This window comes from Salvelinus namaycush, chromosome 8 (genome assembly GCF_016432855.1).
Source record: "Salvelinus namaycush isolate Seneca chromosome 8, SaNama_1.0, whole genome shotgun sequence".
NCBI classification, from domain to species: Eukaryota; Metazoa; Chordata; class Actinopteri; order Salmoniformes; family Salmonidae; genus Salvelinus; species Salvelinus namaycush.
This window is the reverse complement of record NC_052314.1, coordinates 47,009,144-47,081,232: the sequence shown is the minus strand read 5'-3', so window position 1 is coordinate 47,081,232 and position 72,089 is coordinate 47,009,144. Positions and strand designations below refer to the sequence as shown.

The 72,089-nt window shown below is 43.1% G+C and overlaps 1 protein-coding gene across 1 annotated transcript; it reads right to left on the bottom strand.

Moving 5' to 3' along the window:
- Positions 1-30,975: 30,975 nt before the first annotated feature.
- On the bottom strand, positions 30,976-60,476 carry cntrob (centrobin, centrosomal BRCA2 interacting protein). Its single transcript, XM_038999844.1, has 21 exons — positions 60,233-60,476; positions 59,337-59,595; positions 58,988-59,177; positions 58,814-58,901; positions 52,614-52,680; positions 52,357-52,486; positions 51,943-52,059; positions 50,121-50,237; positions 49,816-49,914; positions 49,475-49,678; positions 49,005-49,172; positions 48,796-48,902; positions 46,230-46,334; positions 46,000-46,141; positions 45,569-45,743; positions 44,852-45,052; positions 40,118-40,317; positions 33,149-33,203; positions 32,925-33,035; positions 32,726-32,825; positions 30,976-31,209 (listed from the first exon to the last, which is right to left on the bottom strand). Exons 2-21 carry the CDS (start codon positions 59,591-59,593, stop codon positions 31,056-31,058), a joined length of 2,787 nt encoding a protein of 928 aa, XP_038855772.1. The 5' UTR covers positions 59,594-59,595; positions 60,233-60,476; the 3' UTR covers positions 30,976-31,055.
- Positions 60,477-72,089: the final 11,613 nt, after the last annotated feature.

The following is a 72,089-nucleotide window of genomic DNA, read 5'->3' as shown; positions in this document are numbered from 1 at the left end:
GCGATCTAAGGCACTTAATCTCAGGGCAAGAGGCGTCACTATAGTACCTGGTTCAAATCCAGGCTGTATCACATCCGGCCGTGATTGGGAGTCCCATAGGGCGGCACACAATTGGCCGGAGTAGGCCAAATCATTGTAATTAAGAATTTGTTCTTAACTGACTTGCCTAGTTAAATAAAGGTTAAATCAATTTTAGAATAAGTCTGTAACCTAACAAAATGTGGAAAAAGTCAAGGGGTCTGAAAACTTCCCGAAGGCACTGTATCACGGTCTGATACCCCTAGAGTTAATGCGGAAATCTAATTAGCATGAAAAAGAATCCCCATCAAAAAGCACCTGTTTAAGTTAGAGATATTTGCATGGTCTGTGTCTCAATTACAGGAGGTTGGTGGCACCTTCATTGGGGAGAACGGATAGAGCACTTTTGAGGTGGACAAGTTCATCCAGACTACATTTTACGGATCCTTTATTATTGAGTCCATCTTTCATTTATTTTTAAATGTATTTCATGAAATTGGACAATACCGGTCAAAAGTTTTCGAACACATACTCATTCAAGTTTTTTTGTATTTTTTTGTATTTTCTACAATGTGGAATAGTAGTGAAGACATCAAAACTATGAAATGACACGTATGGATACATGTAGAAACCAAAAGTGTTAACCAAATCAAGGTCATCTGATGCAGTACTCCACCACTCTCCTTCTTTGTAAAATAGCCCTTACACAGCCTGGAGGTGTGTTTTGGGTCATTGTCCTGTTGAAAAACAAATGATAGTCCCACTAAGCCCAAACCAGATGGGATGGCGTATCGCTGCATAATGCTATGGTAGCCATGCTGGTTAAGGGTTCCTTGAATTCTAAATAAATCACAGACACAGTGTCACCAGCAAAGTAACCCCACACCATAACACCACCACCTCCATGCGTTACGGTGGGAAATACACAAGCAGAGATCATCCGTCTCACAAAGACACGGCGGGTGGAACCAAAAATCGGCAATTTGGACTCCAGACCAAAGGACAAATTTCCACCGGTCTAACGTCCATTTCTCTTGTTTCTTGGCCCAAGCAAGTCTCTTCTTATTGGTGTCCTTTAGTGGTGGTTTCTTTGCAGAAATTTGACCATGAAGGCCTGATTCACGCAGTCTCCTCTGAACAGTTGATGTTGAGATGTGTCTGTTACTTGAACTCTATGAAGCATTTATTTGGGCTGCAATTTCTGAGGCTGGTAACTCTAATGAACTTAACCCCTGCAGCTGAGGTAACTATGGGTCTTCCTTTCCTGTGGCGGTCCTCATGAGAGCCAGTTTCATCATAGTGCTTGATGGTTTTTGCGACTGCACTTGAAGAAATGTTCAAAGTTCTTGACATTTTACAGATTGACTGACCTTCATGTCTTAAAGTAATGATGGACTGTCGTTTCTCTTTGCTTATTTGAGCTGTTCTTGCCATATTATGGACTTGGTCTTTTACCAAATAGGGGTATCTTCTGTTTACCAACCTTACCTTGTGTTGGTAAAGTAGGGGAATAGCTTTAAAACACTGAAGTGCATTTTGGGTAACATAGTAAGGTAACTTTCGGTTTTGATGCAATTGTGTATGAAGGGGATGTAGCTGAACTGTGAGCTACGCTCGTTTTGCTCCGTTAGCCCACTATTTTATTTTGTCATTCGGAACACCTCAAATGATGTACAATTTGTAATAAAAGTTAGCTACTTCAGTGAAATTCCAGACTAACTCGTCATTAGCAGCGGATAAGATCCCCAAATGTGGGAATTAGAACATCCGTAAGTTGCTCAGGTCATGGAGCTAGCAAGTGAAGGCTCCCCTGGGCCGCCCCGACTACGGTCTGGAGGACAGCCAGGAAAGGTAACATTGGGGACGCATCTGGGATTTATCCTGCCTGCATCGGTGAGTTATTCACATTCTTCCGGAATATCAAAGAGAAATCAGCATGAATTTTTTTCTTTTTTTTTTCTTGAATTTGACTTTCACGAGACAACGGCTAACGAAGTTAATCATCATTGTCTGAGTAGTGGCTGATGTTCTAGCTAAAGCTGTGAAATGATGGCTTCACACAGGAAATCTGTTATTACGAGAGATAAATCGCCTGAGGATTCAATGTGCTACTCAAACCCATTCATGTCGCTAAATACAGTGACTGAAGAAAGGCAATCACAAATCTTATTTGCCAACTGGATGAACGAATTTGATGTTGTAAATGCTAACAGTAACTGCAATCCATGTATGCCAAGTTCAGATGTAGGTAATATGCAGCCCACCGCAGCTAATATGGCTGACTCATGCCTTGAGTCAAAGACGTCTCCTCAACGGCCAAGGAGAGAAACGAATCCATTCAAGTCTCATGTGAAAAACGGAATTGGGGGTGACAGTGGAATCGAATCACAGCTAAGTCACAACCAAAACTATGCCAGCAGGCATGATAGATGCTCACCTAAAAATGTTATCTCTGGAAATGTGTTTCAGCCAACTACTGAAATGCTGTATACTCCATGCACTAACCCTTTCAACTCTGCCAACCATATACTCTATGCAGCGAGTACTCCGTAGATGCTGTTTACTTCCATTACCCACACAGGATGCCAGCAGCTCTGCCCTCCTCTCCAGTCATGTTTCCTGTGGAAAACCACCGCTCAAAGTCGCAGGACAGCCATGGATGTATCCGTAGTGATGCTCTGCCCACTGAAGGTAATGCTGAAAACAGTCTTGCCCCAAGTGAGCAAGATCCAGTTCACGTGGTAGGCAGCCCAGACGTGTACATTATGATATCTCATCTGACAGTGAGGACGAATAAGCTACTCAGAAGGAGCAGTCACATGCATTCCTTGATTTCGGGAGCCAGAGGACGGTGCTGTTTGGTGAACAGGTGCCCTACTTCAACCCAAAGAACAGACCAAAGGTGCATGTCATAAGAATAGCACCCACAGCCGTTCTCGAATCAGGGTGTGAGTACATTGTGCCGGGGAACGCACACTTCCGTGAACCTGTCAGAGGCGACGTGGTGCTAAACCCAACTGAAGGATTAATTGAAAAGCATCGTCTACTGGTGGCACGAGTTGTGGTTGACGAACAGACCAATAATCAAATCCCCAATCAGGCTCTACAACCCAGGAACCGAGTCAGTGAAAGTGAGTGCAGTATCAAATTTTATTGGTCACATACACATGGTTAGCAGATGTTAATGCGAGTGTAGCGAAATGCTTGTGCTTCTAGTTCCGACCGTGCAGTAATATCTAACAAGTAATCTAACAATTTCACAACAACTACCTTATACACACACAAGCATAAAGGAATGAATAAGAATATGTACATATAAATATATGGATGAGCGATAGCCGTGGGGCATAGGCAAGATGCAGTAGATGGTATAGAGTACAGTATATACATGTGAGATGAGTAATGTGGGGTACGTATACATTATTTAAAGTGGCATTGTTTAGTGACTAGTGATACATTTATTACATCCAATTTTTTATTATTAAAGTGGCTAGAGATTTGAGTCAGTATGTTGGTAGCAGCCACTCAATGTTAGTGATGGCTGTTTAACAGTCTGTTGGCCAAGAGATAGAAGCTGTTTTTCAGTCTCTCGGTCCCAGCTTTGATGCACCTGTACTGATCTCGCCTTCTGGATGATAGTGGGGTGAACAGGAAGTGGCTCGGGTGGTTGTTGTCCTTGATTATCTTTTTGACCTTTCTGTGACATCAGGTGGTGTAGGTGTCCTGGAGGGCAGGTAGTTTGCCCCCGGTGATGCGTTGTGCAGACCTCACTACCCTCTGGAGAGCTTTACGGTTGTGGGCGGAGCAGTTGCCGTACCAGGCGGTGATACAGCCCGACAGGATGCTCTCGATTGTGCATCTGTTAAAGTTTGTGAGTGTTTTCGGTGACAAGCCAAATTTCTTCAGCCTCCTGAGGTTGAAGACGCGCTGTTGCGCATTCTTCACCACGCTGTCTGTGGGGGTGGACCACTTCAGTTTGTCTGTGATTTGTACGCCGAGGAACTTAAAACTTTACACCTTCTCCACTACTGTCCCGTCGATGTGGATAGGGTGGTTCCCCCTCCCTCTGCTGTTTCCTTAAGTCCACGATCGTCTCCTTTGTTTTGTTGACAATGAGTGTGAGGTTATTTTCTTGACACCACACTCCGAGGGCCCTCACCTCCTCCATGTAGTCCGTCTCGTCGTTGTTGGTAATCAAGCCTACCACTGTTGTGTCGCCTGCAAACTTGATGATTGAGTTGGAGGCGTGCATGGCCACGCAGTCATGGGTGAACAGGGAGTACAGGAGAGGGCTGAGAACGCACCCTTGTGGGGCCCCAGTGTTGAGGATCAGCGGGGTGGAGATGTTGTTTCCTACCCTTACCACCTGGGGGCGGCACGTCAGAAAGTCCAGGACCCAGTTGCACAGGGCGGGGTCGAAACCCAGGGCTTAATTACGAGTTTGGAGGGTACTATGGTGTTAAATGCTGAGCTCTAATCGATGAACAGCATTCTTACATAGGTATTCCTCTTGTCCAGATGGGTTAGGGCAGTGTGCAGTGTGATTGCGATTGCGTCGTCTGTGGACCTATTGGGGCAGTAAGCAAATTGGAGTGGGTCGAGGGTGTCAGGTAGGGTGGAGGTGATATGATCCTTGACTGGTCTCTCAAAGCACTTCATGATGACGGAAGTGAGTGCTATGGGGCGATAGTCATTTAGCTCAGTTACCTAAGCCTTCTTGGGAACAGGAACAATGGTGGCCCTCTTGAAGCATGTGGGAACAGCAGACTGGGATAGGGATTGACAGAATATGTCCATAAACACACCAGCCAGCTGGTCTGCGCATGCTCTGAGGACGCGGCTATGGGCCGGCGGCCTTGCGAGGATTAACACGTTTAAATGTTTTACTCACGTTGGCTGCAGTGAAGGAGATCCTGCAGGTTTTGGTAGCGGGACATGTCAGTGGCACTGTATTGTCCTCAAAGTGAGCAAAGAAGTTGTTTAGTTTGTCTGGGAGCACGACGTCGGTGTCTGCGACGGGGCTGGTTTTCTTTTTGCAATTTGTGATTGATTGTAGACCCTGCAACATACGTCCCGTGTCTGAGCCGCTGAAATGCGACTCTACTTTGTCTCTATACTGACGCTTAGCTTGTTTGATTGCCTTGCGGCGGGAATAGCTACACTATTGATTACACCATGATTAAAAGCAGTGGTTTGCGCTTTCAGTTTTGCGCGAATGCTGCCATCAATCCACTGTTTATGGTTGGGGAAGGTTTTAATAGTCACCGTGGGTACAACATCACCGATGCACTTCCTAATAAACTCGCTCACCAAATCAGCGTATACATCAATGTCTGAGGCTATCTGGAACATATCCCAGTCCACGTGATCGAAACAATCTTGAAGCTTGGAATCAGATTGGTCGGACCAGCGTTGAACAGACCTGAGCACGGGCGTTACCTGTTTTAGTTTCTGTCTATAGGCTGGGAGCAACAAAATTGAGTCGTGGTCAGATTTGCCGAAAGGAGGGCGAGGGAGGGCTTTGTATGCGTTGTGGAAGTTAGAGTAACAATGATCCAGAAATGCTGCCAGCCCGGGTCGCGCATTCGATATGCTGATCAAATTTAGGGAGCCTTGTTTTCAGATTAACTTTGTTAACTTCTTCTGGCTGCAAGCCCGAGGCCGGCCACAATATGACAACAGCCACTTCAAGTGCAGGGCGTGAAATTCAAAATATATTTTTTTGAAATATTTAACTTTCACACATTAACAAGTCCAATACAGCAAATGAAAGGTACACATCTTGTGAATCCAGCCAACATGTCCGATTTTTAAAATGTTTTACAGCGAAAACAGCACGTATATTTATGTTAGCTCACCACCAAATACAAAAAAGGACAGACATTTTTCACAGCACAGGTAGCATGCACAAAGCCAACCTAACTAACCAAGAACCAACCAAACTAACCAACAAACAACTTCATCAGATGACAGTCTTATAACATGTTATTCAATAAATCTATGTTTTGTTCGAAAAATGTGCATATTTCAGGTATAAATCATAGTTTACATTGCAGCTACAATCAGAAATTGCACCGAAAGCAGCCAGAATAATTACAGACACCAACGTCAAATACCTAAATACTCATCATAAAACATTTCTGAAAAATACATAGTGTACAGCAAATGAAAGACAGGCATCTTGTGATTCCAGCCAATATTTCCGATTTCTTAAGTGTTTTAACAGCGAAAACACAATATAGCGTTATATTAGCTTACCACAATAGCCAGAAACACAAGCCATTTCCCAGTAGCAAAAGTTAGCGATCGTAACAAACCAGCAAAAGATATATAATTTTTGACTAACCTTGATAAGCTTCATCAGATGACAGTCCTATAACATCAGGTTATACATACACTTATGTTTTGTTCGAAAATGTGCATATTTAGAGCTGAAATCAGTGGTTATACATTGTGCTAAGGTAGCATCTTTATCCCACAATGTCCGGATATTTTTCTGACACTTTTTCTGACACACATATTCTGACCAAATAGCTATTCATAAACATAACTAAAAAATACATGTTGTATAGGAAATGATAGATACACTAGTTCTTAATGCAATCGCCGTGTTAGAATTCTAAAAATAACTTCATTACGACATACAGCTTAGTTATAGCGAGAGAGTACCCAAAAGCTGGGCGCAAACGACTAGTTCACATGTTCGACAGATATATGAAATAGCATCATAAAATGGGTCCTACTTTTGCTGATCTTTCATCAGAATGTTGTACAAGGGGTCCTTTGTCGGGAACAATCGTTGTTTGGATTTAGAACGGCCTTTTTCCCTCTCGATTTAGCAAGCACACTTGCCAAGTGGCGCGAATCTCTCCATGTCAACAAACGGAAGAGAACGGAACACGGCAAAACTCCCGAAAAAATTTCAATAATCTGATTAAACTATATTGAAAAAACATACTTTACGATGATATTGTCACATGTATCAAATAAAATCAAAGCCGGAGATATTAGTCGTCCATAACGGCAGCTTATCAGAAGGCAAATCCAGGTCCCTGCTCGCGCTCTCCAGAAAACAGGAAACTGGTGACACGTCATGCCAAGAGCTATGATTCGAGTCCAGATCAAGTTACACACTCCATTTCTTCTCTCACTCCTTGTCGACATCTAGTGGAAGACGTATGAAGTGCATCTAAACTTTTAAATATCAAGGACTTTAATAGGCAGCCCCTAGAAGAGAGCATCGATTTCAGATTTTCCACTTCCTGTCAGGAAGTTTGCTGCAAAAGGAGTTCTGTTTTACTCACAGATATAATTCAAACGGTTTTAGAAACTAGAGAGTGTTTTCTATCCAATAGTAATAATAATATGCATATTGTACGAGCAAGAATTGAGTACGAGGCCGTTTGAAATGGGCACCTTTTATCCGGCTACTCAATACTGCCCCTGTAGCCCAAACAGGTTAAAATCCCCAGCTACAATAAATGCAGCCTTAGGATATTTTGTTTCCAGTTTACATAGAGTCCAATGAAGTTCTTTCAGGGCCGCCGGGGTGTCTTCTTGGGGGGGATATACACGGCTGTGATTATGATCGACGAGAATGATCTTTTTAGATAATACGGACGGCATTTGATTGTAAGGAATTCTAGGTCGGGTGAACAAAAGGACTTGAGTTCCTGTATGTTGTTATGATCACACCACGACTCGTTAATCATAAGGCATACACCTCCGCACTTCCTCTTACCAGAGAGATGTTTGTTTCTGTCGGCGCGATGCGTGAAGTAACCGGGTGGCTGTACCGATTCTGATAACGTATCCCGAGTGAGCCATGTTTCCATGAAACAGAGAATGTTACAATCTCTGATGTCTCTCTGGAAGGCAACCCTTTCTCGAATTTCATCTACCTTGTTGTCAAGAGACTGGACATTGGCGAGTAGTATACTCGGGAGCGGTGAGCAATGTGCCTGTCTACGGAGCCTGACCAGAAGACCGCCCCGTCTACCCCTTCTGCGGCACCTTTGTTTTGGGTCGCCTACTGAGATCCGATCCATTGTCCTGGGTGGTGGTCCAAACAGAGGATTTCCTTCGGGAAAGTCGTATTCCTGGTCGTAATGTTGGTAAGTTGACATTGCTCTTATATCCAATAGTTCTTCCCGGCTGTATGTAATAAGACTTAAGATTTCCTGGGGTAACAGTGTAAGAAATAATACTAATACTGCATCGTTTCCTAAGAACGCGAAGCGAGGCGAACATCTCTGTCGGCGTCATTCTGCCGGATTCCTCCAGGCAGCAGATGTTGTTCAGCCCACTGATACTTCTTCCATGTCACCACAAACTAGTCTCGTCTCCCCAGCGGTTCCTGATCACTTAGTTGGTGTATACAGAAAGCTCTACTGCGCTAAGTGCAGACGAAGTTGTGTGCTGGCTCAACTCCTTAGTACCTACGGGGAGGTCTTCTCTACTGGACCCACTGATATTGGTCGCACTAGTCTTGTACAGCATGACATTTAGACATTTCCTGGGCCCCCTGTGATGCAGTAACAGCGGCGCATGGCATTAGAAAAGCAGTTCAATGCAGACCAGTAGATCCAGCAAAGTCTTGAAACTGGAGTAGCCTCTCCAAGCCACAAAAGGACCGGACATACCGTCTATGTGTGGACTACAGGGCTCTAAATGAGCGTACTGTTAAGGATGCATATCCTTTTCCTCGTATCCTCGATACCCTGTCAACGGCCAAATGGTTTAGCACATTGGACCTAGCGTCAGGCTACTGGCAGGTAGAGCTTACCCCCAGGACCCGTAAGGCGGCCGCTTTCTGCAGCAGGAACGGCCTCTTTGAGTGGAATGTGATGCCTTTTTGGCTCTGCAACGCACCAGCGCGTTTCAACGTCTAATTGAGGGCGTCCTGGCTAAAATGCAATGGGAGACCTGCCTTATATATCTAGATGACATCATCATCCTGGGAAGGGATGTCACGGAGATGCTCCAATGCCTGGCACAAGTGGTTGATCGGCGACGCCAAGCCAACCTGAAATTGAAACCCTCCAAGTTGGTTCCGACAGGTAACCTACCTTGGACACATCAGTTCTGAACATGGCATCGCCACAGATCACCAGAAAATTCTGAAAGTACAAGAATGCCCCCAGCCTACCTGTGTTTCAGTAGTCCGTCAGTTCGTAGCCTGGCCTCGTACTGCCGACGATTTGTCAAAAACTTTGCTGCTGTAGACAGGCCCCTTCATGAGTTTACAAAGAGACATGCTCGTTTCAGGTGGATGCGAGAGTGCCAGGAGGCGTTCAAAGAATTAAAGAAGCTACTCACCACCGCGCCCGTCTTGGGCTATCCACTCAACAGCGGTGACCTCATACTCAATACAGACGCAAGCAACTTCGGCATTGGAGCTGTCGCAAATGCAGGACAGTGAGGAACGCGTACTAGCGTACTAGCGCTCAGACAACCGGCGGTTGTCCTCCACTGAGCAAAACTATTGTACAACACGGAGGGAGCTACTGGCAGTAGTGGAGTTCACTACACACTTCTGTCAATAGCTGCTCGGGAGACCCTTCATCGTGCGTACCGACCACAGCAGCTTTCGGTGGCTCATAAAGATGAAGGAAACAGAAGGTCAACTGGCAAGGTGGCTCGAGAAGCTTGGTCTTGCTTCAAGGTCATGCGTCGTCCAGGACGCCACCACGAAAATGCTGACGTCCTGTCCAGGAGGCCCTGCAGCCAGACTTGCCCCTGCACTATACAGGACCCTACCCAGAACAATGACTGTTTCAGGCACCAGGAAGTGCACTGTGACTTCGGCTCCAGCATAGCAGATAACGCTGTGGAAGCTACTTCTACGGAGCTCTGTTCCGTGGGGGTAGGGGAAGACCCCAGCCTGCAGCCTGCACTCCCTGGAGCTCCTGGAGCTGCCGTCGACATGGAGTCAGGTGTTCGGGAGAGTGAAGATGACACATCGGACATGGAAAAGATTTGCCTCACCGACGCAAGTGACACTGTTCTGTTCCATGGATGGACTACTGAGGAATTACGTCAAGCTCAGATGGCTGACTCTGAGAGCCATCAAGAGATGGCTCGAGGAAGGACAGGACCGCCCATCGTGGGGAGATGTGTCGCCTTTCGTGCCAGCGACTAAGGCCTATTGGAGCCAGTGGAATAGACTGTATGTCAAGGACGGCATTCTCTTACGACGCTTCTACTGTACCGAAGGTGCAGTGTTTTACCCACAGATACTCAAACCTCATGTGTTCCGGTCGGACATCATGAAAGCAGATGCATGACGGCCCAGTAGCCGGTCACTTTGGCGTGGAACGCACACTTGCCCGGCTGCAGACAAGATACTACTGGTACCGAATGAGAGAGGATGTCACACTATGGTGTCATACATGTACCAGCTGTGCCGCTAAAGCCAGACCTCCGAGGAAGCCCCAAGCACCCATGGGCACTGTCCGCATGGGAGTACTCCTGGAGAGGATCGCCATTGATCTCATGGGCCCCATGAACGAGACAGAACGCTACAATCGCTACATATTGGTGGTTCAAGACTATTTCACAAAGTGGGTGGAAGCCTACCCTCTGCAAAACGATCAAGCTGTGACAGTGGCTGAAGTTCTGACAGCTGAATGGATGTGTCGCTATGGAGCCCCACAGACACTCCACAGCGATCAAGGCTCCAACTTCGAGTCTGAAGTCCTCCAAAGAATGTGTGGAATACGAATCAGACCACAATCAGAAAGGCAAGTCGAAAGATTTAATGCCACTCTAAAGAATATCTTAGCCACCACCACAGAACGTTGTCATTGGGACTGGGACCTCATGATTCCTTTCGCCGTGATGGCCTATAGAGCAACAAAACACAGCTCAACAGGGTTCACTCCGACCATGATGCTCCTTGCTCACCAGAATGCATGGGAAGAGCTGGGTTAATCTGTGGAGCGTGCCAAAAAGCAGTATGACAAGAATGTTGCAAGGACACTACAACGTTGGTGACACAGTATGGTACTTAATTAACCTGTCTAGCCCCGGGGTTCCGCTCCACATTCCACTGAAAAGGCAGCGCGCGAAATTCAAAAATATTTTTTTAAAATATTTAACTTTCACACATTAACAAGTCCAATACAGCAAATGAAAGATAAACATCTTGTGAATCCAGCCAACATGTCCGATTTTTTAAAATGTTTTACAGCGAAAACACCACGTATATTTATATTAGCCCACCACCAAATCCAAAAAAGCACCAACATTTCTTTCACAGCACAGGTAGCTTATACAAAACCCACAAATAGAGATAGAATGAATCACTAACCTTTGAAAATCTTCATCAGATGAGTCATATAACATCATGTTACACAATACATTTATGTTTTGTTCGATAATGTGCATATATATATATAAAAAAAATCTCAGTTTACATTGGCGCGTTACGTGCAGTAATGTTTTGATTCCAAAACATCCGGTGATTTTGCAGAAATACTCATAATAAACATTGATAAATGTTCTTGATTAGATTACAATGGTGCCAGGACCTTCTCAGTGTCCTAATATATAAATATGTATTATGCCTATAGTCCATCTGTTGGTCATTTGGCTGGCCCCCTCTTTTGTATGTCCCTCTGACCTCGGTGTGTCCAGCTATTCTATGCACTTATGGCCTTGCTTTAGTTTCCTGTCCTAGACAATAGCCAATGTACTCTAAGTTTACACTAAGCCTTTATAATGGCTTTGGCCATTATGTCTTAGTTTCCTGTTTTTACCAGCCTGTATCCATTCACTCCCACATTCCCTCCTCTGGGGCTGATCAGCCCCATAAATTATACAAACATGACATCAGGATGGTGAATGGTAATACCTACGATGGACAACAAAAATTACCAAATGTGAATATAGCATATAAGTCAACTGGACCAAACATCTCCCAATCATAAACACAGACAGGAGTAAAAGATCCAATTTGAAACATAATACACTTACAAAACCCAACTAGACCAAACATTTCCAATTAATAACATAAAATAGGAATGAAAGATCTAGTTAAAATAAAAAACACTTATAATCAACCATTATATTTTGATGAAGCATGAGCATGTAGGATGTAGCCTTGCCTGAGGTTATCTCAATTATGTGGAATAAAAATAATACAATGAATATGATATAACAAGAAGCCTGCATGCAGTTAAAAAAAAAAAAAATCATTTCATTTCAACATGATCCTCCCTTGCAGACACTTCTCTAACAAAGCAATATCAATGATACCAACCTTTGTTAGAAGATTTAAAGACATGTCCGTAGACACTTGTAACCGGAATACCCTCTGTTACCTAACATGTTTTTAAAATGATCCTATTTTTAGAAAGCAAAATTAACTTTAATTAAACAAACAAACATACAAAGAACACAAAGCATTAGGCAAAATAGATATGCTAAAACCCCATTACATAAGAGCACATTCCTCATCCTTACATATAAGACAATCTCCTCTTTGACACTTGGCACAGAAAAAAGGTTCTGGGTGATGGTTATGACCATCCTCATGAATTTTTGTACACCACTTGCAATTGTGACGCAAATGACACTTTTTGTGGACATGTATGATTAAACATTCATCTGAACTGGGTAATTGAACATATACAGGGAAACCATCCTTACGAAAATCATGACACGCATAACCACCTCCCCGAATCACTCCATAGAGACAGTTTGGATTACCAAAGGGGCAGTCAAGAGGTCCTCCGACCGCATTGCAAGGCTTTTCATACTTGTTGGTATAATTACCACAGGAGGGTCAGCTCTCCTTACAGACATCTGTTTAACTGTTATCTGAACCACAAGGAATTTTTCCAAGGGTAAAACACAACAAAATACAATACCAAGAGCCAATAACCCTCCTCCCAGCATGATGGCCATCCTAGCAAACATAGCTCCCCACTTTCCTAATGCTAGGTCCAACCAATCCCAAACATGAGAGTCAAACCCGGCATTAGCCTTTATTTCTGCTCGTAATCCTTTAAGTTTGGCCATAGCAATAGCAAAGGATCCATTAGGTGCAGTGTTATTGGGAATAAAGGTGCAACAGTCATCCCCGAACATGACACAAACTCCACCCTTCTCCGCTAAGAGCCAATTGAGAGCCTGTCTTTTTTGCCATGTCATTTTACTGGTAGCCTGTACCTGTTCCCCCAACGCCGTTAGAGCCGAGTCAGTATAGTTAATGAATCTCTGTTGGTTATAGTATATATAATTAATCCACTCTAAGTTCTTATTTGGTGTTATCCACAAGAATATAGATTCAAATCCTGATTTAACCTCATCTCTGGCCTTGAAATCCCGAGGTACACCTCTAAGCTGTCCAATTGCATCAAGGTATACCTCAGGATCCTTCTCATAAGCCCTTTTAACTCTAGGTTTAACATAGTCATCATGGGGTGATTTAATAATAGTAACCTGTTTAATTGCTCTAACTAAGGCACAAAGACCAATCCATCCATCAGGCAATACATTCAACAGTTTGTTCTTTCCACACATCCAGAAACTATCAGCAATACCTCTGTCTTGATTTGTCAACATAGTAAGAGATGGCGCAACCTGAGTTATGTGACCACACAACCCTTTTCTATTCATAATCAACCCTTTATCATTACTTTTACGAACTCCCACATTCTCTAACACCCAAATAGTATCACATTCTACAATGGTGTTTCCTACATCAATTCCTTCGGTGTGGTGTCTGTAAAAACATTCATATTTTCCTTTAACCACGGTACTTCTGTTTAATTGAGGTCCATTTAATTCAGTTCTAATGTTATAGGCAGCACAATCATTGTCTCCCAGCATGGTCTCATTCAACATAGTTTTACCCCTAGTGCTTACCCAGAGCAATCCTACATTCTATGTCACACAAGGGAATAGAATACTTTCTATTGGTACAATGGTCATTTTTCCAACTTACACAGTTTTTAAATTATTCCGGTTCAGAGACAATTAAAAGATCAGACAAAGGTGATTTTCTACACAAAATACAATTGTCCGTTCTGTGTTTGTTTGCCATATACTTAGCCCATTCGTACCACTCGTTCTTCACTACTTCTTCTCGTGTGCTGTCCTTGAGTGGTTCTGATTCTGATACATCTAGTTCTGTCGCTTTTACAATGTTTTTGTCTTGAGGTAGATCATTAGAGTTTGTCAAAAAGTTCCAAATGTCATTAAAAAACTCTCCTGGCTCTGATGTCTCAGGTTGCGATGTCATCTTAGTGGTAGCTACTGTGGTCGTCACAGCAGCCGCCACCCTTGTTGTTGTCGTTGTCACAGGTTCTTCCTGTTCAGGTGCAGGGGTAGGATCAATCTTAATGACCGTGGTGCTACTCCCTTCGGTCACTGTTGTTCTTGTTATTTCAATGTCATTATTCTTTTGTTGTTCTAAATTCAATTGTCTGTAAAGGAGACCATTCAAGAGCTGAAAAGTCAATTGTGGGGAAATCCCCATTTTCTTCAGCTTGTGGGACTTTTCCTCCTCTTTCTTCACCTGAGGCTCCCTCCTCAGGCCGGACTGGGCTTCCATCTGGAAGGGTGTCAATTTTAGGGAAGAGATGTTCTCATTCTGTTCCTTGTGAGGCCTCTCCTCCTCTTCTGGGTGCATTAGTCAGTGCACTTGTCGCATTTTGGCTTTCACTTGATTTGCTGTTTTCTTGGCTCCTCCCTGGCGTCTCAATCTTTCCTGCTGCTCCTGCTCCCTCCGGGCTCCCTCCTGGTGAATCAGCATCCTCTGTGTCCTCATCTCTGTGGTTGTGTCCTTCTCTCTGTTGGGACTCAGACTTAGAGACTTATGGCCTCTGTTCTATGATTACACCATACATCCTCTTACTTCCATCACTCATCACACAACAAACTGACATTCCAGCTGAAGCTGGTAACCCCTCTCCTTCTGGTTTCCTAAACATAAAACTTGGAAAGCAAAAGACAAAACATAACAGTATTGACAATGTTATGTGTTATGCATAAATATATTCATGAAAACTGAAATCTGAGACCATGACAATTCCCACTCTCTCTTTACCTGACTATGCCTCCAGGATACTTTTCTGCTGGACTCCACAAAAATAAAAGCCCTAAAAAGCTTCCTCATGCTTCCACCCAGTCTTCCCCTTTCGGCCCCAGGTTCTGAGAGGTGTTCCCAAATCATGTCATTTTTTACTTAGTTTCCCATCTGCTCCATTTCAACTGATAATCATGTGCATAACCTTAATCAACATGATCTCTTCTTGAAGTAATTCAACACTGTATATGCTTTCACATCAATGCCTTTAATGTTTTTATTTTAGAGTACAATACCCTAACATCTATTATTTTTCACATGATGCATTAAAAATAAAACAAGTAGCCCCCAAACTCAACCCAGTATGTCTATAGTGGAATCTAGTCTCTCTCTCTCTCTCTCTCTCTCTCTCTCTCTCTCTCTCTCTCTCTCTGGTTCCACGTCCTCTGTCATGGTGTTTTCAAGCTCACCCATTATTCAGCTGGACCTCACTTCTCGTGAGACTTATGCACCCATCAAAGAGAGACATGAAGATCTTTACCACTGCAGTGCTGTAAGAAGTATACCCCCAGTCTGGTGTATCTTGATGTGCACTCAGTCTCCAGAATTCAGCCCAAGCCCTTCCATTTCTGGCAGTTTTTTCCTGAGGACATACACACTAACACATGGGTTATTTCCTGACAACAGACTTTCTTCTTATAGCAAGATCACTAAATCTTAATTTTTTAATAACAGCCCTATGTAAACATTCTGTCTCAAATACCTGGCCTCCTGCCACAGAAATATTCATAATGATAGTCAAATGATGGTCCCTACAGCAACTGCTGTAAAATAACATGTAATCAGTCAAGTGTCTTCCAGTTGGAAGAATATCCAATCCTAACAAAACTAAGTCATAAGTTTCTTAAACTTTTGCTCTAGTGTTCAAAATGCCACCACTTATTACTTTTACCATAATCTAGGTATGTGAATTGTTCTATTTACTTTAGACTTGTCCCTATATTTTACACAGCCAGCTGTCTTCTGTGAGTTATCTCCTCTATTGTTATACATAGTTTCTAGAAATAACACCCCTTCACTACTATAACCTTCATTTATGAGTCCCCTCATATCCCCAATGTAGTCACAGTTTTTCTAACCCATAACACATGAGTCACTACTCCTAATTTCCTTCCATAGTTTGATACATACTTAAACATTCTCAAATCCATGTTAATCAATTTATATCATTCCCTCCTCAGGAACAATATACACTTAAGTTCCTTAAAACAAAAATAAATTGACCAAACAAGAAAAAGAGAAAAAGAAATTATAAAAACTATTTGTAATGTAATTAAACCTGGGGAAAACGTTCATCTGTTTCATTCTATGCCAATGTTATTGTTGGTCTCTTTCTTCTTCATCCTTGGGTATCATCGCACAACAGACTACCTTTTTATTCAATTACTTATATTATTACAATTTATCATTACAATTACAATGACATTATAACACAAAAGAAACAAAAAAACCTTTAATCTAATATTCTGTAAGTTTTGTCAACCACCCTGTCTCAGGATTAGTTTCCAGAGCTTCCCTAGGCCTAGTAAATTTAAACAGTTCTATATTCAAATCATAACTAAACCGTTCTTTTTAAAATACATTTTCCAGCCCAATATTCAGGATAACAGTCCTTAGTGTTTACTTTAACTCAAATTTGACCTTATCTATTCAATACACATCATCCCTTTAGTAATTAACATTTATACTAAAAACTTTTATTACCAGTAATATCTATTTTCCAAATAGCCCTTTTGTCTCAGTTTTTCTCTCATGAGTGGCCTGGTAATAAAAGGTCAGTACCCCAATTCCTTTTAGTTTTTCTTCTCCCAGCAAATATAATTTCAGCATGTCTATTTTTAGATACAGTTCACAGGTCATCAGACACAGTTGTCCCTCACTATTCAGTCGGTTAGGGTGGGTTTGAGCTCCACACACACTTGTTGTGGTGATATTCTCTTCCATGCCTTAAAGCATTCTGAAGTCACCTTCCATGATAACTCCCTTATTCTACTGGTGATCTCTCAGACGAATTACAGATTATGTAGTTATCAACATAACCCTCGCAGAGACCCACACTCCAATAAATCCTTTGGAGTAACTTTCATCACTTTTTAACATATTTTCCTTTTTATATGCAGAATGAACAAAGCACATTTGTGTATTTACCCAAAGACCATAACCCCAGGGAACTGATAATTTTACTTATGAACCCATGTTATATCAAAAAAATAAACCTATTTGAATAACTTAGTCAATTTAAGCATACAACTCTTCATAATTTCCCCAGGGAAATAATAGCTTTTCAAAGTAATTATACACTTTGAATAGAGACTGGTGTTTCTTAATCATTTTATAATTAAATCCCACCTGTTCCAACAATTTCTAGTGAAGGTGATCAGTCTTTCACGGGAAATTCTTAGGATTCAGGGCATTTTGACACCATTAAAATGTTTTCACTCCCCTTTCTTTAGAAACAACTTAAATACATTTTTCAAAAACATTTCCATCCTTCTGCATACCCAATTTGAAACTGAATTGAAAAAACCCTTCCAATTAATCTACTAACGCATATTCATTCCCGGTACATGGTGTACTTACTAGTGAACCATAGGCCAAGAACACAAAGGGACTGGACTCACTTATCCGGAACTCCATTTTTTAACCTTATCCAGATATTGTCACGACTCCCGCCGAAGTTGACTCCCCTGCCTGTTCGGGCGGTGCTCGGCGGTCGTCGTCACCGTCCTACTAGCCGCCACCGATCCCTTTTTCGTTTGTCTGTTTGTTTTGTCTTATTTAGTTGCACCTGTTTTCTGTTTCGTAATTAGCTTCCCTATAATTAGGAGTTTAACCCGCCCTTGTTTTGTGCGGGATTGTTTTTTGTTACGTGTGTGTATTTTGGGTGTTTGGCAAGTGTTCTCTCTGCGCCCTGGATGTTCGGGCTTATTCAGTTTTTGTGAAGTAAAAATATAAGGAATATTTTTCCCAAGCGGCTCTCTCTCTCTGCGTCTGGTTCTTTCGCCAACCTAGTCCCGCGTGACAGAATCCCGCACCGGACAAAATGGAACCAGCAGGAGCAGCCGCGTCTCCTCTCCCATCGATGGAGGAAAGGGTCCTCCATCACACCAGTGTTCTCCACAGAATTGGGTCGGCTATGGACCAAATGATGGAGAGGATGGATCGATGGGAGAGGAGTGGCCTTCCCACCTCATCTCCAGCACCCCCTCCTCCAACACCTCCTGTTCCTGTTACAGCATCCGGCTCCGGGGCTCTTCGGCTGGCGCTCCCACGGGAGTATGATGGAACGGCGGCCGGGTGTCAGGGGTTTCTTCTCCAGCTGGAGCTTTACCTGGCGACCGTTCGTCCTACTCCCTCCGGAGAGGAGAGCGTGAGCGCCCTCGTCTCCTGTTTGACTGGACGAGCTCTTGAATGGGCCAACGCAGTGTGGAATGGCCCAGACTCGGCGAGGGATCATTACCCTGAGTTCACCCGCCGATTCCGAGCTGTGTTTGACCACCCACCAGAGGGTCGTGCGGCGGGTGAACGGCTGTTCCACCTGCGTCAGGAGATGAGGAGCGTACAGGACTTTGCCCTGGAGTTCAGGACCTTGGCTGCAGGAGCAGGGTGGAACGACAGGGCCTTAATAGACCATTTCCGATGTAGCCTTAGGGAGGACGTCCGCAGGGAGCTAGCGTGTCGGGACACCACACTCACGCTGGACGAACTTATTGACATGGCCATCCGTCTCGACAACCTGCTGGCTGCCCGCGGACGTTCGGAACAGGTCCTGTCGTTTCCACCTCCCAGCCCTCCTGCTCCTATCCCTATGGAGTTAGGGGGGGCAGCGTCAAGGGGGACCGGAGGAGGAGTGTCCTCCTGCACCAGTTGTGGTCGGCGAGGGCACACGGCCGACCGGTGCTGGAGGAACTCTTCTGGGAGTCGGGAGGGCAGGCGGAACACTACTCGATCACCCCAGGTGAGTCAGCACCAGACTTACCCAGAGCTTCCTGTTAGTCATATGTATGTGTTAACCTATTTCCCCGGGTTTTCTCCCTCTCTACAGCATAAGGCGCTAGTCGATTCAGGCGCAGCTGGGAATTTCATTGATCGGGGGCTCGCATTAAGGCTAGGGATTCCCCTTGTGTCGTTAGACATACCTTTCCCCGTGCACTCCTTAGATAGCCGACCATTAGGGTCAGGAATGGTTAGGGAGGCCACGGTACCACTGGACATGGTAACGCAGGGTAGTCATAAGGAGCAGATTAGTCTGTTCCTTATCGACTCACCTGCGTTTCCAGTGGTATTGGGAATTCCCTGGCTAGCTCAGCACAACCCGGTGATTTCCTGGCAACAGGGGGCTCTTAAGGGGTGGTCAGAGGAGTGTTCAGGCAGGTGTCTAGGAGTTGCCGTTGGTGCGACTACGGTGGAGAGTCCAGACCAGGTTTCCACCGTGCGCATTCCCTCTGAATATGCCGATTTGGCTATCGCCTTCAGTAAAAAGAAGGCGACCCAATTACCACCCCATCGACGAGGGGACTGCGCGATAAACCTCCTGGAGAACGCTGCACTTCCTAGGAGTCACGTGTATCCTTTGTCCCAGGAGGAGACAGCGGCTATGGAGACATATGTTACTGAATCACTGGGACAGGGATACATTATGCCCTCCGCATCACCTGTCTCCTCGAGCTTCTTTTTTGTGAAGAAGAAGGATGGCGGTTTACGCCCGTGCATTGATTATCGAGGTCTAAATTCCATCACAGTGGGGTTTAGTTACCCACTACCTCTCATCGCTACGGCGGTGGAATCATTTCACGGGGCACGCTTCTTCACAAAATTGGACCTGAGGAGTGCGTATAATCTGGTGCGTATCCGGGGAGGAGATGAGTGGAAAACCGCATTTAGTACTACATCTGGCCATTATGAGTACCGCGTCATGCCATATGGGTTGAAAAATGCTCCAGCTGTCTTTCAATCCTTCGTAGATGAGATTCTCCGAGACCTGCTCGGGCAGGGAGTGGTAGTGTACATTGATGACATCTTGATCTACTCTGCCACCCGCGCGGCGCATGTGTCTCTGGTGCGTAAGGTACTTGGGCGACTGCTGGAGCATGACCTGTATTGCAAGGCGGAGAAATGTGAGTTCTTCAAACAGGCCGTTTCCTTCCTGGGTTATCGTATTTCCACCTACGGGGTGATGATGGAGGATGACCGCGTTACAGCCGTGCGTAATTGGCCGACTCCGACCACGGTGAAAGAGGTGCAGCGGTTTTTAGGGTTTGCCAATTACTACCGGAGGTTTATCCGGGGTTTTGGTCAGGTGGCTGCTCCCATTACCTCACTGCTGAAGGGAGGACCGGTGCGCTTGCGTTGGTCAGCAGAGGCGGACAGAGCTTTCAGTCGTCTGAAGGAGCTGTTTACCAATGCGCCCGTGTTGGCGCATCCGGACCCCTCTTTAGCGTTCATAGTGGAGGTGGACGCGTCCGAGGCGGGGGTCGGGGCCGTGCTGTCCCAGCGCTCGGGTGAACCACCCAAGCTCCGCCCTTGTGCCTTCTTTTCGAGGAAGCTCGGTCCGGCGGAGCGAAACTATGATGTGGGGGACCGGGAGTTGTTAGCTGTAGTCAAGGCTCTGAAGGTGTGGAGACATTGGCTTGAGGGGGCGAAACACCCTTTTCTCATCTGGACTGACCATCGTAATCTCGAGTACATCCGGGAAGCGAGGAGACTAAATCCGCGTCAGGCTAGATGGGCCATGTTTTTCACCCGGTTTCAGTTCACCATCTCGTACCGACCAGGCTCCCAAAACACCAAGGCCGACGCGCTGTCCCGTCTCTATGATACCGAGGAGCGGTCCGTTGAGCCAACTCCCATCATTCCACCTTCATGTCTCGTGGCACCGGTGGTATGGGAGGTGGACGCGGAGATAGAGAGAGCCTCACGGTTAGAGCAGACCCCTCCTAACTGTCCAGCGGGGGTTCAGTACGTGCCAGGAGGGGTCCGGGATAAGCTAATCCGTTGGGCTCATACTCTCCCCTCCTCGGGTCATCCTGGCATCGAGAGGACAGTGCGGAGTCTTAGAGGGAGATACTGGTGGCCCACGTTGGCTAAGGACGTGAGATTTTATGTCTCCTCCTGCTCGGTGTGCGCTCAGAGCAAGGCTCCTCGGCACTTGCCTAGAGGGAAGTTACAGCCCCTCCCCGTTCCACAACGGCCGTGGACACACTTATCGGTGGACTTTCTTACCGATCTTCCCCCGTCCCAGGGAAGCACTACTATTTTGGTCGTTGTGGATCGGTTTTCTAAGTCCTGCCGTCTCATCCCGTTGCCCGGTCTCCCTACGGCCCTGCAGACTGCGGAAGCCTTGTTTACCCATGTCTTCCGGCACTATGGGGTGCCTGAGGACATCGTTTCTGATCGGGGCCCCCAATTCACGTCCAGAGTTTGGAGGGCGTTTATGGAAAGACTGGGGGTCTCGGTCAGCTTGACCTCGGGTTTTCACCCCGAGAGTAATGGGCAGGTGGAGCGCGTAAACCAGGATGTGGGCAGGTTTCTGCGGTCATATTGCCGGGACCGGCCTGGTGAGTGGGCGAGGTATGTTCCTTGGGCTGAGCTCGCTCAGAACTCCCTCCGCCACTCCTCAACGAACATGTCCCCGTTTGAGTGTGTGTTAGGTTACCAGCCGGTCCTGGCCCCATGGCACCAGAGTCAGACCGAGGCTCCTGCGGTAGAGGAATGGGTACAGCGCTCCAAGGACACCTGGAAAGCCGTCCAGGAATCGCTAAAGTTAGCAGGACAACGGCAGAAGAGGAGCGCTGACCAGCACCGCAGTGAGGCCCCCGTGTTCACACCGGGGGACAGGGTCTGGCTCTCGACCCAAAACCTGCCTCTCCGCCTGCCCTGTCGGAAGCTGGGGCCGCAGTGTGTGGGGCCGTTTAAAGTCCTGAGGAGAATAAACGAGGTGTGTTATAGGTTACAACTCCCTAGGTATTACCGTATTAACCCCTCGTTTCATGTGTCTCTCCTCAGGCCGGTGGTGGCTGGTCCCCTGCAAGAAGGTGAGGTGCCTGAGGTCCCTCCACCCCCTCTGGAGATCGAGGGGTCCCCGGCGTACACAGTACGTGCCATTCTGGACTCGAGACGCCGGGTGAGGGGCCTACAGTACCTCGTGGACTGGGAGGGGTACGGTCCGGAGGAGAGATGCTGGGTTCCGGTGGGGGACATTTTAGATCCTACTCTACTGAGAGACTTCCACCGCCTCCACCCGGATCGCCCGGCACCTCGCCCTCCGGGTCGTCCTCGAGGCCGGTGGCGGCGCGCTGCGGGAGCCGCGCGTCAGGAGGGGGGTACTGTCACGACTCCCGCCGAAGTTGACTCCCCTGCCTGTTCGGGCAGTGCTCGGCGGTCGTCGTCACCGTCCTACTAGCCGCCACCGATCCCTTTTTCGTTTGTCTGTTTGTTTTGTCTTATTTAGTTGCACCTGTTTTCTGTTTCGTAATTAGCTTCCCTATAATTAGGAGTTTAACCCGCCCTTGTTTTGTGCGGGATTGTTTTTTGTTACGTGTGTGTATTTTGGGTGTTTGGCAAGTGTTCTCTCTGCGCCCTGGATGTTCGGGCTTATTCAGTTTTTGTGAAGTAAAAATATAAGGAATATTTTTCCCAAGCGGCTCTCTCTCTCTGCGTCTGGTTCTTTCGCCAACCTAGTCCCGCGTGACAGATATTTTTCTTTTTAAAGCGGCTGACTTTAACTAACTGCTTTCCACAGTAATGCAGTCTCCAATGACCTTTTGACCAGAGAAGATTAAACCCTTTTTTTCTGGAAAAGAAAGTGTACATATCGTTAATATTCACAATGTTACCTTTTAATCAACAAACCAATAGTATTACTTATACATAGATTTTATTCTATAAGCGTCTTAACAGTTTCAGAGAATGACGGTATAGAATGTCTAACAATTAAAATCCCATCTGTACTCTACTAGATGTCAAGTCAAACGTGATCTAATACTTCTTCTTGACCACATATAAACTGTAATCTCTATGAACCACTCATTGTTCGATCAGAGACTATACACCGCCAAGTGAAAATTCCATTCTTACTAACCTCAAACCGATTAGTTGTTTGTTATTTTGACAAGGATACAAACTCTTGTATAGCGGCATTTCCTGCTACCGCACTAAGTTCCAGTGTCACCGTACACTCATTTTCCCCATACGCGATATCACCATATGCAAAACAGGGAGCTATTTTCTTATTGGTTCTTAGATATTGTCAATAGTTCTGCTAATCACCGACACGTCTGCGAGGACGAGCGGAACCATATTTGTACTTCATCGTAATGTATTTTCTGATGATAGAATGTTGACATCAGAACGCCTGCAAATCGAGCTTCACACCATGGTCCCATGCGACTGTCCCAATTCCCAATTGCCTCCCTGAATTGTTTATTTTATTTATCCTGTTTACTGGGTAATGGCGTCCTCCATTATCCAGTTTTTTCATATTCAATCCGAGTTCGGTAGAACTAATGTGCGCTTCTTTCAGTGACTCCATGGCTTTTTTAAATCCCTCATCTCTCTATGCTATGGAGAAACAGTCCTTTTGTTTTCATGCCACTATTTATTTATTTATTTTTCCTAAATACTCCCATCGTATTATACACCTTTTATTTACTATTTTTCCAAGGTAGAGCTAATCCCCTTTCCCAGATAATAATTCATTTGTCACATCACTTAATTTCTCCTATCAAAGCCTACTCTATATAGTACAGACATTATTTCTGAATACTACAGATGACTTAATGTCTTATTCTAGTACAGTACTTCAAATATCACTGTGTTTTTCCGTTTACAGATATCATTATTTATTAATTTTATTAGTTTGCTTATTTTATAACTTTAACTTTATTCCGTGTATTAAATCCAATTTAATACATTTTTCCTTATAATTTAGCTAGTTATAATGTCTACACTTTCTTATCTCTTTATTTATCCGCTTGCTACATTGTCTTTTAGCCTATTTTACTGTTTAATTCCTGATTCATGGTTTTAGTGAAACAAGCCTCTCCTATTCTGGTCTCAGTATCTTTTACACCCCTCTCTGTCCTTCAGGCTATTTTTAGACTGCAGTCTCTGTTGGTACAGAGCGGCTGATCACTTGCTGTTTCCTACAATTTACACGTAATATCTTCAATATGTGTTCTAGACTTCTGTTATGGTGTTTCTAGTGTATTTTTGTCATTCTAGACAGCCTAGATTTATTTTAACCTCATAGTATAATATTTATTTTAACCTCATAGTATAGTTTCAGTTTATTTTTAACTTTCTTTCCGAACTTTCTGATTCGTGCCTCGTTTAATACCTCTTTAACAACCTATTGTATTTTTACAATGGTCTTTTAACACATTATCACGTCAATTTTTATCCTTATTTATAACTTATTTTGCCCAATATTTTTCGATTTTGTTCCTCTTCCCAGTGAGAGTTAAATGCACTCTCCTTCTCAAATTACACTCAGTTAACTGTCAGAGAGGCTTGCGCATTCCTCTTCCTACCAGTTGGTCAGACACACACACTATTTTCCTAATCTGCTCATTCATCACAAAGAATTGTCATTCATTTATTCACACATACTCTTCGTTTTACCTAAAACGACCCCTAGTTGGTTCCTACTAACTTATTTCATTTTCTCAACATAAGCCGGAATTATACTATAGGATTTTTCACGATATGACGAGACTACTACCTAATCGGGCCAGCCTGTCTTCATATCCTATTCAACCCCCAATACTGATCTCTATTCTATATTAGAGCAATATCGTGGCGTGACCTACCGATTTTCAAACCCCCGTTTAGCTAGACAGAGCGTTTTTATCCGCAGGATTTATTTTGCAGTTGAACCCCGCACAATCAGGCCAGTGTTCTCCCACGTTCTATAAATATTCACCCACAGACCCTCCTGCCGTGAATATCCCACCCAAGCAGACCCCTTTCTAATTTTCTTTTTTAAAGGGCGGTATCGTGGCTTCCTAACTACTTATTTATGCAGCTCTCTATTCTTTTTAGAGCCGTATTCATAAGTAACCTGTCCAAGCTTTCCTTCTACTAATTTTATCGAAGAGGTATTACAGGATTTTCTACCTACATTATCTGTTTTGACCGTATGGGTAGACAGTCACATACTCACTTAGTCCCGACACCTGTACATATATATATATTTAATACAATTCCCAAAATCACACATACATGCAAATTCATTGAATTCAAAAGTTCTTTAGTATTTACTGGTTTCTTTTTAGGAAATTTGAAAGAGAGACTTACGTGGGCCATCCATACAAACATTTCAACTACGTAAGAACAAGCTTACCTTTTTATAGTTGTGGCCACATTGTTTGCAAGATTGTCCAAAGAAACTATCACCAACCCGGAACGCCATTCCGCAGTCCCTGTCCCTCCTGGCAAAGCTCGCCAAATATGTCGTGGATAATCGTCTCAGAAATATAACACTCTTACAAGAACTTGTGAGATCAACATAGGCTTTTAATACAATGTATCACAAGCCGTGTCAGTCCGCGGAAAGACCACCTTTCCTAAGCCCTGGCTCTGTTTTTATACACACACATAAAAATTATTTTTTTACATACGCACATTAAGTTACTTCTCATACGTCATATGTTACCATTGTCTTTCATTTTCAGGCTTCCTGCTTGTTCATGCCCAATAACGCCTGTATCCGCTCTTGATTAGATTACAATGGCGCCAGGACCTTCTCAGTGTCCTAATATAAATATGTATTATGCCTATAGTCCATCTGTTGGTCATTTGGCTGGCCCCCTCTTTTGTATGTCCCTCTGACCTCGGTGTGTCCAGCTATTCTATGCACTTATGGCCTTGCTTTAGTTTCCTGTCCTAGACAATAGACAATGTACTCTAAGTTTACACTAAGCCTTTATAATGGCTTTGGCCATTATGTCTTAGTTTCCTGTTTTTACCAGCCTGTATCCATTCACTCCCACAACCTCTACATGCTTTGTAAGTAGGAAAACCTGCAAAATCGGCAGTGTACTTGTTCTTCCCACTGTATGTGTAAAATTTTTAAAAAAAAACAAAACACACTGAAGTAGTTGGGACTGTAAATTGTGACAGTTTTATTTCTATGCATTGAGACGTGGGCCATTTATGTTTTGGGAACTGTGTTACTTTGTGTTATTTTGTATGGGAAGAAAGCCAGGTATTTCTGTAAACGGAAAGGAACATTCTTGAAATAGAACAGTGTTAACCTTCTTACTTTTTCAGAAGAGATACTGGAACTACATAATGTACTGCTAGGCACTGGAACCACTGACTTGCCTTCCTTTTCTCTAGGTATCCTCCTCTTAAACCAACAGCCCTTGTATGGTGCTACCCACCGCTCCATGTGCTTTCGGGAAATTAGGGAATATGGACTGTATAGACTACTTGATCCTTCAAGTGGAGTTATTACTGAACAGGACAAGTTCAGAGGACTTTGTGGACTGAAAAGAAGAAGAGAAAAATGTAACTTTCAAGAACCCAAAGGGGTAACATATCTAATGTCCATGTAACTGAAATGAAAACCATTGGGTGTTGTGCCTTTGTATGAGTGTTGGAGTGGTGCTAGATCTAATCACCATCCAGAGTGGGGGTAGTGTTGCTAAAGTAGGATTATAGCTTTAAAACACCAAAGTGCATTATGGGTAACGTAGTAAGGTAACCTTCGGTTTTGATTGTGCAACTGTGTGTGACGGGATGTAGCTGAACTGTGAGCCACGCTCTTTTTGCCCACTATTTTTATTTTTTTATTTTGTCATTCAGACTACCTCAAATGATGTGTGTTTAATAAAAGTTAACTACTTCAGTGGAATTCCAGAGTAACTCGTCATTAGCAGCTGATAAGATCCCCAAATGTGGGAATTACACCATAACATCTGGCCCTGGAGCAGGCAAGTGAAGGCTCTCCTGAGCCGTCCTGACTAGGGTCTGGAAGCGAGGCACACAACTGATTGGCTCAAACCCATTAAGAAGGAAAGAAATTCCACAAATTAACTTAACAAGGCACACCTGTTATTGAAACGCATTCCAGGTGACTACCTCATGAAGCTGGTTGAGAGAATGCCAATTGAGTGCAAAGCTGTCATCAAGCACTTTGCACTCAATACATCAATACCAATGTACTGCCTGAAGATACATGTGTTAATTGGATTGGATGTGAACTAGCAAATCCAACATACAAGTGTGTTGAAGGCATTTTTTGCACTTTGTTGTCATGTAGGCTTATTCAAACCCTATTTGACACCTTATTTTGGAGCCACAATAAACACTTATTTGAAGAATCTCAAATATAAAATGTATTTTGATTTGTTTAACACTTTTTTGGTTACTACATGATGTTTTAGTTCATAGTTTGATGCCTTGACTATTATTCTACAATTTAGAAAATAGTAAAAATAAAGAAGGTAGGTGTCCAAACTTTTGACTGGTACTGTACATTTTACATATAATTTTGACATACATGGTACTTTTATATACAGTAATCACATTACAATAATATATTACCTAACATAAGCGCTTTAGTCCCACCTATCACCATAGACCACCCTTGGTTGGTTTCCATGTGCCATATACTTTTAAATTGTGCTGTAAATGTTTTACATACATTTTGAACCATTCTAATTGCACGGAATGTGAGCTAAAAGTGAAAACCTTTCCTACGAGTATTATTATTGACTGACTATGGCTTTCCAAATTGCCCACCACTGCTATTCGTAAGGTTCATTTTAAGGGAATGTTGTGATTTTCTAACTATTCCTGAACTTGTGATCAGAAACAAGCTACATAGGGGAAATACCAGAATAAACGATTAAGTAATTCCTTCTCTATATATATATAGCATTCTGTTATTGGCAAGAACTTTGTATAATAATTTAAATTGAAAAACTCCTGTTTTTTTTATATCAATTAACAAACCATGTGCCATGGAATCAATACATTGAAAATCTCCTCCCATTTATTTTGCAAACTGTATGGCGCAGCTGTCAACCTTTTTGTCCTCAAATGTAACTGGTATATTTTTCTATTTATGCCAATTATTTTCAGCCAATTTGTATCTTTGTGTTTTCTATGATCTGAACTAAATCATCTTAATGTTTTCTATGATCTGAACTAAACTGCAGCTAGGGTAGTCAACATGCATTCTAAGATTACAGGGGTCAGTCTAAGCAGCCTTCCGTACCTGTTAAACAAATGTGTTACGCAAGGTTTTGTATTTTTGTATTTATTACAGATATCCATTAGCTGTAGATATGTGGTAGTGGTGAAGTAGGGACCTGATGGCACACAGTGTGCTGTGAAATCTGAATGGATTGTAATGTTTTCAAATTGTATAAGCGGTCTTAATTTTGCTGGACACCAGGAAGAGTAGCTGCTGCTTTGGCTAATGGGGATCCATAATAAATACAAATACACCAGAACACAGCCCCATCTCTATGATCATCAGATAGAATGAGGGACAGAAAAGGGGGCTTCTCTACCTTATTTTTTCTATGTTGTGGGATCAGAGGATAAGTGTGTGCGAGAAAGCTGACAGGGATTGAGTGGTGAGTAGAGATTGTCAGACATTTAAGTGATCTAAACTAGACCGTACTCGGTTCCAAGTGGCCTCACACACTCCCTAATGTTTTTATTTATTTATTTATTTCACCTTTATTTGACCAGGTAGGCAAGTTGAGAACAAGTTCTCATTTACCATTGCGACCTGGCCAAGATAAAGCAAAGCAGTTCGACACATACAACAACACAGAGTTACACATGGAGTAAAACAAACATACAGTCAATAATACAGTAGAAAAATAAGTCTATATACAATGTGAGCAAGTGAGGTGAAGGCAAAAAAAAGGCCATGGTGGCAAAGTAAATACAATATAGCAAGTAAAACACTGGAATGGTTGATTTGCAGTGGAAGAATGTGCAAAGTAGAGAGAAATAATGGGGTGCAAAGGAGCAAAATAAATAAATAAATAAAGTAGGGAAAGAGGTAGTTGTTTGGGCTAAATTATAGATGGGCTATGTACAGGTGCAGTCATCTGTGAGCTGCTCTGACAGCTGGTGCTTAAAGCTAGTGAGGGAGATAAGTGTTTCCAGTTTCAGAGATTTTTGTAGTTCGTTCCAGTCATTGGCAGCAGAGAACTGGAAGGAGAGGCGGCCAAAGGAAGAATTGGTTTTGGGGGTGACCAGAGAGATATACCTGCTGGAACGCGTGCTACAGGTAGGTGCTGCTATGGTGACCAGCGAGCTGAGATAAGGGGGGACTTTACCTAGCAGGGTCTTGTAGATGACCTGGAGCCAGTGGGCTTGGCGACGGGTATGAAGAAGAGGGCCAGCCAACGAGAGCGTACAGGTCACAGTGGTGGGTAGTATATGGGGCTTTGGTGACAAAACGGATGGCACTGTGATAGACTGCATCCAATTTATTGAGTAGGGTATTGGAGGCTATTTTGTAAATGACATCACCGAAGTGGAGGATTGGTAGGATGGTCAGTTTTACAAGGGTATGTTTGGCAGCATGAGTGAAGGATGCTTTGTTGCGGAATAGGAAGCCGAACTTTGTATTGGAGATGTTTGATGTGAGTCTGGAAGGAGAATTTACAGTGTAACCAGACACCTAGGTATTTGTAGTTGTCCACATATTCTAAGTCAGAGCCGTCCAGAGTAGTGATGTTGGACAGGCGGGCAGGTGCAGGCAGCGATCGGTTGAAAAGCATGCATTTAGTTTTACTCGTATTTAAGAGAGTAAGCGTGAGTAAGAGGTACGAGGGAGATCATATTTATTTTCTCACTTGGGCTTCAGAGTTGCGCAGTGGTCTAAGGCATGGCATCTCAGTGCTAGAGGCATCACTACAGACCCTGGTTCGATCCCATGATCGGGAGTCCCATAAGCCGGCACACAATTGTCGTCCTGGTTAGGGGAGGATTTGGCCAGGGTAGGCCATCATTGTAAAATAATAATTTGTCCTTAACTGACTTGCCTAGTTATATAAAGGTTAACTCTTAAGGATTTTGTCAATTTTAGCCTAAAATGACATACCCAAATCTAACTGCCTGTAGCTCAGGACCTGAAGCAAGGATATAAATATTCTTGATACCATTTCAAAGGAAACACTTTAAAGTTTGTGGAAATGTGAAATTAATGTATGAGAGAATATAACACATTAGATCTGGTAAAAGACAATACAAAGAAAAAACACGTTTAAAAAAAGATAATTGTACCATTATCTTTGAAATGCAAGAGAAAGGCCATAATGAATTATTCTAGCCCAGACGCAATATAGACTTTGGCAACTAGATGCCAGGAGTGTATGGCAAAGTTTTAGACTGATCCAATGAACTATTGCATATCTATTCAAAATGTTGTATCAAGACTGCCCAAATGTGCCTAATTTGGTTTATTCATACATTTTCAAGTTCATAATTGTGCACTCTCCTCAAACAATAGCATGGTATTCTTTCACTGTAATAGCTACTGTAAATTGGACAGTGCAGTTAGCTTAAATTCCTGTAAATTGGACCGTGCTTCTACACCTGCATTAATTGCTGTTTGGGGTTTTAGGCTGGGTTTCTGTACAGCACTTCGAGATATTAGCTGATGTACGAAAGGCTATATAAAATAAACTTGATTTGATTTGTTAATATATCTGCCCTTATCAGATATGTCTATGTCCTGGGATTTTGTTTTGTTTCCTACAACCTCATGCTACTCACATTAGCATACGTTAGCGCAACCATCCCGAGGACAGGACACAGATCCTCTAGAGGTTCAATTTAAAAAAATATATATATTAAAAAGTTGTTTAGAATACACACAGAACCTCATGAATAGAAAAAGTCGATTTTAATAACAGTCACAAACATATGTGATGTGGTAAAACATTCAAACAGCTTTTTAACAAAAACATCATCTCCACGCTCCCCCCCTTCTGCCCCTCATACCCGGCACCTGACCCCTCACCCCGGACCCCTGACTAGTTACTCGGGACACTCCAGAGTTCCGGAGGAGTGGGTCGCTCTTCTTCAGGCGGCTCGGCTTCTCCTCACACTCACCATCAGACCTATACAGACCAGAGAGAGGATTTTTATAAATAAAGAATGTGTTCACTTTGTTTTGTAAATATTGTGTAGTGTAGTATGCTGTATTTTATTTGTTTGATATTGTATTTTGCTTTTTATGTATTTCATGAAATTGGACAATACCGGTCAAAAGTTTTAGGACACCTACTCATTCAAGGGGTTTTCTTTATTTTTACTATTTTCTACATTGTAGAATAATAGTGAAGACATCAAAACTATGAAATGACACATATGGAATCATGTAGAAACCAAAAGTGTTAAACAAATCAAGGTCATCTGATGCAGCACTCCACCACTCTCCTTCTTTGTAAAATAGCCCTTACACAGCCTGGAGGTGTGTTTTGGGTCATTGTCCTGTTGAAAAACAAATGATAGTCCCACTAAGCCCAAACCAGATGGGATGGCGTATCGCTGCATAATGCTGTGGTAGCCATGCTGGTTAAGTGTGCCGTGAATTCTAAATAAATCACAGACAGTGTCACCAGCAAAGCAACCCCACACCATAACACCACCACCTCCATGCGTTACGGTGGGAAATACACATGCAGAGATCATCCGTTCACCCACACCGCGTTTCACAAAGACACGGCGGGTGGAAACAAAAATCTCCAATTTGGACACCTAACCAAAGGACACATTTCCACCGGTCTATTGTTCTATGTTTTGGTTTCTTGGCCCAAGCAAGTATCTTCTTATTGGTGTCCTTTAGTAGTGGTTTCTTCGCAGAAATTTGACCATGAAGGCCTGATTCATGCAGTCTCCTCTGAACAGTTGATGTTGAGATGTGCCTGTTACTTGAACTCTGTGAAGCATTTATTTGGGCTGCAATTTCTGAGGCTGGTAACTCTAATGAACGTATCCTCTCCAGCACAGGTAACTCTGGGTCTTCCACTCCTGTGGCGGTCCTCATGAGAGCCAGTTTCATCATAGAGCTTGATGGTTTTTGCGACTGCACTTGAAGAAACTTTCACAGTCCTAGAAATGTTCCGTATTGACTGATCTTCATGTCTTAAAGTAATGGACTGTTGTTTCTCTTTGCTTATTTGAGCTGTTCTTGCCATAATATGAACGGCTATAATAGGGTGGCTATTTGAAGAATCTCAAATATAAAATATATTTGGATTTCTTTCACACTTTTATGGTTACTACATATGTGTTATTTCATAGTTTTGATGTCTTCACTATTATTCTACAATGTAGAAAATAGTAAAAATAAAGAAAAACCCTTGAATGAGTAGGTGTTCTAAAACTTTTGACCGGTAATGTATATGCAGGGCTCCCTCCAAAGAGACACTGGTCTCAATGGTGACTCCTTGATTCAATTAAGGTAAATAAAAAATAGACAATATGAAACACAAACCTTAATACACACACAATACACAGCCACAATAAACCGCAGTCTGAATGCTCAGAGCGCCAATAACATTCTGAAATACAGCTTGTTAAATGTTTGTTGTGGACAGGTAGGTTCATAAGGGGTGTGTGTCTGTGGTTTACCCATGTGTCAGCGTAGAGAGCAACTGCAGAGAGCGCGCCGCCCTGTCAGGCTGGGAGGGGAACTGCGCCAGGAGAGACCTGAGCTGGGCTGACACCTGACCTGCAAACACACAGGGGTGGAGGTGGGTTTATAAACTGAAATTAGATATATATTCCCAGGCCATTTTTGTGTTTGTATATTTGTGTGTATGCAGCACACCTGTGTTAGTTGGATTGCGTGTGGGGTGTCTGGTTTGGTCTCCAGGGGAGGAGGGATTGACCAGAGGGGCGTGAAGCTGAAACTTCACACTGTCCCACGATGACCCCAGACCTAAACACACACACACACCCCACCCCTTCCAGGTAAATAAAACACACATAATGCTTCACCACCCTTGAGGTAATTAAACCTTGTAATATTAGAATACTAGTTGCCATGGTTACCTGTGTTGTCCTGAGCTGGACTCTCCACTGGCTCTCCTGGAGAACGATCTAACAACTGATAGAAAGACAGATGGAGAGAGGGGTCTCATTGGTTTCCCTTAATAGGCAGTTCATAGCAGGGTTAAAAAGTGGGAACCGGGTTACCGATACTTACTAAGATTTAACACCCAAACCCACTTGCTTTCTACGAATAAATAACTGTGAAAAGCCGGTAAATAAGCTTAACAAGTCACATAATAAGTTGCATGGACTCACTCTGTGTGCAATAATAGTGTTTAATATGATTTTTGAATGACTACCTCATCTCTGTACCACACACATACAATTATCTGTAAGATCCCTCAGTCGAGCAGTGAATTTCAAACACAGATTCAACTACAAAGACCAGGGTGGTTTCCCAACACCACAAAGATACAGGCGTCCTTCCCAACTCCCTTGCCGGAGAGGAAGGAAACCACTCAGAGATTTTACCATGAGGCCAATGGTGACTTTAAAACAGTTACAGAGTTTAATGGCTGTGACAGGAGAAAACTGAGGATGGATCAACAACATATTAGTTACTCCACAATACTAACCCAATTGACAGAATTGTACAGAATAACAATATTCCAGAACATGCATCCTGTTTGCAACAAGGCACTAAAGTAATACTGCAAAAAAATGTGGCAAAGTAATCAACTTTTTGTCCTAAATACAAAAGTGTTATGTTTGGGGCCAATCTACATATTTTCAAACTTCATGTTATGGGTATACTTGTAATCGTTAAGGATAGGGGATTTTTTTTTAGGATAAAAGCACAGGCAAAATCCTAGAGGAAAACCTGGTTCATTCTGCTTATCAGCAGACACTGGGAGATGAATTCACCTTTCAGCAGGACAATAACCTAAAACACAAGGCAAAATCTACACTAGATTTGCTCACCAAGAAGAAAGTGAATGCTCCTGAGTGGCCGAGTTACAGTTTTGAATTAAATCGACTTGGAAATCTATGGCAAGACCTGAAAAATGGTTGTCCATCAATGATTAACAACCAATTTGACAGAGCTTGAAGAATTTTGAAAATAATAATGGGAATGTTGCACAATCCAGGTGTGGAAAGCTCTTAGAAATTTGCCCAGAATGACTAAGCTGTAATCGCAGCCAAAGGTGTGTCTAACATCTATTTGTATTTATTATGGATCCCCATTAGTTGCCGCCTAGCTATTCTTCCTGGGGTCCGGCAAAATTAAGGCAGTTATACAATTTTTTAAAACATTACAATACATTCATTACAGAATTCACAACACACTAAAAGTGTGTGCCCTCAGGCCCATACTCCACTCCCACATATCTACAACACAAAATCCATGTGAATGTATGTGTATAGTGCGTATGTTATCGTGTGTGTATGCATGTGTCTGTGCCTATATTTGGGCTTGCATCAGTTACCTGACGTAGAATAGTTCCATGTAGTCATGGCTCTATGTAGTACTGTACGCCTCCCAAAGTCTGTTCTGGACTTAGGGACTGTAAAATCATGTCTTTTGGGGTATGCATGGGTGCCTGAGCTGTGTTAGTCGTTTAAACAGACAGCTCGGTGCTTTCAACATGTCAATACCTCTCACAAATTAAATTTGTGAAGTCAATCTCTCCATTTTGAGCCAGGAGAGATATTAATGTTTGCTGTGTATATCCAAAGGCCAGCTGTGGTGCCCTTTTCTGAGACAATTGCAATTTTTCTAAGTCCCTCTTTGTGACACCTGACAAATTGACTGAACAGTAGTCCAGGTGTTAAAAAATCTTGTCTTTCATGGTCAAAGTCTTTAGGTGCCTTTTGGCAAACTCCAAGAGGGCTGTCATGTGCTTTTTACTGAAGAGTGGCTTCAGTCTAGCAACGTAGAAATGTAGAAAATAGTAAAAATAAAGAAACACCCTTGAATGAGTAGGCGTGTACAAACTTTTGACTGGTACTGTATATAGATGTCCTAGCCTACCTCTTTTAGGTGATACATTCAATGCAGTAGTAGCCTATATTTAGCTAATGAATGTGTTATACATAAGCTTCTAACTTATAGCGTCTTGTCTTTTGCAACTGCTCTCCACTGACCTTTCTCCTTAAAAAACACTGCTTAGCTCTTGGAGTTCCATAGAATAACTTGATGGAATTTTGTTGTTTCATTTCTTATACTAATAGACTATTTGAAGAGGAATACAAGCTCTTGTTTGCTTAATGTTAAATACAGCAGCTAAGCATGGGCGGTATACCATATACCGGGGTATTTGGAAAAAGCCATGGGATGGTTTTTCAATACAGTCCAAACAATTTATATAAACATTTTTTTTTTTTTTTTTGAATATTTGTAGCTACTTTTTCATTAAATATCTTCAGTCAATTTGTGCAATATGTTAGGAGATAAAGAACATTGTGTTCTTCATTTCACCCATCACATTATTATGAAGCTTACGGTAGTCCCCAGTCACGTGGTGTTTGTTTACAAGTGCACAACGATGAGGGAATGGAGACTTGTGAGTCACTCACTGTTGTGCAGCATGTGCCAGGTGATCTAATTACAGTATGGAATTCACAACTAAATGTTTGCCAGCTCAATATCCTATAACTATTAAGTTAACTGTCTAAAATGTGCTAAATGCATTTGGATTGCTAATTTAGTAACTAGTAAGCTATCTAGCTAAATGGTTAGCTTCTTACAAAATCAAGCATTTGCTTGGTAAAAACAGAGAATCCCTTCCTGGATTAAGAGCCTTGTTAGCTAAATATTTGTTTTGTGCGTGCAGTAAATTGTGAGTATCATTTTTGAGTTACTTGTATAGTTTAGGTTAGAAACTGTAAAAACATTTCGCAAGGCACTCATTAGCATTTAGAAAGCATTCTCTGTGGGATTTCACATGTACTTGTTAGCCTTGCTAACCTTCAGATTACAGAGTATCAGTGGGGTTTGAAAGCAGCGCCCTTGTGTTCAGTATTACAGAATATCCCGGTATGGCACAAGGTCGGTATGAAGATATGACCATCTGGATGCCGCCCAAGCCTAGCAGCCTATAGAACTCATGGAGTTTGAAAGAAAAGGGAACACCTGATGGCGGTAGAGTTATTTATTCAGACCCATAATGATTAAATCTTCGTTAAGAGAAGTAAAAGCTGTCTGCATCTTATTCTAGTCCTATATTATTAAAGCATTTCATTACAATGATGAAGATAAATTAAATAAGTTTTGTTGTCCTTAACAAGGAAGGAATTAAGCAACAATAGAGAAAGAGGTAGGCTTATAAGCACGTCGCACATTAGGGGAAATTTAATGGAAGGTATATGTGTAAGACTAGTAATTCTAAAGATAAAAAAATATACACTGCTCAAAAAAATAAAGGGAACACTTAAACAACACAATGTAACTCCAAGTCAATCACACTTCTGTGAAATCAAACTGTCCACTTAGGAAGCAACACTGATTGACAATAAATGTCACATGCTGTTGTGCAAATGGAATAGACAAAAGGTGGAAATTATAGGCAATTAGCAAGACACCCCCAATAAAGGAGTGATTCTGCAGGTGGTGACCACAGACCACTTCTCAGTTCCTATGCTTCCTGGCTGATGTTTTGGTCACTTTTGAATGCTGGCGGTGCTCTCACTCTAGTGGTAGCATGAGACGGAGTCTACAACCCACACAAGTGGCTCAGGTAGTGCAGCTCATCCAGGATAGGTTAGTAGTGGAGCAGGTTGAGAGCTTCAAGTTCCTTGGTGTCCACATCACCAACAAACTAGAATGGTCCAAACACACCAAGACAGTCGTGAAGAGGGCACGACAAAGCCTATTCCCCCTCAGGAAACAAAAAAGATTTGGCATGGGTCCTCAGATCCTCAAAAGGTTCTACAGCTGCAACATCGAGAACGTCCTGACTGGTTGCATAACTGCCTGGTACGGCAACTGCTCGGCCTCCGACCGCAAGGCACTACAGGTAGTGCGTACCTGCATTCCGGGACCTCTACACCAGGCGGTGTAGCAACCCCCCCCTGGGTTGTGCCGTAGCGAGATCTTTGTGGGCTATACTCGGCCTTGTCTCAGGATGGTAAGTTGGTGGTTGACGATATCCCTCTAGTGGTGTGGGGGCTGTGCTTTGGCAAAGTGGGTGGAGTTATCATCGGATGGGGCCAGAGCGCGCCTGCATGCCTTGTTCACCGGACATGCTACCTGTCCCAGACCTGCTGTTTTCAACTCTCTAGAGACAGCAGGAGCGGTAGAGATACTCTGAATGTGATCGGCTACGAAAAGCCAACTGACATTTACTCCTGACGTGCTGACCTGTTGCACCCTCGACAACCACTGTGATTATTATTATTTGACCCTGTTGGTCATCTATGAACATTTGAACATCTTGGCCATGTTCTGTTATCTCCACCCAGCACAGCCAGAAGAGGACTGGCCACCCCTCATAGCCTGGTTCCTCTCTAGGTTTCTTCCTAGGTTCTGGCCTTTCTAGGGAGTTTTTCCTAGCCACCGTGTGTCTACACCTGCATTGCTTGCTGTTTGGGGCTTTAGTCTGGGTATCTGTACAGCACTTTGAGATATCAGCTGATGTAAGGGCTTTATAAATACATTTGATTTGAGATGTATGCTCTTCACAGATGAATCCCGGTTTCAACTGTACCGGGCAGATGGCAGACAGCATCGTGTGGGCAAGCGGTTTGCTGATGTCAATGTTGTGAACAGAGTGCCGAAAATGTCCTAGTTCTTCCATGGCCTGCATACTCACCAGACATGTCACCCATTGAGCATGTATGTTGGGATGCTCTAGATAGACGTGTACGACAGCGTGTTCCAGTTCCTGCCAATATCCAGCAGAGCCATTGAAGAGGAGTGGGACAACATTCCACAGGCCACAATCAACAGCCTGACCAACTCTACACAAAGGAGGTGTCTCACGCTGCATGAGGCAAATGGTGGTCACACCAGATATTGACCTTTTTTAAAGGTATCCGTGACCAACAGATGCATATCTATATTCCCAGTCATGTGAAATCCATAGATTAGGGCCTGAAAATTGTATTTCAATTGACTGATTTCCTTATATGAACTGTAACTCAGTAAATGTTTTGAAATTGTTGCATGTCGCATTTATATTGTTGTTCAGTATATTTTATTCCTGTAAAAGGTATGGAATGTTGCACAAGCCCTGCACTTTTAAAATGGCTGTTTTTCAATGGGAATTTGCATGTTTAGAGCGCCACCATTAGTTATAAGATCTGAGAAAAAGAAATGTAAAAAAATATATATATATATTTTGGAACAGTAGTTGGTGACATATTATATCTCAAACCTAGACTTTTAAATCTCTTAGGCACCCCCCACCCACAAAAAAACTGTAAATGTATGTTTTTATTTGGTCTGCTGCATCTTGTAGTCACATTGGGATTCAGATAAAGGTGTCAGAAACACAGTTATTACCTTTCTAACAGTACTAAGCATGGGTTTGTAAGACAGTTTTAAAACCAAAATGTACTTTGAGGGTATTATACAATATTAGGCGTTGTTTAGAAAATTCCACCAGAGTTTAACAGGTTAATGTATGGATCAGCATCAGGCTGAAATCAAAGCGCTAATCAAATCCAGACATTTACAGTCCATCCGTTAAGTATTCAAACCCCTTGACTTTTCCCACATTTTGTTACATTACAACCTTATTTTAAAATTGATTAAATAACAAAAACCCCATACTGAAAGTCAAAACAAGTCTAGAAATTTTTGCAAATGTATAAAAAAAAAAAAACAGTAAAACCAGTGTATGTAAAACTGTATATGTAAGGTCCCACAGTTGACAGTGCATTTCAGAGCCAAAACCAAGCCATGAGGTCAAAGGAATAGAGCTCCAAGACAGGATTGTGTCGAGGCACAGATCTGGGGAAGGGTACCAAAACATTTCTGCAGCATTGAAGGTCCCCAAGAACACAGTGGCCTCCATCATTCTTAAATGGAAGAAGTTTGGAACGACCAAGACTCTTTCCTAGAGCCGTCCACCCGGTCAAACTGAGCAATCGGGGGAGAATGGCCTTGGACAGGGAGGTGACCAGCAACCTGATGGTCACTCTGACAGAGCTCCAGAGTTCATATGTGGAAAACCTTCCCTAAAGACTTTCAGAAAATGAGATTCTCTGGTCTGATGAAACCAAATTATACTATTTGTCCTGAATGCCAAGTATCACGTCTGGAGGAAACCTGGCACCATCCCTACGGTGAAGCATGGTGGTGGCAGCATCATGCTGTGGGGATGTTTTTTAGCGGCAGGGACCGGAAGATTAGTCAGGATCAAGGGAAAGATGAACAGAGCAAAGTACAGAGAGATCCTTGATGAAAACCAGCTTCAGAGCGCTCGGGACCTCAGACTGGGAAGGTTCCCCTTCCAACAGGACAACGACCCTATAAGCACACAGCCAAGACAAAGCAGGAGTGGCTTCGGGACAAGTCTCTGAATGTCCTTGAGTGGCCCAGCCAGAGCCCGGACTTGAACCCGATCGAACATCTCTGGAGAGACCGAAAATAGCTGTGCAGTAACGCTCCCCATCCAACCTGACAGAACTTGAGGATCTGCAGAGAAGAATGGGAGAAACTCCCCAAATACAGGTGTGCAAAGTTTGTAATCGCTGCAAAAGGTACTTCAACAAAGTACAGAGTAAAGTGTCTAAATACTTATGTAAACGTGATATTTCCTGGGCTTTTTTTGTATAAATTTGCCGCAAAAAATGTAAACCCGTTTTTCTTTGTCATTATGGGTAGATTGTGTGTAGATTGATGAGGAAAAAAAACTATTTATCACCTTTAAAATAAGGCTGTAACGTAACAAAATGTGGAAAAAGTCAAGGGGTCTGAATACTTTCCGAATGCACTTTAGATAACTGTGTGTAAGTGAAAGTAAAGAGAATACAGACAGAGTGTGTGTGAGTTTGTGTCACAGATAGCAAGAGAGAGGTACTCACCATGGAGACATAGTACTGTAGTTCACTCCTCCTTCCGCGGTCAAAGCTAGGGCTGGGGCCAGAGGTGAGGCTGGGACCCCTCTCCGCCCACTGTTGCCTCTCTCCACTCTCAGCTCTCTGTCTTTCTCCCTTATGCTCCTCTTCCTCCGCCAAACATCTCCTCAGATCTCCCCCTCTGTCACACAGCTCTTCAAGTCCTGCTGCACAAGCACACAGAAAAGTGGCGATGTAGACACAAGCGTAGAGTATATTTAGCTGTGTAGAGAGATTAACCCAGGATGTGTACGATTGTGCTTTTTTGTTCATTTATTTGCGTTGTTTGTAACTTTTTTTTAAAACTTATTTTGTACATGTTGCTGCTACCGTCTCTTATGACCAAAAATAACTTCTGGAGATCAGGACTACGATTACTCACCACGGACTGGCAGAATCCTTTTTTTCCTTTAACGAGTCTGACGAGGCAAACGCGAACGATGTACTGCATTATCGTGAACAGGCCCAGATCCCCGTGATTTGCGTGAAGAAGAGGCGGAGAAAAAGGGGCCGGAGGGCGGGCTGCCTTCTGCGAATTCGTATGTGATCAAAAAAAAACAACACTTCCTTCCATTCTGTTAGCAAACTTGCAATCTTTGGACAATAAAAATAGATGACCTACGCGGAAGATGAAACTACCAACGGGACATTCAAAACTGTAATATCTTATGCTTCACAGCAACGTGGCTGAACGAAGACACTATCAACATACAGCTAGCTGGCTGGTTATACGCTGCACCGGCAGGATAGAACAGCGGCGTCTGGTAAGACAAGGGGCGGTGGACTATGAATTTTTGTAAATAACTGGTGCACGATATCTAAGGAAGTCTCGAGCTATTGCTCGCCTGAGGTAGAATATCTCATGATAAACTGTAGACCACACTACCTACCTAGAGAGAGTTTTCATCTGTATTTTTCGTAGCTGTTTACATACCACCACAGTCAGAGGCTGGCACTAAGACAGCATTGAATGAGCTGTATTCCGCCATAAGCAAACAAGAAAACGCTCACCCAGAGGTGGCGCTCCTAGTAGCAGGGGACTTTAATGCAGGGAAACTTAAAACCGTTTTACCAAATTTCTATCAGCATGTTAAATGTGCAACCAGAGAGAAAAATAAAAAATAAACTCTGGACCACCTTTACTCCACACACAGACGCATACAAAGCTCTCCCACCATTTGGCAAATCTGACCATAATTCTATCCTCCTGATTCCGGCTTACAAGCAAAAATTAAAGCAGGAAGCACCAATGACTAGATCAATTAAAAAGTGGTCAGATGAGGCAGATGCTAAGCAACAGGACTGTTTTGCTAGCACAGACTGGAATATGTTCCAGGATTCCTCCGATGGCATTGAGGAGTACACCACATCAGTCAATGGCTTCATCAATAAGTGCATCGATGACAGTGACCGTAAGTACATGCCCCAACCAGAAGCCATGGATTACAGGCAACATCCCCACAGAGCTAAAGGCTAGAGCTGCCGCTTTCAAGGCGCAGGACTTTAACCTGGATGCTTATAACTAATTCCGCTATGCCCTCCGACGAACCATCAATACAGGACTAAGATCGAATCATACTACACCGGCTCTGACGCTCGTCGGATGTGGCAGGGCTTGCAAACCATTACAGACTACAAAAGGGAAGCACAGCCGAGAGCTGCTCAGTGACACAAACCTACCAAACGAGCTAAACTACTTCTATGCTCGCTTTGAGGCAAATAACACTGAAACATGCATGAGAGCATCAGCTGTTCCGGAAGACGCTCTCCGCAGCTGATGTAAGACCTTTAGACAGGTCAACATTCACAAGGTCGCAGGGCCAGACGGATTATCAGGACGTGTACTGCGAGCATGCGCTGACCAACTGGCAAGGGTCTTCACTGACATTTTCAACCTCTCCCTGTCCAAGTCTGTAATACCAACATGTTTTAAGCAGACCACCATAGTGCCTGTGCCCAAAAACACAAAGGTAACCTGCCTAAATGACTACCTACCCTTAGCACTCACGTCTGTAGCCATGAAGTGCTTCGAAAGGCTGGTCATGGCTCACAACAACATCATTATCCCAGAAACCCTAAATCCACTCCAATTTGCATACCACCCCAAAAGATCCACAGATGATGCAATCTCTACTGCACTCCACACTGCTCTTTCCCACCTGGACAAAAGGAACACCTATGTGAGAATGCTATTCATTGACTACAGCTCAGTGTTCAACACCATAGTGCCCTCAAAGCTCATCAATAAGCTAAGGACCCTGGGACTAAACACCTCCCTCTGCAACTGGATCCTGGACTTCCTGACGGTGGTAAGAGTAGTTAATAACAAATCCGCCATGCAGATCCTCAACACAGGGGCCCCTCAGGGGTGCGTGCTCAGTCCCCGCCTGTACTCTCTGTTCACTCATGACTGCACGGGCAGGCTAACATGGTCCATGCACACCAAGACAGTCGTGAAGAGGGCACGACAAAACCTATTCACCCTCAGGAGACTGAAAAGAGGAAAATAGCTTCCTTTCCATATTTCCTAGTCTTAGGGTTAGGCTTACATAGGGTTAGGCTTTTTTTTTTTTTTTTTTTTTTTTACTTAGGGTTAGGCTTTACATATTTCCTAGTCTTAGGGTTAGGCTTACAATGAGGGTTAGGGGTAAGAGGTGTAGGGTTTGGGTTCTCAAATCCTCAAAAAGTTCAACAGCTGCACCATCGAGAGCATCCTCACTGGTTGCGTCACTGCCTGGTATGATAACTGCTCGGCCTCCGACCGCAAGGCACTACAGAGGGTAGTGCTAATGGCCCAGTATATCACTGGGGACAAGCTTCCTGACATCCAGGACCTCTACACCAGGCGGTGTCAGAGGAAGGCCCTAAAAATGGTCAGACTCCAGCCACCCTAGTCCTAGACTGTTCTCTCTGCTACCGCATGGCAAGCGGTCCCCGAGCGCCAAGTCTAGGTCCAAGAGGCTTCTAAACAGCTTCTACCCCCAAGCCATAAGACTCCTGAACACCTAATCAAATGGCTACCCAGACTATTTGCATTGCCTCCCCCCCTCTGGAACGCTGCTGCTTCTCTCTGTTATTATCTTTGCATAGTCACTTTAATAACTCTACCTACATGTACATTTTACATGTAGGTAGAGTTATTACATGTACACCTCGACACCGGTGCCCCTGCACATTGACATTGACTCTGTACCGGTACCCCCCTGTATATAGTCTCGCTATTGTTATTTTACTGCTGCTCTTTAATTACTTGTTACTTTTATTTCTTATTCTTATCCGTATTTTTTTAAACTGCATTGTTGGTTAGGGGCTCATAAGTAAGCATTTCACTGTAAGGTCTACACCTTTTGTATTCGGAGCATGTGGCTAATAACATTTGATTTCTCACTGGTCACACCCAGGGCAGCATTATCGTATATTTAGCTCAGGTTGCAGAAGAGACAATTGTGTTAGTGTGTGTCATTGTGTGTTAGTGTAAGTATATATTTGGCTCTGGTAGTAGAAGGATGAGGGCAGACAAAATTGTGATAGTGTGTGTTAAGTGTGTATTAGTGTGTGAGTGTGTTGGCATTACTGTACATATTTTTGGCTCTGGTGGCAGGATTCAGGGAGACTGCATAAATCCAATTCCGACATTAACAGATTAGAGGTGAGATGACTATTAGGCTACTGCACAGTCATGTCACACACACCCGAATATGTGAGTGCAATACCTACCAGTGGAGGCTGCTGAGGGGAGGACGGCTCATAATAATGGCTGGAACGGAGCAAATGGAATGGCATCAAACAAGTGGAAATCATGTGTTTGATGTGTTGAATACCATTCTACCTATTCCATTGCAGCTATTACCACGAGCCCGTCCTTCTCAATTAAGGTGCCATCAACCTCCTGTGATACCTACACAATATACATACACACGCCTGAGTTTTTGTCAGGTTGGTGGTTTCTGGCTGTGTGTGTGTGTGGTTGGTTCTTCTATCCTTGTGGGGACCGAAAATCCCCAAAGGTTCCCGCATGGACAATTCTCCCTCGTGGGGACATTTCCCACGTCCCCATGAGGACAAATGCTATTTTAAACTCAGTGGTTAGGTTTAGGGTTAAAATTAGGGTTAGGCTTACAATGAGGGTTAGGGGTAAGAGGTTTAGGGTTTGGGTTACAGGTTAGGGTAAACAGGATTTTGAATATAAATTCATTTTATGTCCCCACGAGGATAGAAGAACAAAATGTGCAAGTGTGTGTTTGTGCCTGCGAACATGTCTGTACCCGATTGAAAAATAAATAAATAAATGTGATAGTTAAAATAAAAGGATACTATTTTTGACAATATATCGTATTGTTTGGACTATAATCACAATATAATTTTTGCGCTAGTTGGCTGTACTTGCACCAAAACGCCAGTATTTTTCCTTCATAGCCTGTTCTCCATCTTTTTAAATAGGGAGACAATTTGTTTTCAGCACTTTTATTTCAATGACAGATCAAAACTTGTTTTCTCATAGCTCTCTTTTGTCCCTCAGCAGCAGACATATGATGAGCAATATGATTGGAACAACGAATCGCAATAAAAATCACAGTACATATTGTATCGGCACCAAAGTATCGTGATAATATCGTATCGTGAGGTCCCTAGCAATTCCCAGCCCTACCGTCATGTTGGTGGTTTCTAGCTGGACGTGCGTGTGTGTGTGTGTGTGGGTACCTGTCATGTTGGTGGTGTCTAGTTGTGGCTCCAGAAGGTTGAAGGAGAGAGTGTGGTTCAGCACGCTGAGGTTTCCACTCTCTTCTCTTCCTGCCCCTCTCTCCCATCTTCTCTCTCTTCCCTCTGTTATCGCTCTTGCTTCACCCTCTCCACTTAATTCTCCTCTCTCTCTGGAGAGTCGGAGAACCACTGCTTGAGCGTCTGGTGAAACAAATATAATAATAATTATACTAACAAAAATATAAAAACAATAACAAAAGAGAAAGCACTTCTCTCAACTGAGACACTGCAGGACTCTACAGTGCAATCATTATACACACGTTTGGGCCGGTGCAAACCATATTAATGTTTCATGAGCACATTTGCAAAATTATTTTTGAGCTTAGAAATCGCAAAATAAAAGTGACTGACAAAAAAGATGGCAATGGGGGCTTGTGGATTTGCCACCATTTCCCTTGAAAGTGTTGTTTATGTGCGTTTTTCTCAGCATGCAATGTTTGATTTGAAAGTAGCCTCACAAGCCAGACATCAACACCGTATCCTTGGGAATAGAGAATCAGTGCTTGATCTCTGGCACCGTTTGAAGGTTTGAGAAGCTAGCACTTTCAGGTTTGAGTGGTCCAATCAGTGAGTTTAAGCAGAGTGGTTTAAAACACAAGGTCTAATCAGTGAGTTTAAGCAGAGTGGTTTAAAACATAAAATGTTCCTATTGATTACCTTGTGCCAAGTGAGCAACTTCCTCCCCCTCCTGCTCTCTCTGCACCATGTGCGTGTCAGCTGCAGCTCTGTACTGTACTGTAATGTGTGAACTAGATGATGGTTCCTGTAGTAGATGTTGGTTCATCCAGTCTTTGGGCTCGTCCCACAGCGAAGGAAGAGAAGACCCTTCTGCCTGCAAAACAAACACACACATGTACCTCTGGTGGCTGGCTCAGAAGGCTGTGCCTTGACCATTGAAAAAACGGATGATAGCAAATCAACTACACCACAAGCCTAATTCAAGAGTCCCATAAGCATAGTTTTTGGCATGCTACATCGAACCAACATTAGCAGAGGCAGAAAGCAAAAGTGCAAGTCAGTATCTCTCTTAACAGGAGGTGACATAAATGATCTGTGTGGAAACACTGTTTGAGTGTGAGTATGTGTACCTGTGTACTGAGCAGTCTCAGTGCTTCTGTCCAATGGGAGCGTAGTAAACTCTGCAGTCTGCTCACAAGCTCCTCTCTCTGCCCTTCGAGCATCCTCCTGCTCTCCTCCAACAAAACAGACTGCTGCTTGGAGTGGGCCAGCCTGACACACACACACACAAAATGGGCAGAAACCATTACAAGTGCAAAAACCAACCTGGTGTGATAAACTTTCCGTGTGTGTGTGTTACCTGGTCTGGTAGTCCTGGGTGAGTGTCAGTGTGTGCTGCTGGTGTTGCTGTAACTGGGAGGAAAGTTCTCTCTCATGGCGAGCACTCAGATCCAGCAGCTGATTCCTGAAAACACACGTCAAACACTGTGGAAATGTGTGTGTGTGTTCAAGTTTCAATGTCACATGCACAAGTACAGTGAAATGCCTTTCTTGCAAACTCAAAACCCAACAATCAATAACAATGTAATACTATAAAAAACATACAAGAAATAAGAAGAAGTATGAAGAACACAATAAGTAAGTAAATAAGCGTACTATATACAGGGTCAGTTCCAAAAGCATATTTACAATGTGCAGGGATACTGGAGTGATTGAAGGTAGATATGTATAGGGGTAAGGTGACTAGGCAACAGGATATAAGACAACAGAGTAGCAGCAGCTTGTATGTGAGTGGGTGTGCGTGTGTGTAGTCACTATAAATGTATGTGCATATTATATGTGAGGGAACAGATGATGGAGTGAGTGTGTAGGGCCCTGTGAGTGCGCACAGACAGTGCAAAAATAAAGTTAATTCAGATAGTCCGTGTAGCTATTTTGTTAGCTATTTATACGTCTTATTGCTTAGGGATAGAAGCTGTTCAAGAACCTGTTGGTGTCAGACTTGTTGCACCGGTACCGCTTGCTATGCAGAAGCAGAGAGAGTAGTCTATGGTTTGGGTGGATAGAGTCTTCAGCGATTTTCCGGGCCTTCCTTCCACACTGACTGATATAGATGTCCTGGATGGCAGGGAGCTCGGCCCCAGTGATGTACTGGGCTGTCCGCACAACCCTCTGTAGCGCCATGTGATCAAGGGCGGTGCTGTTGCCATACCAAGCAGTGATACAGCCAGTCAAGATGCTCTCAATGGTACAGCTGTAGAACTTTTTGAGGATTTGAGGGCCCATGCCAAACTTTTTCAACCTCCTGAGGGGGAAGAGGCGCTGCCGGGCCTTCTTCATGACGAGTTTTAATTCTTTAGTGATTTGTACAACGAGGAACTTGAAGTTCTCGACCTGCTCCACTGTCAATGTGGACTACTACGTTTCCTGTAGTCCACGATCAGCTCCTTGGTCTTACTGACGTTAAGGGAGAGGTTGTTGCTCTGGCACCACACTGCCAGGTCACTGACGTCCTCCCTATAGGCTGACTTGTTGTTGACGATGATTAGGCCTACCACCGTCGTGTCGTCAGCAAAGTTGATGATGGTGTTGGAGTCGTGCGTGGGAGTACAGGAGGGAACTCTGTTTTGAGGGTCAGCATGGCGGAGGTGATGTAGCCTACCCTCACCACCACGGGTCAGCCCGCCAGGAAGTCCAGGATCCAGTTCCTGAGGGAGGTGTTCAGACCCAGAGTCCTAAGCTTGGTGAGCTTATTTACAATGACGGCCTACACAGGCCAAACCCGGACGACGCTGGGCCAATTGTGCGTCGCCCTACGTCAAAATGAACAGCATTCTCACATAGGTATTCCACTTATCTAGGTGGGTGAGGGCAGTGTGTAGAGTGATTGAGTCATCTATGGATCTGTTGGAGCGGTATGCAAATTAGTGGGTTTAGGGTGTCTGGGATGGTGGAGTTAATGTGTGCCTCTCAAAGCACTTCATGATTACAGAAGTGAGTGCTACATGATGGTGGTCATATTAAAACATGTGGGGATTACAGACTGGGACAAGGAGAGGTTGAAAATGACCGTGAATATGCCTGACAACTGTCCTGCGCATGCTCTGAGAACACGCCCTGGAATACCGTCGGGCCCCACGGAATTGTGGGTGTTACCATGATTGAAGACCTTTCTCATGTCGGCCTCGGAGAGCGAGATCACCCAATCCTCTTGGTCGGGGAAGGCCCTCACACCCGGCACAAAGTTGTTGTCAAAGCATGCATAAAATGCATTGAGTTTGTCTGGTAAAGAGGCATCGTTGGGCAGATCACGGTTGGGTCTTCCTTCGTAATCCATAATGGACTGTAGCCCCTGCCACATGTGGTGGACGTCGGAGGCTGTGTAATATGATTCCACTTCATTCCTATATTGTCCTGCTCGTTTGATGACTCTGCAGAGGTCATAGCAGGACTTCTTGTACTTATTCCTGTCCATGGCCGTAGCCTTAGGGTTGTCTACGATAGCTATGTGTGGTAGCCCCGTTCTTTAGTTTAGCACCAACATCGGTGTTAATCCAAGGTTTTTGATTGGGGAAGCAGCGAACCCTCACCGTTGGGACGTCGTCGCTGATGCATTTTCGAATAAAGCCTGTAACAGAGGTGGTTAGCTTGTCAATGTTATCGACGCAGTCTCAAAACATATTCCAATCAGCGTTAGCAAAGCAGTCCTGAGGCATAATCTCTGTTTCTGGTGACCATTTCTCAATGGAGCAAGTCACGGGTACTTCCTGTTTTAGTTTCTGCTTGTAAACAGTTCGCAGGAGTACAGAGTCATGATCTGATTTGCCAAATGGCGGACGAGGGAGGGCCTTGTATGCTTGCGTGTGGGTAAAATAACTGTGGTCTAGGACTTTATCACCCCTAGTGGCGTTTGTGTTTGTGTGTACCTGTGCTGTTCTTTCAGGGCAATGTGTTCCTGCTGTGAAGCTGACAGTCTCTCAGTCTCCTGTTTCAGCTTTACTTCCAACTGAGAACGCTGGGCTTCAAATCGGGCCTACACACACACAATTTTGTAAACAAACCCCCAGACCCCCAATTTTATAAACAAACCCCCAGAGTCATAAGATCTTGTAAACACAGACAAATAGATATGTACCTGTTCCAGAGCCCAATCCATGCGCTCCGTGTCCCACTCTCTCCGCGCCTCCAGTTTCTCCTCCTCCAGCTGTAGCAGTCTCCCCCTCTCTTTGGTCAACTCTCCCCTCACCTCCTCCAACACCTGCCTTACCTCCAACAAATGCTGCTCCTCTCGCTGCTTGCACTCCTACAAACAAACACACGCACACACACAGGATGGGGTCAATTTAGAATTAACTCCAATTCAAGATGCTTTGAGTTATTTAAAGGACATTGATTCCATGAGGTACGCTTCATGCACAATTAAAAAAAACACTTCATAAATGGAAATGCTAGTTAGAGACTGCTGTTAGTTAAATGGTCTGTTAAATAACAGACCAGAGCTGCTTTCAAGGCTTCCGTTTGCGGCAAACATGTTATTTAGTAACAATTTGAGTTGAATGATTTAAACGGACATTACAAAATGTTGGACAGGAGAGACAAACCCACCCTCTCCTCTTGCAGTTGATTGGCTAGCTGGACTGTCTGGTCCTCCAGCGATCTTCTCTCATTGGCTGTTTGCTCCTGGAGGCAGGTCAGAGCAGCCTGGGCTTCCTGGGCCTGTAGATGCAGCCCGTCTCGCTCCACACACAAGAGCTCACACTCATGCCTACAATCACACAGAGACCCTTCCAACTCCACCAGCCGCAGCTCCTACACACACACACACACACACACACACACACACACACACACACACACACACACACACACACACACACACACAGAGAGTCAGATAGGTGTAAATGATAGTGCGAGAGAATGTGGCTGTGTGTGTGTGTGTTACTCACCAGCTGTCTGTTGGTTCTCTGTAGTTCCTCAGTGTGTTTCTGCTCTTGCTCCAGGGCCTCGGCAACCTGAGCCAGAGACTGCTCTAATTGACCAAGGGTCTGGAAAACACACATGCACGCACACACTCGTAGTGACATTTGTGAATCCTATGTATATGTGATGATAACAACAGCCAATGACAGTCCCGCCACTTGGTTTGGTATAAAGATGTGGGATGGTGGTGTGGAAATGTAACCACTGTCAAATTCTATGGATGCAAGGCAGCAACATGTTAAATCTTTGTAGGCACATAAATACATGTTACCTCTTGCTGCTTTGTATGTCGTCTCTCCGCCAGCTCCTTCTCTTGCTGTAGTCTCTTCACTCCCTCACTCTTCTCCTGCTCATGTTTCCTCCAGCCTTCAACCACCTTAGCCAGGGTCTGATAGACACACACAGGTTATTAGTAATATATGGTGACAGCTCCACCTTGGCCTCTGATATTTTCACCATATACAGTATGAGTCAAAAGTTTGGACACACCTACTCATTTGTATTTATTGGGGATCCCCATTAGCTGCTGCCTTGCCTTACTCTTCCTGGGGTCCAAACACACCAAAGCACCCACATTACATATAAAACAAAATATAAAACAGTGAACTATGTTTGTACTGAATGAGCTAAAGAAAAAACCCTACACCACCGCATATCCACAACACAACATCAATGTGTGCGTAAGCATGTGTTTGTACCTGTGTGTCTCATTCAAGGTTTTTCTTTATTTGTACTATTTTCTACATTGAAGAACAATAGTGAAGTCATCAAAATTATTAAATAACACATATGGAATCACGTAGCAACCAGAAGTGTTAAACAAATCAAAATATGTTAAAAGTTAATTTGTGGAATTTCTTTCCTTAATGCTTTTGAGCCATCAGTTGTGACAAGGGAGGGTTGGTATATAGAAGATAGCCCTATTTGGTAAAAGACAAAAGTCCATATTACGGCAAGAACAGCTCAAGTAAGCAAAGACAAACGACAGTCCATCATTACTTTAAGATATGAAGGTCAGTCAAAACGGAAAATGTCAATAACTTTTAAAGTTTATTCAAGTGCAGATGCAAAAACCATCAAGCGCTAGGATTAAACTGGCTCTCATGAAGACCACCACAGGAAAGGAAGACCCAGAGTTACTTCTGCTGCAGAGGATACGTTCATTAGAGTTAACTGCATCTCAGATTGCAGCCCAAATAAATACGTCACAGAGTTCAAGTAACAGACACATCTCAACATCGACTGTTCAGAGGAGACTGCGAGAATCAATGGATATTAAACGGGTGAAAATCTGCCCTTTGGTCTGATGAGTCTAATTTGTAGATCTCTGGTTCCAACCGCCATGTCTTTGTGAGATGCAGAGTAAGTGGACGGATGATCTCTGCATGTGTGGTTCCCACGTGAAGCATGGAGGTGGTGTGATGGTGCTTTTCTGGCGACACTGTCTGTGATTTATTTAGAATTCAAGGCAAACTTAACCAGCATGGCTACCACAGCGATACACCATCTCATCTGTTGTGCAATTAGTGGGACTATCATTTGTTTTTCAACAGGACAATGACCCAAAACACACCTCCAGGCTGTGTAAGGGCTATTTGACCAATAAGGAGCGTGATGGAGTGCTGCATCAGATGACCTGGCCTTCACAATCACCCGACCTCAACCCAATTGAAATGATTTGGGATGAGTTGGACCGCAGAGTGAAGGAAAAGCAGCCAAGTGCTCAGCATATGTGGGAACTCCTTCAAGACATTCCAGTTGAAGCTGGTTGAGAGAATGCCAAGAGTGTGGAAAGTTGTCATCAAGGCAAAGGGTGGGTACTTTGAAGAACCTAAAATCTAAAATATATTTTGATTTGTTTAACACTGTTTTGGTTACTACATGATTCCATATGTGTTATTTCACAGTTTAGATGTCTTCAATATTATTCTACAAAGTAGAAAATAGTAAAAATAAAGAAAAACCCTTGAAAGAGTAGGTGTGTCCAAACTTTTGACTGGTACTGTAGATAACACCCATCCTAAAGATTTGCATGTGGGAGAGAGCTAGAGAGAGAGAGCAAGAGTGTGTATGAGTGTAAGGTGTGTCCACACCTTATCCAGCTGCTCGATCATGACATCCTTCTTCCGGTCAGCTGACAAAGCGAGAGCCAATCGTTGCTGCAGCTCCAGAGCCTTACTCTGCAACACCAGCACGTGCCCCTCACACTGCTAGAGACACACGTAACGTCACAAACCAGCAGCCCCTGCCCCTCACACTGCTCCTGACTAAGTTTGTCCCAATACCAGTATTTGGATAGTGGTACCGTGACAACCCTACTATAGACGCACACAGTTACACACCAGGCAACACTTGCCCCTCACACACACACAGCTGCCCCTCATACTGGCACATAGAGAGGGGTTAGACACTGAACAGGCTAGAGCAGGCTAAAGCAGGGCTGATCCTCAGGAATTGGAAGGTATTGGGGCCAAAGATCATATCAGGATCAGTGTGTGTGTGTTTACCTTGCGGCTGGTCCTCTCCCTGTCTAGGCTCTCCCTAAGGACAGTGGCTTCCGGGGAGGAGAAGACACCATCAGAACGCAGACGAAAAGAATACCGCGGGAACAACTCCTCTAAACCTCCTATCCCACCACTGGAGAAGAGAATAAGAAAAGTGCAATTTGTTTTACATTTAGTCAAATACGTACCGACAACATAGCTATTATAGAGAACACAAAAACGTATCGAAAAACTAAAATAGAGAAGGTGTGTAGTGTTACCCGAGTAGCTGTGAGGTGCTGTCACTGTTAAATGACTGGTTGGGACTCTCTGTAACACTGCTACCTCCTGCAGGACAATACAGGGAATACCATATTAGCAAAGTTTGTGTGTGTGTTTGTGAGAGTGGCGTGTCTGTCTGTCTCCTTTTTCTTCAGTGTGTGTAATCCATTCCCTGAATCCCAAATACAAAATCAGCCCCTACCCCCTAGGCACAGATCTAAAAGGATTGGATAGGTGTAAGCAATATGGTGGTGGTTCCACCTAGGGTTGGGTGATGTCAACCTCTGTCCTATCGTGATTATGTTCCCATAAAACATTGTTATATACGATGCGATCACCCCCCAAAAAAGTGTGCTAAAACTACAGTTGTGCTATAGCGCAAAATAAAATGCAACTGGACGAATCATGGCGAAAGATAATGTTGTTGAAAGCCTGAGCAGAGGCTAAATGCAGGCAATGGCAAATCTTTTCTAATATTCCTTTCTTGTGGAGGAGCAGAAAAGGTTTGTGTGTGGCGCACACATGATGCAGCAGTGACCAATGAGGAACGGGCTGTTTTACCATAGTGAGCTAGGTTATAGGCCTACAGGCTGGGTAGAAGCGGTCTATAGTCATCAGAACTTGATAATAATATTGTTTGTTCCATCTTTCATAAAGCTTTGTTCGATCTTTTATAAAGCTGTGATTGAGAATAGACTACGCCTAGTCTATTAACTTTCATTCTTGTTATTTTTGAAAGCCACAACTTTAGGACAACACCTTCGTAGGTTAGAATATTTGGGAAATAAGCTAGTATTGATAACTTTTACTTATCTTATAGCTTTTATGATAGTCGGAGAATAGGTTCAGGATATCTGTAGGTCCCATGAAATTGAATATAAGACAAGACCTTTTTAATGCCACTTAGAATGCAATTTAATAAAAATGTTGAGGCCAGCGTGCGCCACACAACTGTCTATATTCCTTTCTAGAAAGAAGCCCATGTTGGCAAAAAGTCGTATTTTTAGGGCTGGCTCGTTCACCAAAGGCTACGGCCTACAGGCTCATATTAGGCAGGTGTGCTATTTTAGCAATGAGCATTCTCCTGTAGCCTAACGGATGTTGTAGCATAGTGGCTAGACTATAGATGGCTGAAGCATGGGGTTTCCCAATGGCTAATCATTCACTAGATAAACTAAGTGGTCAAAATGTTTCCTTTGATACCAATATCAGCTTAGAATGATAATACCATTATGATACCACTATGTAAAAAATGCCTTAAAGTCAAATATACAGCACTGTTACTGTATAAAACGTGGTCAACTCTAAATCCGGAGAGCTAGGCTTCTGGGTGTGCAGCCTTTTGATCCAGCACTGCTCAAACACACCTGAGTCAGCTTAACAAGTTCCTGTTGAGCAGCATTTGTTGAAGCGGGTGTATAAAAGAGCGGGTGTATAAAAGAGTAGGGCTGGAACAAAAGTCTACACAACCAGTAACTCTCTTGGAGGTATTATGCTATAACATTAGAACATTGGCCTACAACCAAAAAGTAAAAAAGAATTCCCTCATTCAGTGAATCTGGTATCAATGGCTATACTTTGAAGCAAAGTAGCTAAGCGTGAGGACTCTAGAATGACTTTTTCCAGTGCCAAGTAAGACATGGAAGTAGTTAGCTATTTCATCTAACATCTTCAGGGAAAGCATGACCGATATTTTGATTTGCAACATGTCAAAATAGGATCCAGAATAATATATTCATTAGCTTTAGGAAGACGGTACACAAGGATAGTGGTAATAGAGCAGGATGATTTGTAAGCAATGTATTCAAATGAGACAGTAGGGACAGAGTTCAGTTATTTTTGATTTAGAGTTACAGTATACAGTACAGCAAGGGCGCCACCACGGCTGGTGGAGTGGGGGTGACACAGGTAGTCATAACCAGCAGGAGTATCTTGGTTAAGAGAAAATAAATCACCGGGTTGTTGCCAAGTTTCAGTTAGGAGGAGGAAGTCTAGCTTGTTGTCAGATATTAGTTCATGGAGCAAGGGGGCTTTGTTCATTGATCGAGTGCTGAGGCGAGCAAAGTTAGTATTGTGAGACAGAGTTGAGTTTATGGATAGTGGTACAGTAGGTTGAAGGGGACGTAGGCAGTCATGGTTTACTGTACAAGATGGATTGGAAGTAGGGTGTGAGTGAGACGAGAGAGAGTTAATGTTGCTACCAGTAGTATAGTTGACAGACCAGTTGCGACGTGAGCCACGATGCAGGTAGCAGCGTCTACGTAGGATGCCCGATGAGTGGGCGGGATAAGGACATCATAGGAGAGCCGGAGCCGATAGTTATTATTCATGCGGCGAAAAATCAGGGGGGAGTAGTATTTGGTCGGGATAAAACAGGGAGTGGGAATCCATACTATTCCAGGGCAGAGAGCAAACAGGAGGAACAGAGAGGAGCTCGTTGGCAAGTGCATGACAGCGATTTAGATCAAATAAAATGTCAGATGAATCCACACAGAAACCACCACGGTTAGCAAAGCAGCAAGCCAGAGCCCAACTAGCCTACTCTAAACCATCTAGAACTAGAGCACACAGTAAAAAACACGTGAAACACAATCCCCGCCAGCAGAGCAACAGAAAGCGAGCGGAAACCTAATGAGATTGACGGCGGGGGTCAACTTACATGAAAAACAGAAGAATAACTAACAAATAAAAGTTAACGAGATAACACTGTTGCTAAACAGGTAACAAGGAGAAGCCACAGTCTAGCACATACTCTCGCACGAAAATGACATCGTGTTGTCGTCTATCAAATTGTTTAGGCTACCTTGCTTTCTCCTCTGGCAACCACCCGACTCGTACACACAGAGGCATCTGTGCCTGGAGTATTTTTTGTATATTTTTTCCTCGTTTTTGCCACGGTGGCAACAATTAAGTGGCGGCACAATATAACGGAAACACTTCAGTCACCGCTGTCGCATTTAAAACCTTTGAAAACTGAATTTAATATATTTTAAGACTTGAGGCCTTTAAATCAGATAAATTAATTTAAGAGTGCTTAAGGACCCATGGACCCCAAGGTTATTGGCCAGTTGGATTTCAACCTCGCATGTAGGGGTTTTCCCAGTCCGCATGGATTTCTTTCTTAATAAGCTTACCCCTTGTGTGGTGTTCATGGTGTTATGCACCCAATGTTCGCAGCTGTAGCCAGTCACCAGCTTGTCTAAATGGTCCACCCTCCTTTTGTAGCATTATAATCCATTATGATTAGTTATTTTTATTCAGGGGACTCATGAGTACCACATTTTTCCTTTCTTTGGCACGTAGGACACTAGGGACACGTCGGCCGAGCTTCCCTCTGTTCCAATCTGGGTTCAACGCCATATAGTGTGGCTCATTCCCCGGAAATGACATCAATATTTCTCCTCCTGCAGGCTGCTGACGGGCTGGTCCTGGCAGAGGGTCAATCTCATCCACTTCTTTCAACTCACTGTCAGACTCAGAATTGACCGACACACGAAAATTCTTAATCTTCCAAAGTGGAAGACACTCCTCCCTCTGCAAAAATCATTTCTAAGGCCCTCTGAGCAGAGATTATTTTTGCCATACTGATTGATTGTGGTAAGGAGTCACACATGCAAAGCTATTTATTTTTTGTGCTCCTCCCCTAATTTGCACCTGGTTGAGGTAGTGTGGGAAAGTACTTTATTTTGATACATTGTGAAGAATTCTGTTTTGTAATAACATTGTGCAGGTTCCCGCAAGACATTGTGTAGTTTCACACACTACAAAAGGTAAAAAGTGCGAGAAAATAGGAAGACAGACAGCACAAAGAACCTGTTGAAACAGCAGGCCCAGGGACGAGGAAAACAGAGTGAAGGCACACAGCAAACCTACTTGTTTTCACCTAGCTAATTTTACCCCAACATCGGACACCCCCTAACTTCTGACACTCTTTAGCGGTTGAAGGATTAAAAATCACCTCAAGCTCAACATTTAACATTTTTCACAACTCCTAACATTTAATCCTAGTTAAAATGCCATGTCTTAGGTCAGTTAGGATCACCACTTTATTTTAAGAATGTGAAATGTCAGAATAATAGTAGAGAGAATGATTTTTCATATTTTATTTCTTTCATCACATTCCCAGTGGGTCAGAAGTTTACATACACTCAATTAGTATTCGGTAGCATTGCCTTCAAATTGTTTAACTTGGGTCAAACATTTCCGGTAGCCTTCCACAAGCTTCCCACAATAAGTTGGGTGAATTTTGGCCCATTCCTCTTGACAGAGCTGGTGTAACTGAGTCAGGTTTGTAGGCCTCCTTGCGCGCACACACTTCTTCAGTTCTGCCTACAAATTTTCTATAGGATTGAGGTCAAGGCTTTGTGATAGCCACTCCAATACCTTGACTTTGTCATCCTTAAGCCATTTTGCCACAACTTTGGAAGTATGCTTGGGGTCAATGTCCATTTGGAAGACCCATTCGGGACCAAGCTTTAACTTCCTGACTGATGTCTTGAGATGTTGCTTCCAATATATTCAATATATTCGCCATCTATTTTTTTAAGTGAACCAGTCCCTCCTGAAGCAAAGCACCCCCACAACATGATGCTGCCACCACCGTGCTTCACGGTTGGGATGGTGTTCTTTGGCTTGCAAGTCTCCCCATTTTACCTCCAAACATAACAATGGTCAGTATGGCCAAACAGTTCTATTTTTGTTTCATCAGACCAGAGGACATTTCTCCAAAAAGTACGATCTTTGTCCCCATGTGCACTTGCAAACCATAGTTTGGCTTTTTTATGGCGGTTTTGGAGCAGTGGCTGCTTCCTTGCTGAGCGGCCTTTCAGGTTATGTCGATATAGGACTCGTTTTACTGTGGATATATCAAATCAAATGTATTTATAAAGCTCTTCTTACATCAGCTGATATCTCAAAGTGCTGTACAGAAACCCAGCCTAAAACCCCAAACAATGCAGGTGTAGAACTTTTGTACCCGTTTCCTCCAGCATCTTCACAAGGTCCTTTGCTGTTGTTCTGGGATTGATTTGCACTTCTCGCACCAAAGTACGTTAATCTCTAAGAGACAGAGCGCGTCTCCTCCCTGAGCGGTATGACAGCTGCGTGGTCCCATGGTGCTTATACTTGCGTACTATTGTTTGCACAGATGAACGTGGTACCTTCAGGCGTTTGTAAATTGCTCCCAATGATGAACCAGACTTGTGGAGGTCTAAAAAAAAATATTCTGAGGTCTTGGCTGATTTCATTTGATTTACCCATGATGTCAAGCAAAGAGGCACTGAGTTTGAAGGTAGGCCTTGAAATACATCCACAGGTACACCTCCAATTGACTCCAATGATGTCAATTAGCCCATCAGAAGCTTCTAAAGCCATGACATCATTTTCTGGAATTTTCCAAGCTGTTTAAAGGCACAGTCAACTTAGTGTATGACCCACTGGAATTGTGATACAGTGAATTATAAGATAAATAATCTTTCTGTAAACAATTGTTGGAAAAATTACTTGTGTCATGCAAAGTAGATGTCCTAACCGACTAGCCAAAACTAGTTTAACAATAATTTTGTGGAGTGGTTGAAAAACAAGTTTTAATAACCAAGTGTATGTAAACTTCCAACTTCAACTGTATATGAATGATTAATGAGTAATCGGCCTGTGGAAATATTGAAAAATGTAATATGACTTATCAATGACAGTTGCACTTCTGATTATACTATATAAATAATTAAATGAATACTTTGACTGACAGGTAACAAAATAAAGAACGTCAAAGTGGAACTCCATTGTCTTGTTTTTCGTCATTTTTTGCAAGTGGTAGATCTTGGTTTACATTTGGACTTGGGATGTGATCTTAGGCTTGAAAAGGTTGCTGACCACTGGGCTATAGCAAATAGGAATAGGCAAATTAGAATGTCACTTGTCCTGCGATACTTTTTTTACTCCACGGCCAGTCAAGTTCAAATACGCTAAACCATCATCTGTCACATGTCGTCACCATAGACGACGGCTGTCAATCATCGTCAATAGAAAATGCCATCATAATATCGCCCAACCCTAGTTTCACCTCCATCTTGCCCTCTGACAAGTCAGGTGGATTTTTGTGACATATTGTGGACATCCATTCATTCCTCTATGATCTGTGCCTATGGGGATACAGGCTATGGGTTGGTTTGGGATAGAAGGAGAGTCTCCAGGGTCTCACCCTCTGTCTCCAATGTGGGTGTGCTTCTCAGCATGGTTTGAAGGTGAGCTCTGACATTCTCCATGTCCTGGATATGTCTCCTGCCATTCTGCAACCAACACACCAACATGAAGTCACACACACACACGTCGCATACATACAACAAACACGTGTCGGATGTAAGGGGTTAGTTACAGTGAGTCTGTTGCTGTAGTCCACACTGGTCTGGAGATTAACACCCATCTCCTCTACCAACACCCTATCTTCCTCTCCCTTCTCCTCCTGTCTCCCCCCGGGGGAGGGGGTGTGGAGGTTCTCGGGGGGTCTAGCCTTACCCCCTCCCTCCCCCCCCAGCTGAGGAGAAGACAACTGAAATGACACCTGTCTGGAGACACACAGAGATAGTTAGAGTGAGACATGACACTCTGTCCATCAACCAGTCTGTCTATTTGCATGTTGATAACCCAGTCTTATTTCTGGGCAAGAGGGGGGTGAGGTTGTTTCTGTGAGCATTGGGATTGTCTCTGGACAGGGCCAGGGTTACCTGTGAGTGTGGCCTGGTGATGGTTGACCTTTGGCCTGGAGATCTCGGGTGAGTTGCAGCGAGGAGTAGAGGCGAGCTGTGACCTCACAAGACTCATCCCACGGGGAACGGTGCGAGGAAGGCCAGGAGCGGATCAGAGAGGGGGGGGCTTGTTTAGAAAGGGAAGCAGTGAGAGAAATGGGGGGAGGAGAGGTGGGGGCTGATATATGCAAAGGTTCTTTGTCACTTAGTAGTTCTTCACACCTGGTTGATGCCATCCCTGAACAGTCAGTGCAGAAAATACTAAATCAGTCAAAGAGTTTCTGTACAATCACCAACCACATGAGCTAGTTACAGTTCATAGCTAACCAATGTTAGCTACTTATGTTCACAAACAATAACTTTCGCAGTGAACTCATTCGACAGCTAACGTTACTTAGCTAGCAAACTAACGTTAACTGTTGCAGTACATTTGATTGTTCTAAAAAAAGTTCATATTTAATTCGCTAGTTAACTAGCAACAAAATAAACCAAAACATTAACGTTAGCCAACTTAGTGAGCAAATAAGGCAGAGGTAATGTTAGTCAACTAACGTTAACTAGGCAATTTTGATGCCTGTGTTTGTTGTGGCAACATCGGTAGTCTAGCAACAGGAAGTGACTAATCCTGAAAATTGGCTGTATAAAGTTATGACAGCTAGCAATATATGCGAGACGAACAAGTGAGACATTGCTAGCAAATAGCTAACTAGCTACACATTTTCAAATCAAGCTAGCGTACTGTAGATTATAGTGACGCATAACGGTAAAACAAGCTCAGCTAACTAACAAGAGACATTAGTTTAGTATGACTCTGGTTAGGCTAACAAGCACACAATCCCACCCTACCTATCGGTTGAGAGTGGCTGTGTACGTACCATCGGAAAACTCCCGGGCGCGAAAAGGTAGTAGATAGCTAACTACTGTACCAAGCTATCCTTCAGTGGTAGCTTCTAGCTAACGTTACCGTTAACATCTAGTCAGTATATTGATGCTCTTTGGTACAGTACTAACGTTAGCTAACGGGGAAAAAATAAAAACTCCCTGGGCCTGATTTAAAAAACAATCATTTAAAAAACCGCGCTTGCCTGTGTTAACTAGCGGCACTTCGCTTGTTTAAGATACGACACGTCCGGTATTAAAGTCCACACACCAGTAGTTTCCTTTTTCTTCTCTGGTATAATGGCGTTCGAATGTGCATGCCGCCACCTAATGTGCATGTTGAAAATAAAAATATCCCTAAAAACGGAAAATATTTGTGGTGGTTGGGTAACCTTCATACAAACAGTTGTGTAAAGTACACAAGTAAAAAATAATTTAAAGTACTACTTAACAGTGGCGGAACTAGAGTTTTATACATGGGGTGGCCAGGGGATGTCCAAGGCTACTTCGGGGGTCCAAATGTAACAGGGTTGGTTATGTTTCCACTTGCCTCTAAAGAAAGGTGTATTCAATGTTCAAGCATTCTTATTGGTTGGTTCAACTCTGATGACAATATGGCGTGTTGTGATTGGTCCTGCATACAGATAAGGGGAGATCGCGAACGTCAGGTCTCCCCAGTATGAAAACGTGATGCAAGAAATTTTACCATCAAGCCCTGCACAACTGGGTAGTCGAGATGAAAGGAACACTATGGACAATTTTTTGCATTTTGCAACCATGAATTATAGTTAAAAACAGTTTTCCACAAACAAGGTCTAAAACATGTTCGATGCAATTAGTAAGTAAAAACAACTAACGTGCTGTTTCCTATTTAACAACAGAAATAAATAATGCTTAACTGGGACCACTGGCTGGGGTGATTTATTTGGACAAAACACAACGCAAGGAGAGTGCGATTTACATCTGTTACACATAGACCATGATAAAAAATGTGTGTAACTCTAACCTGGCATCTAAGCAGCATGAATGAATCCTATGATTGGTGATTAGAGATAGAAGTGATAATTCACTTAACCCAGAGTTTTTCAATGTGGCAGATAGTGTGGTCCAAAAGGGTTACTTCACTAGAATTCTTTATCATCTCTCACACATGCACATGCACACGCTCACGCTCACACACACACACACACACACACACACACACACACACACACACACACACACACACACACACACACACACACACACACACACACACACACACACACACACACACACACACACACACAGTACTATACTCACATACTGGAGATTTGGGTCACTCTGTTTTCATGAATATATAATCTGGGTCTATAAGTGTTGAACATCCAGAAAATAAAGCTCAAGCACCAAGTAGATAAAATAGCATTTTTGTGTTGCATAAATTGCAGTTTATTTACAAAAAATTATATTGACAAAAAACACTGCAATTTGACATACCAGGTATCAAGCAGAAATGGACTTGAAAAATATAAATCATTTTGATGCCCATCAGTATTACAAACTTACTGTATCATATTTACGCTCATATATATTATGTTAACTAATAACAAAGAAAAGTTTTGGAATTGGCCTAATCAAGACCAAATTAAATCTGTGGATTTATCATTTTAGAATGTCAGTGTACTAGTTAGTACACAGTGCAGGTTTTAATCATGACCAGAGGGACCGCCTAAGTGCCAAATTATCCTAGGTAGATTTAAAACAGCATAATTCTGTGGTTCTGGTGAGAACTGGCTAAATGTTTCACAAACTCCTCCATGTTGGAGGAGCGTGCCCTCCTTGACTCAACACTGAGAATTCCGAGGTGACTTAACCTGTCATCAACCATCGTTGTCCTAAGGTGGGTTTTAATCAGTTTTAGAGCTGAGAACTTTCTCTCGCAAGAAGCATTGCTGACTGGTGTAACAACAGAAATCTTACAAAGTCGATATAGCTCATGGAAGTCCTCTTTACAAGGTTCTAGAAACACAACAAAGTCAAGGAGAGTAGACGGTCTGTCCCTTCCACTTTTCTCTCTCCTATCAAGAAGCCGCTTGGTTTGATGAACCTCATGTTTGAGGTCCTCTAAATCTGACTCGAAAGTCTGAGCAAAGGCAAACAGAGGCTCCTCATTTAAGAATGTTGTACTCTTTGCGTTGAGAGACTGGACCCCTTGCAATATCTCGCAATTATTCTTTGAAAACACCTTTGCAGCTCAGCTGTGAGACTGTCAAGCACCTGATAAAAGATAGCTCTTTGGAAGCTCTTTGTTCACTTTGTTCACTATTTTTCTGTCCTACAGTGCTCATCATCAATGAGTCGTGAAATCTTAAGCTTCTTTTAGGCTGTCTTTTACACACTGTTTGTACACATGTTTTGCAGTGCTCTGCAATCTCTTCAACCTCTTTCCATAGTTCTTCAAAGTAACCCTCACTTCTGTAGTCCTGTAATGTGTCTGTACGGGCACCCCTTAACTCCACTGATCTATCACCACTATTTTCAAGTGTGATATCCTGTAGCACTCTCAGAACTGCTGGAAGCCTGTCCCTCAGATTACTGCATGCCATGTATCTGCATGCCCACCTTAGATCCGACAGTCTCTGTAGTTCCCTGGGCTGCTGCTGCAGATACAGCTCTTTCTGAACTGCAAGCCATATGAGATGAACGTACGAGCCAGATACAAAGTTATAAAGCTTCTGCAGGAGAGCAAAAATGTAATTGCCTCAGGCACTGATTTTACAGCATCGACAAGAACCAAATTCAAACGATGTGCATTACAGTGCACATAAAATGCAAATCTTGCACTGTTTTTAATCCGTGCAGACACACCAGAATGCTTTCCGCTGATGACGGATGCACCATCATAGCCTTGCCCCACAATATTATATCTGTAGTCCAGACCATGTTTTTCAAGGCAATCAATTATCATTTTTGTGAGACCTTCTGCATCTAAGATTTCAGCTGACTGAAAGTGTACAAAGCTTTTGTGGATGGCCCCGTTGTAATAGTACATCACAACTAAAGACATTTGTTATTTTTTCGTTAAATCTTTGGTTTCATCTGACATTACACAAAAAATTTTACCTTCTTTTACTTCTATCCTTATTTCACTTTGTACTATCTCAGCTAAGCCCTCAAGAACTTCGTTCTGGATTTGGTGGCTTGTGTACTTAGCATTGCCACATGCATTCGTCCTTTTCTCTATGAGAGGGTCATGCTTTGCTATTTCTTCTAAGATTGTCAAAAATTACCCTTGCTGTGAGAGTAATCAGACTCTCGATGACCTCCCTGCGATATATTTTGAATGTCAGTTAATAGGAGCACAACTGCAATTGTTTTAATGTAAGTACAGTTTTCCCCCACATTCTTTTTACGGTCCTCATTTATGACATCTAACATTGATGAGTTGCAGTCAATAGCCCTTTTATGCTGATTCCAAGCATACATAGCATTGATATGATGCTCTGCCTTCGAATGGAGCTTAAACACAGAATCTGACTGTGATGTGAAGGCAGATTCAGGTGTATTGGGCAGAGAAAAATGACTACAGGTGAAACAACAAGTCAAATCTTGACTTACAGAATATTCAAGCCATGAATTGTCCTTATACCAGGAGCTGTTGAAAGCCCTTTTCCTAGTACCATGCTGTGTTCTGGGAAATGTTTTCAAACACGGCTGTACAGGACCCTCTTCTCTGGATCTTGAAATGTCTGAAATACATGTTAAATAATGTGTCATATCTCTATGGAAATGTATAATTAAGGGATCCACAAGATTAGATACTAACAGCTGCTAACTAACATGTGTAGTTTAAAGTATAGGCCTGGCCTACCATTGGGTCATTTTGGAACAGCATATCTGGTGCTTGATGCAGTTGGGAGGCGCTCGATGACATCTCCTGGCAGCTCTGACTCACTGTCTAGCTCAGAGCCTCTGTGTCATCCCTTGATACAGCTATTACATTAAAATAACACATTAGTGTTAATAACACAATAACCATTAGTGAATAATCAAAATAAAAATGCCACAGCCATTCTCAATCTTAATTACAAATCCACATTATCATAACAGTACCTTAAAATCAACTACCAGCCTAAGTTACTAGTCAGATCATGGCTAGCCCTACTCTGCAGTAAGTAACTTTAGTTAGCTATAATTTTTACATCTTTACGGTAGCAAACAGTCTATCTGCAAATTGTGGGAATCTTTTGAATAACGTTAATAGATTGATAAAAACAATTGTTTGTTTTGAGTACGAAAGTACGAAAATCTAACTGAGTTAAATGGATTTCAAATTGTTGAATATTAACTTGCTGAACACTGACAGCTGTGGCCTACTAGTTACCCCACATTAGCTAAACATTCGTATACTGTAATTTACCACACTGCACTGTAAATGCATGTATTACTACCACAGATGTAAACGTAATGTTAGTCTAAATTGGGAACCGATCTCTCTTATCTGATTAACTGTCTGTTAATGGAGCCAAAAGTCTAACGTTAACTTCTCTAGGATAGAGGGCAGCATTTTCACATTTGGATGAAAAGCGTGCCCAGAGTAAACTGCCTCCTACTCAGTCCCAGATGCTAATATATGTATATTATTATTAGTATTGGATAGAAAACACTCTGAAGTTTCTGAAACTGTTTGAATCATGTCTGTGACTATAACATAACTTATTTCGCAGGCAAAACCCAGAGGACAAACCATTCAGATGTATTTTTTTTGAGGTCACTCTCTTTTCAATGGGGTTTCATTGGGAATCCAGATTTCTAAGGGATCTTCCTGCAGTTCCTATCGCTTCCACTGGATGTCAACAGTCTTTAGAAATTGGTTGAGATTATTCCTTTGTGCAATGAAGAAGTACGGCCATCTTGAATCAGTGTAACGTTATGTGTACTGTTTGAGAGTTGCGCAAGACTAGAAAAGTAGCGTTAGTTTGTTGTCCTCCTGTATTGAAAACACATAGATCCGTCTTCAATTTTATCGATTATTTACGTTAAAAAATACCTAAAGTTGTATTACAAAATTAGTTTGAAATGTTTGGACAAAGCTTACAGATAACTTTTGAGATATTTTGTAGTCACGTTGTGCAAGTTGGAACCGGTGTTTTTCTGGATCATATGCGCCAAATAAATATGACGTTTTGGATATATATCGACGGAATTAATCGAACAAAAGGACCATTTGTGATGTTTATGGGACATATTGGAGTGCCAACAGAAGAAGCTCGTCAAAGGTAAGGCATGAATTCTATCTTTATTTCTGCGTTTTGTGTCGCGCCGGGAGGGTTGAAATATGATGATCTGTGATTGTTAGCTGGTGTGCTATCCTCAGATAATAGCATTGTTTGCTTTCGCCGTAAAGCATTTTTGAATCTGACACGTTGGTTGGATTCACAACAAGTGTAGCTTTAATTTGGTATATTGAATGTGTGATTTCATGAAAGTAAAATTTTTATAGTAATTTATTTGAATTTGGCGCTCTGCATTTTCACTGGATGTTGGCCAGGTGGGATGCTACCGTCCCACATATCCCAGAGAGGTTTTAACTTACACAGCGACTCAACTTTCGGGTTTTTCAGGAAAACCTAAACCCGATGCTAAACCTTAAAACTTACTTCAAATATGATGCTCTCGCCAATCGCGAAAAGAGCTCGTGGAGCTGTGAAAATATTCTCTCTTCTTCTTCTTCTGTATTTCTTCTTCTTTTTCTTCTGTATCTCGCAACCAACGTTAATATTCTCTCTTCCTCGTCCTCAATTTGAAAACGTCAAAATAAATGCTCCTTTCAACAAGAGGTGAAATGAGATGTCAATCAGCATCAAACTGGCAGTAGCGAATGAAATTCTGCGGTGGCACCCGTGGTGACCAATTAGATGTCAAGGGTGTCCAGTGCCACCCTGGACACCACTCTGGCTCCGCCCCTGTCTGTACTTTACATTACTATTTATATTTTGACAGCTTTTACTTTTACTTCACTACATTGGGGGGTGGCAGGTTAGAGCATTGGGCCAGTAACCGAAAGGTTGCTGGATCAAATCCCTGAGCGGACAAAGTAAAAATTTTGAGTTCTGCCCCTGAACAAGGCACTTGTTCCCCAGTAGGCCATCATTGTAGATAATAATTTGGCCTAGTTTAATTTAAATGTAAACAATTCCTAAAGAAAATTTAGTACTTCATACATTTTCCCTGACACACAAAAGTACTCCTTATATTTTGAATGCTTAGCAGGACAAGAAAAAAAAATCAATTCACACACTAATCAAGAGAACATCCCTGGTCATTCCTACTGCCTCTTATTTGGTGGACTCACAAAACACAAATGGTTAGTTTTTAAATTATGTCTGAGTGTTGGAGCATGCCCCTGCCAGGGACGTCACTAGAGATTCATGGATAGGGTGGCTAAGCCTCTTTTAGGGGGTCTGGAATACTTCCTCCTGTGCGTTTACTGTTAGCTACTTCTGTGGCTTGAGACTGCTAGCTAACGTTAACCAAAATGCTAGCTACAAGTAGGTCTAACGGTGCACGTAGTGGTAAATTGCAGTGCAGTAGGCTGCCCATTGTAGTGCATGTACACTAGATAGCGATACATTTCCGTGTGCCCCTTAGGCCGCCCATTGTGACTCGCTTGTGGGCATGCTGGCAGCATATCAAATCAAATCAAGTTTATTTTATATAGCCCTTCGTACAACAGCTAATATCTCGAAGTGCTGTACAGAAACCCAGCCTAAAACCCCAAACAGCAAGCAATGCAGGTGTAGAAGCACGGTGGCTAGGAAAAACTCCCTAGAAAGACCAAAACCTAGGAAGAAACCTAGAGAGGAAAAAGGCTATGAGGGGTGGCCAGTCCTCTTCTGGCTGTGCCGGGTGGAGATTATAACAGAACATGGCCAAGATGTTCAAAATGTTCATAAGTGACAAGCATGGTCAAATAGTAAATCAGGAATAAATGTCAGTTGGCTTTTCATAGCCGATCATTAAGAGTTGAAAACAGCAGGTCTGGGACAGGTAGAGGTTCCATAACCGCAGGTAGAACAGTTGAAACTGGAATAGCAGCAAGGCCAGGTGGACTGGGGACAGCAAGGAGTCATCATGCCCGGTAGTCCTGACGTATGGTCCTAGGGCTCAGGTCCTCCGAAAGAGAGAAAGAAAGAGAGAAGGAGAGAATTAGAGAGAGCCAAGATTTTCAAAATGTTCATAAATGACAAGCATGGTCAAATAATAATCAGGAATAAATGTCAGTTGGCTTTTCATAGCCGATCATTAAGAGTTGAAAGCAGCAGGTCTGGGACAGGTAGGGGTTCCATAACCACAGGCAGAACAGTTGAAACTGGAACAGCAGCAAGGCCAGGTGGACTGGGGACAGCAAGGAGTCATCATGCCCGGTAGTCCTGACGTATGGTCCTAGGGCTCAGGTTCTCCGAGAGAGAGAAAGAAAGAGAGAAGGAGAGAATTAGAGAGAGCATACTTAAATTCACACAGGACACTGGATAAGACAGGAGAAGTACTCCAGATATAACCAACTGACCCTAGCCCCCCGACACATAAACTACTGCAGCATAAATACTGGAGGCTGAGACAGGAGGGGTCAGGAGACACTGTGGCCCCATCCGATGATACCCCCGGACAGGGCCAAACAGGAAGGATATAACCCCACCCACTTTGCCAAAGCACAGCCCCCGCACCACTAGAGGGATATCTTCAACCACCAACTTACAATCCTGAGACAAGGCCGAGTATAGCCCACAAAGATCTCCACCACAGCACAAACCAAGGGGGGGCGCCAACCCAGACAGGAAGATTACGTCAGGCCTGTAAACAGTAGCTATAAAAAGTGATTGAGTAGGCTGCATAGATTTCATGACTAGAAGCTCAAAAGACGAAAACGTCATTTTTTTTTTTGTAAATTGAAATTTGCTATCGTAAATGTTAGCAACACCTCCGCCTTTGCGGGATGCACGGGGGATATGGTCACTAGTGTAACCAGGAGGAGAGGCCTCATTTAACACAGTAAATTCATCAGGCTTAAGCCATGTTTCAGTCAGGCCAATCACATCAAGATTATGATCAGTGATTAGTTCATTGACTATAACTGCCTTTGAAGTGAGGGATCTAACATTAAGTAACCCTATTTTGAGATGTGAGGTATCACGATCTCTTTCAATAATGGCAGGAATGGAGGAGGTCTTTATCCTAATGAGATTGCTAAGGCGAACACCGCCATGTTTAGTTTTGCCCAACCTAGGTCGAGGCACAGACACAGTCTCAATGGGGATGGCTGAGCTGACTACACTGACTATGCTAGTGGCAGACTCCACTAAGCTGGCAGGTTGGCCTGCTGCCTGGCCTGCACCCTATTTCATTGTGGAGCTAGAGGAGTTAGAGCCCTGTCTATGTTGGTAGATAAGATGAGAGCACCCCTCCAGCTAGGATGGAGTCCGTCACTCCTCAGCAGGTCAGGCTTGGTCCTGTTTGTGGGTGAGTTCCAGAAAGAGGGCCAATTATCTACAAATTCTATCTTTTGGGAGGGGCAGAAAACAGTTTTCAACCAGCGATTGAGTTGTGAGACTGCTGTAGAGCTCGTCACTCCCCCTAACTGGGAGGGGGCCAGAGACAATTACTAGATGCCGACACATCTTTCTAGGTGATTTACACGCTGAAGCTATGTTGCGCTTGGTGACCTCTGACTGTTTCATCCTAACATCGTTGGTGCCGACGTGGATAACAATATCTCTATACTCTCTACACTCGCCAGTTTTAGCTTTAGCCAGCACCATCTTCAGATTAGCCTTAACGTCGGTAGCCCTGCCCCCTGGTAAACAGTGTATGATCGCTGGGTGATTCGTTTTAAGTCTAATACTGCGGGTAATGGAGTCGCCAATGACTAGGGTTTTCAATTTGTCAGAGCTAATGGTGGGAGCCTTCGGCGTCTCAGACACCGTAACGGGAGGAGTAGAGACAAGAGAAGACTCGGCCTCAGACTCCGACTCGCTACTTAATGGGGAAAACCGGTTGAAAGTTTATGTCGGCTGAATGAGCGACACCAGTTGAGCATTCCTACAGCATTTCCCTCCAGAAGCCATGAGAAAGTTGTCCGTGTCACGTTCCTGACCTGTTTTCCATTGTTTTTGTATGTGTTGAGTTGGTCAGGGCGTGAGTTGGGGTGGGCATTCTATGTTATGTGTTTCTATGTTGGGTTAAATGTGTTGCCTGATATGGTTCTCAATTAGAGGCAGGTGTTTGACGTTTCCTCTGATTGAGAACCATATTAAGGTAGGCTGTTCTCACTGTTTGTTGGTGGGTGATTGTCTTCCGTGTTTGTGTTCGTCACCACACGGGACTGTTTCGTTTGTTTAGTCTGTTCCTGTTTGTGCGTTCTTCGTGTTATGTAAGTTCTCATGTTCAGGTCTGTTTAACGTCGTTTGTTGTTTTGTAGTTTGTTCAAGTGTATTTTCGTCTTCGTTATTATTATTAACCTTTTGTCAATAGGGGGAGCAGTTAGCATTTATTTTTTCTGGGTGTCGCCAAATTAAACTGCCTCGTGCTCAGTTCTTGCTCGTACAATATGCATATTATAAATTCTATTGGATAGAAAACACTCTCTAGTTTCATAAAACGTTGGAATTATGTCTGTGGGTGACCCAGAACTCTTTCTACAGCGAAATCCATGACAGATAGTGCGAAGGTCTGAGAGCGAAGCTCTGGTTTCAGATCAGTTTTTAAGGTCTGTGTATATCCTATGGAACGACATGAACTGCACCCGCCTTCCCCTGGATGTCAGTAACCAATGAGAAGTGGAATGGGCTTTCTGCGTAGCTCTCAGAGGTTATAAAAGGCCAAGGAGTGAGGGTAGCCCCCCTTTCGACTCTGGCCATTACGCAGAAGAGGACCTCGGGATGCCATTTTCAAAGGCTCGGTTATCAACGTGAAATGTATCCGTCTGTAATTTAATTCGATATAGGAGTTAGAAACATCATAACGTAGTTAATTTAAACCGTTTTATAGCAATTTATATCCGTTTAGTGCGATTTTGAGGAATTTCTATGTGATGCTCTTTGAAGCTTTGGGCACGTTTCGGGGTCCCGGTCGAACGTTAGTGGGCATTTCGACGGACAGAGGACATCTTTCGACCAAAAGAAGATTAGACCCAAGAAAGGATACATTGCCCAAGAATCTGATGGAAAATCACCTCATAGTAAGAAATATTTAATATGATAAATCGTTGTTCTGTCGAAATATTTTAAACGCATATTCCGCCATTTTGTTTGCTATAGCTTCGCTTGGCGAACCCTGTATTGCACAGTAAGGATAATTTTAGAAATGTAAATCAGCGATTGCATTAAGAACTAATTTGTCTTTCGATTCCTGTCAACCCTGTATTTTTTAGTCAAGTATATGATTAGCTTTCGATTAAACTAGATCACTATGAAAGATGGCGTCCGACATGTTGAGGCTTGATTTGCTACTATTTTCATTGTATAACCACGGTTTTTTATGGCTAAATATGCACATTTTCGAACAAACAATATATGTATGTTGTAATATGATGTTACAGGAGTGTCATCGGAAGAATTCTGAAAAGGTTAGTGAAAAAATTTATATCTTTTGGCGATGATAACGATATCGCTCCCTTTGGCTTGAATTCATGCTGGGGTGACGTTTGCACATGTGGTATGCTAACTTATCGATTTATTGTGTTTTCGCTGTAAAACGCTTAGAAAATCTGAAATATTGTCTGAAATCACAAGATCTGTGTCTTTCCATTGCTATGCTTTGTCTATTTTTATGAAATGTTTTATGATGAGTAAATTGGTCATACACGTTGCTCTCTGTAGTAATTCTAGTCGCTTTGGTGAGATTTGTGATGGTGGCTGCAATGGCAAACTATGATTTATACCTGAAATATGCACATTTTTCTAACAAAACCTATCCTATACCATAAATATGTTATCAGACTGTCATCTGATGAGGTTTTTTCTTGGTTAGTGGCTATCAATATCTTAGTTTAGCCGAATTGGTGATAGCTACTGGTGTTGAGAAAAAATGGTGGACAAAGAAAAAGGGTGTCTTTTGCTAACATGGTTAGCTAATAGATTTACATATTTTGTCTTCCCTGTAAAACATTTTAAAAATCTGAAATGGTGACTTTATTCACAAGATCTGTATCTTTCATTTGGTGTCTTGGACTTGTGATTTAATGATATTTAGATGCTACTATTTAAATGTGACGCTATGCTAGTGATGCTAATCAGTGTGGGGGGGTGGGGGGTGATCCCGGATCCGGGTTTCTGAGGCAGTAAAAGTTAAAATCATCATGTCTACATACCTCGCTGCGTGTTGGTCCGATCCATGCTCCTCCTCGTCTGAGGAGGAGAACGACGTCGACAGCCGTTACAGTCCGGCTGCGGGGACTGTGCGGGGGGATTTATACTAACGTTAATATCTGTACTTACTGGTGGCACAGACGCTGTTTCATCCTTTCCTACACTGAAATTACCCTTGCCTAACGATTGCATCTGAAGCTGGGCTTGCAGCACAGCTATCCTCGCCATAAGGCGATCGTTCTCCTGTATATTATGAGTACAGCGACTGCAATTAGAAGACATCATGTTAATGTTACTACTTAGCTTCGGCTGTTGAAAGTGCTGACGAACCATGTCCAGATAAAGCGTCCGGAGTGAAAAAGTTGAATGAGGGAAAAAAGTTGTGATGGAAAAACAAAAAATATAAACGGTAATTAAAAAGAAAAAAAAACAAACGTAAAGTTGTCAGCTAGTAAAGTAAGGTTGGCAACAAAACGCACAGCAACAAAACGCACAGCAACACGTC

Coding starts and splice junctions, on each gene's coding strand:
- cntrob (XM_038999844.1), bottom strand. CDS start 59,593: ATGGCATCAACCAGGTGTGAAGAACTACTAAGTGACAAAGAACCTTTG. Junction 40,318..44,851: donor AGACACCACCAACATGACAG/GTACCCACACAC, acceptor GTGCTTGTGCAG/CAGGACTTGAAGAGCTGTGT. Junction 33,036..33,148: donor TCCAGCTCAGGACAACACAG/GTAACCATGGCA, acceptor GTGTGTGTTTAG/GTCTGGGGTCATCGTGGGAC.